The sequence below is a fragment of the Solanum verrucosum genome, unplaced genomic scaffold, assembly GCF_900185275.1.
Source record: "Solanum verrucosum unplaced genomic scaffold, falcon-dt-bn FXZP01000013.1, whole genome shotgun sequence".
In the NCBI taxonomy this organism is placed as follows: domain Eukaryota; kingdom Viridiplantae; phylum Streptophyta; class Magnoliopsida; order Solanales; family Solanaceae; genus Solanum; species Solanum verrucosum.
The window spans coordinates 72,395-144,483 of record NW_026020061.1 but is presented as its reverse complement, the minus strand read 5'-3'; the positions used below and the strand labels follow the sequence as shown (position 1 = coordinate 144,483).

The window sequence follows — 72,089 nt, the reverse complement described above, 5'->3', positions numbered from 1 at the left end:
CGTCCATATCCTTATAGGACTCATGGTAGGGTGATGAATCGAGCACTTCTTGTCGACTTGAGCAAACGTGGGGAGAAGAAAAAAGGGCTTACAATTGTCACAATGTCATTTGATGGTTATTTGTATCTCATAGACGGACCAACATCATGTGCTGATGTTGTAGATATTGGTGAAACTTCGTAAGACAACCATTCATTCTCTCTCTCCATTTTCTTTTTTATTTTGTAGACTTATCTTTGATCAGCTATATATTTTCTGCTTGTCACAGATACAGCATGGTCTTGGCTGATAATGTTGATGGTGGCGATGATCTTGATCTTATTGTAACAACCATGAATGGTAATGTCTTCTGTTTCTCCACGCCTGCCCCACATCATCCCCTCAAGGTAAGTAAAAATTTGGTGTATTTGCTTTTGGTTAATTGTTTGTGTTCTTTGATATTGATACCTGCACTCAGACTTGGAGATCTCCTAATCAAGGGAGAAACAATGCTGCTTACCGTAATGATCGTCAGGGGATCTATGCAACTCCATCTTCAAGAGCTTTCCGTGATGAAGAGGGCAAGAACTTCTGGGTTGAAATAGAGATTGTTGATAAATACAGATACCCATCTGGGTCTCAAGCTCCTTATAATGTCACGGTGAATAGCTTTCACATACTTGGTCCATCCTGCATACTATTAAAAATCTAATCAGTTATTTCTTCTCCATTGTGACACAGGTGAGCTTGTTAGTTCCTGGTAATTACCAAGGGGAACGAACTATTAAGCAAAATAAGATATTTGACCGTCCTGGTAAACATCGGATTATGCTCCCAACTGTTAGTGTAAGGACTGCTGGGACTGTTTTGCTGGAGATGGTTGACAAGAACGGACTATATTTCTCAGATGATTTCTCTCTAACATTCCATATGCATTATTATAAGCTATTGAAATGGATTCTCGTACTCCCTATGCTGGGAATGTTTGGTGTGCTTGTCATCCTTCGTCCACAGGAGGCCATGCCACTACCATCATTTTCACGGAACACTGATTTGTGATGTTGCAGTCACTTATATTACAACAAGTTTCCATCATGCTGAAGAAATGAAGCAAATCACTCCTTCTGGACCTTGAGCACAGAACTAAATTACTGATACTGGGTATGATCAATGGCTCAAACATGACAATTCAGAACATTTTCATCGTTCTGAGTGGATGTTCTTGAACAATAGAGTACTCGAGGAGGAAGTTCCTTGATCAGACCAATCAAGTCTGGTTTGCGGGGTTAATCTTAGCGGTCTTTTGAACGGATCATGTTAAATATTGAGATGTTAAGGGACACTGCATTTTGTGAAGTTGAATATTTCCTTCTCTCTGATAACCACATGTGTTACTAATAGAGTACATTGTGATGAAACGTTCATTGTGTAATAAGAAATTTACAATGTGATGCCGGGAAGTAAACTATTTTACTTGTTATTACTGTGTTTTTAGCTTTGCTCTGATTTATCAAACATCACTGTGTATTTCAGGTACAAAATTCCAGCATTCTGTTACTGGTTTCGAGTGTTGGTTCATGCAAAATGGCCAAAACTCATCTATGCTTCTGCAAGAACCATAGATGTCACTTTCGTCTTGAAAATAATAACCAAGCCAAAATTATTGATGTTCAAATAAAAAGGGGAAAAGCCCAGAAAAGCTATGAGGAAATGAATGGATTTTCTGCAAGAATTGATCAATTTGTCTTTCTACATGTCAGAGACAAGGAAATTTAGGTTTTTGGGTACAACCAAATTACAAAATTACGTGCAAAATCAAGAAATTTTGTTAGGTTGAAATTGAAACTATGCTATAAAATGGCCTCTACCTAAATATTGTAATTTTTGTTTGGGAAGCAAAATAAATTTACCCAGCAACTATAGTAAAATCTTCTAAGATACTAGAATTTATCAAATTTTAGATGGGTAAATGGCAAAAGGGTTGCATATTTAATTTTTCTTTGAAAGAGTTTTCTTTTAGCACCAGCATATGTTGTTTGTCCATATTTAGTGAATTGTCCTTCATTATCTTGTTTGTTCCATATTTGTCAAATTGTACAAATTCTTTTGGGTACCTGCTACATTGACACTTCTCTTTAGGTTAAAATAAAAAATGAAAAGAAAAAACACAAATAATTTGATTTTACTTGTCAAATTAGATCCACTCAAATATTTGGATCACATTTTATTTTCTCCTTTTAGGAGGACAATAGCCACCTTATTTTTGAGTTTTAACAATTAAGGGTGTGTTAAGTAAGAAGTGAATATTTTCACACGGTTACTCCTTTTAGGCTGAATAAAATTATTATTATCTTCCGGGTTAGCCCTGCTATTCTCCACGTCATCACTATGGTTCAGAGCATAAAATTTAATATTTTGCTGACAGCAAATTTCCAATTTTGATTGATTGAAAGAAGAACTCAAAAAAAGGCATTGCAATTAGCAATAAGGCTAGTTTTATAAAGTGGCCCAATTGTGTGATTAAATGGGCTACTGAATGTGTAAGCCCAATGTAGCAATTGCATCCAGTAGCCACTTTACATTACTATTTAATCCATACTGGATTTTCTTCAAATTATTTAATTTGTAGTCACTATTGGCGAAGTACAATAGCAATTGCATGCAGTAGCCACTTTGTAAATGTATTGACCATCTTGTTTATCAATATGATCGATACATTTTGACGATATATCTAGTGTATAGTATATGTATAGAATATATATATGTTTAATATAAAGGGTAGCCCGATATTGGTCATGTTTGAGTTATTTATGTTTTATGGGAGTTAATTGAAATCTTAAAAAATCAACAGATATGTCCTTAAACAATGCGAAATAGAACAAAAATATTCTCCGTCAATAGTTTGATTAAAAAATGTCCTTGACTTCAATACTTTGTTTCAAAAATACCACTGGCGTTAATATTTTGGTAAAAAATAGCCTTATACTCAAATATTGACAATAATGATTTTTAGGTTCAAAGATGAATGCTTTGATTTTGTGTGTATTAGGCTATGATTCAACATATTTGATGTCCTTTTTGGTTGTTAGATTCAATCTCCCTTGATTTGTACATATTTCTGTGCATGTGGGGTGAAAGTACTCTATTATGTTTGTCCTTTTTGTTTCCCCTTTTTTATCTTTTAAATCATGAAATACTGTTCATTCTTCCCTTTTCCTACAACTATTTGTTTTAAACATTAATCTATAAGTAAATGCGACTCAAATTTTGACAAATATGACCAATATTTTTAAAAAAAAAAGTATTTTCTTCTCACAAATTAAACATGCTAGGTGTAATAAGGGGCCTAAAAGAGGATGATAAGATGAGCACGAGAATGAATGTCACACAAAAGAGTCAAGATCAGGCTACCTAATAAAATGCTTAATTGATTCATTCCAGATCAATCGAATTGGTATGAAAAATATATAATGGGAAAACTACAAGAAACACGACATATTTGAATAATTCAATGATCTATCAATTATAGAAGTAGAAATTTTGACAAGTGGTAAATATCTCTTCACACCCGAAGAGGTCTGATAGAAATATATAAAAAGTACATATGATGTTGCGATATAAAAATATTTTTAATATAAAGATGAATATAATAATATAGGAATAGGAATTAATATATAAGTCTAGTATATATATATTTAATAAATAAGCTCAGAAACTATCCTTGTTAATAATTTACACAAAACAACGGAGACATTTTTTTTCTTTTTCTTTTTATATCTCAGTTGCTCTGGAGGGTGGTCATCCATACAGATGGTCTGAGATCGATCCCCCCTCAATGCCTTTTGAGTCGAGCATGTCGCACAATGTATTACATCGCGGATAATAACCCAACTCATCAAACGTTTACTAAGTTTTAATTGTTTTATTTTATTTTTTTGGTACCTATTTATTATGACTATATATAACATATCAAATAAAAACAAGACTTTTTAGAAATATTTTCACAAAATTTTATATAGATCAATTTGGACTACATATTATACTAATTTTTAATGAGCTGAGCTAATAAATAAGAACGTTAATAATCAGTCCTAGCTTTTAAATAAATTTATCAAATTATATTTTTATAAATTAATTTTACGACTACTAATAAAGAAGAATTAGTAATAATTGTGAAACAACATTATTCGACCTAATAATGAGATGGACGAAATTTGTGGAAACTTTGATGCACGCCTGTGCAATTATTCCATGGCCTCTCATTACTATTTTTCTTCATACCCCATCTTAATCAAAACTATAATATTAACAAATTAAAATATATATTTTAAATCTTCCAGAATTAGTGGGAAAAATTGATCAACCTAACAGTCACTAGGTTTTGATTATATTTACCAACTTTGTTATATATTTTGGTATATAATCACGGTTCGATTTTTTTTTGAATGATCTAATTTACAAAATAGTCAATTGTCTGAACTTCAGCTTGAAATGCCTGAATTTAGTCATAAATAACTTTTTTGATATTGCATAAGCCCGACTAATCGACATTTCTAGTTAAAGAAAGAGCAGTCTCATCCACTACATCACATTCTTTGCTGGTATATGGTCAATATATTTGAGCAACTTTCACATATAACAAACATAAAAACCATATTTGTATGTTATAGCTATAGTTTGCATAATAGCGCTCCATAACAAATTTTATGTTTGCTATGGAGTTTTTGATTTGTATATTCGCTACAAACATCCAATTTTTATATAAATTGTTCAGTTTTGTATAAATTCATTTATACATTGTAATTTGTATAATAAGATATGTATTTGTATAATTATAATTGTATAGGACGGAAATATATGTATTTGTATTTGTATATACACTTTTCTCTCGCTTTACAAACACAAACGCATTTTATACATTTTATACCGAAATGTATAAAATGGCTAATTGTATATCGAAAATGACCAATTGTATATCGAATCAAATGACAAAAAAAAGGGATGTTTGCTGCAAATTACAATTAAAATAAACTATGACTATAACATTTAATTTGAATTAATAGTTTGTTATTTTATACAATTTTTCCATATTTTAAAGCTACTTAATTATTTCGCAAAATAAGCTTATTCAAAAAGTTAGAGTTCGTAATTTGACAAATCGAGCAAAACAATGAGATAAAGATTTTAAAATAAATGGTTTTACTTGATAAGACAATTGTAAATGATGAAATCCAGCTATTAAATAGACAAAACATTGTACTATGATGGTTACATATGATGTAAACCTTTTCTTTTTTTAACACATCTATAATGGTACGATTTTGTTTCGATATTCCTTGTACTAAGCAGTTAAAGATTTGTCTAATTATCATTAAGCAGCATAATGTTGTGATTTGACCACACAAAATTGTGGTATATTGAAAGAACATAATGTTGTCTTGATTTCGATCGGAGACTCAATTTAGACAGATCAATAAAGACTAAATTAATAAATGGACAATCCGTCAAAATGTTACTTGAGTTGAGATAAATTGAATCAGAATGAGCTGAAGATTTGATCATCTCCATTCTCCCAAATCGTTCAACACTAACAAAATTTTAAGTTTTTATTTATTTTCGTATAATTTATATGATTACCAAATAAAATTAACTCTTTCTCTTTATTACAACTTCATCTAACATATCAAACAATAAAAAAAATTAAAAATATATTTTAATACATTTTATTATGTGTCAATTCAAACTAAACATTTAAACCAAATCAATTCAATTTTTAGATGGACTGACTTAAATTATGACTAAATTAACTTGCCATGAAAATCAACTCAACTCAGACAGGACGGATGAATCATATTTTCATGACTTAATTTTGTTATTAATAGCGGTGTGTGTATAGCTAGCTAATTTCAAGATTATTTTGGATGTCTCTTTTTTGGCATCTTTTTATTATAATATAATGTAACAGAAAAAAACAAGAAGTAAAGATAAAGAGAGCAGCTAAGCCAGAGACAAATATGAAAGCTTTTTTTTTTGTGTGTGTGTGTGTGTGTTTATACATATTTTTATTTTATTCTTCTTCTATTAGAAAATAATAAAGAGAATAACAATATATAGTTGACGACAGAGATTCACTTTACGTAGCATGCATTCCCTACACCAGTTTAATTATAATTTACAAAAAAAAACAATTACACACACGTATGCTAATGTAAATCATGTCTCTATTATTTAAGTTAATTATACATATTGATAGTATAATATATATATATATATATATATATATATATATATATATATATATATATATTAATTATAAAATTTGTAAATGTCTTAATCTTGAAAAAATTAAAGAAAATTTACAAAAATCATATGGTGAAAATTCCTTAGAAAAATGAGAAAAAAATCATGAAAGGGCAACTTTAACACTAAAAGATCCTAGCATTATTATTAGAGTTGTTAAACCCATGCTCTATAACGAAGACGATCATTTTAACTTTAATATGACATAACAACAAAGGTCGCTTAATAAGATCGATTGCTTAAAATTAACTTTAACAGAAGAACTTATTTTTTCTGTTTGATCAAAGTTTGGGATAAAAAAATATTAGCTTTAATTTAGTGGTTTGACCCTATATGATATGTTAACTACGAGAATATAACGCTTTGGTAGTGTTTTTGATTATTTGAGAAAAATAATGTAATAATTAAATAATTTTAATAGGTAATTGTAAATTTTGAATGAGAGAAATAACTCTACGAAGTAGATTAGATTTGCAAAGTACCAAAGGTTAGTATAGTAATCTACTACATTCCACATTCCACATCACCAACATTTGTGGTTGTTGTTTTTTTAACCAGAAGTCTTGAAGTTCGAATCCTGGATATGAAAAATAACATGGTAGGAAGCGTTTTTCTCTGAATATAATCCTGCGTAATATGAATTTAGAACAATCGAGCTCTAACTTGGATATCAAAGCTAGCGAAAATGAAAGGTGTGCATGTCCCATCATCTTCATGGACTTTATACGAGGACGTTTCCTACCTCCTCTGCTCATGTGTTGTCTTTCTTACTTCAATTTTTCCCTCCTATCAAAATGGTTAACAATAGTCAAAATCTTGTAATTACTAAAAAAATCACTATTTTTCTATTAAAGATTTCACTAGAAAATGTTTAGTGGTCATTTCTATCTATCTATATGTATATTAATAGAATTAGTAAGAAAAAAATTAATAGTATTTTTACATGAAAAAAATTAGGAAGCTTCCTTATGTTTCAGCGAAAATCTATTTTTCGTTTTATGTTTTTTAGGTGAGATGATTTGATGAAAAAATATGTGTATTTTTATAAATTCACTTGACATCCAACAAGTGCTAGCTCACTAGTCAGACACATTGCTTTTCTAGTTAAAAGATTGTTCACACATTTGAATTTTCTTGAAAATATGATATACATTTTTTATTATTTAGAGGCCTCATAATCATTTGTCAATAAAATAGAGGTTTTGTATAAAAGGATGGAACCAATGATATAACACTCCCATAAACGAAATTTAACTAGACCAGTTGGTTAAAATCACATTTATATTATTTTAGGTAGTTATGAACAAAATATTAAAACGTTGTGAAAGAATGTATTAATATTGTGTTTAAATGTTTTATAATATCACTTTATTATAATAATTTGTGGATTTATTTATTTACTCTAAAATATGTACTTGTATAAAAAAAATGTAATGCAACTATTTTTTTGGTTTTCTATCTAGTACCCGGTATCTACATTGAAGTCTGATTTAATTCAGATTCGCTTCAGAAAGTCTCACATGCCAATAAATCGATAAAACGTTTCCTAACAAAGATGACTCTGTATCCAAAAATTCAAATTCAAGACCACTGACTATATAATGCAACTAGATACATTACTTGTCAGTCTTCCACTATACTTTGGCAATGATAAGTACTCCAAATAGTTGAGATAAATGTCACATAGCAACCCACAAATGACATGAGAATATTAATAAAAAAGAAAATGTAGAATTGTAGAACTCAAAATGAGGTGCCAAACAAAAGGGGGTACACTTAAAAAGATAAAAAAAAAACAAAAGGGAACTACAAAACCAAGAAAAGAGCAAAAAAAGAGATGTTTTTATTTTTTTGTTGTTCAGTGTTCGATATTCGTATTAAGGCTCTATTAAATTTAAATTCACACAGAAAAATCTTACAACGCTCCTTAACAAAGATAATTACACATCCAAAAAGACTTGAACTCGAAACCTATAAACAAAAATAAAAGAATATTTACCACTCCAATACAACGACGTAAGAGAGAGGTATTTTATTAGTACTATATAGACAAAAGAAAAAGCAAAGAAAGGGAAAAGAGATGTGTTGGAGAGAAATAGGTGAGACATTTCTGTATTACACATTCAGACTTATGTGTGTTGGCGTGATTTATTACTTTTGCTTTTATCTCTCACTAAAAAGGAATCTTTGAAAATCAAAAGTTCCTTCACAAACACTATTAAAACAATAACTTTTTATTTATTTATTTTTGTAATAAAAGAAATCCATTCTATTCCTTAAAATTAATTAAAATCATCTAGTTGTATGAATATAAAGAACTAATGGGAAAAAAAAGTGAAACTTTTGATTTTAGCACACATGGGGTAGACTTGTTTGACAATACCTAGAGTTGATTAGCTAATTAAAAATAGTTGATAAATTATCTGATATTAAAAAAATACTTTCGAATAATGAAGTTGATTTTTAAAAAAATAAACAGTTACGTATTTGAATAAAATAACGGAACTTGTAATAAATAATTAATGTATTTAATAATTAGATGTTGATAGTATTTTCTTTTCTAATTAGGGGGTAACATGGTGCACAAGTCATTTTAAATCATAATGACTGAAGTATTCTGAATGCCTTTTACATAAATATAAATTTCAACGTATTTTGACATTAGAAAAAAGACAAATGACATGAATAAAATTAAAAATAAAATTTATGAAAAGTATTTTTAAAATTATATAGGTTATTAGAAATTTGATCAAATTAAAAGTACTTATAAGCGGTAAATTTTAAATTGGGGTGACCGAGTTATGATTTTAACTTATAAATATTTTTAATATTTATCAAACGCATGAATAAATAAAAAATTATTTACAAGCTAGTTTTTTTTGGCTTATAAGCCTACCAAACATCATGTTAGTTTCTAGGGAGTAATATTATTTCTAAATATTGAAAAAAGAATCTATTTATTACATTGTTAATTAGGAATAAGGACAAATTTAATGGACAGCATTTTACTGTAACTGAAAATATAATTTATGGGACAACATTAAAAGGGAAAATAAAGAACAAAATTTATTTATTATAATATTAAATAGAGACAGAAAAATATTATTCCTTGGAAAGCGAATAAACGTAGGTGATTAAATTAAAATAAAATAAAATAAAAGAGCATGTGTGAGTATTCGTTCCCTCTTTATGTATTTCAGTTTTTTTTTTCTTCGTTTACGAATTATGTATAATTTTTTAACGTAACCGTCTGAAATTGGGTAATTTTATTTTTTTTACTTTATTAGGCTTTTAATCTAATAAATCTCATTTTTATTCTTGATTTTTACACATTAATTTAAGAGTGAAATTAAATAATGATTAAAAAATAATTATAATATGGAAAATAACGTAGGAAACAAGATCGCCTCTAGTGAAATTTCTTTATTGAAAATTAATCTATGAAGATGGTTGTTCCATATTATTTCATAATATATTATATTAGTAAAATTATTTGTGTTTCGTGTGAGAATTTAATATTACGAAATTTATAAAATAATATTTAAAACCTATCAGACATTAAAACTAAAACATTATATTATCTCACATACAAGATTACGTAGTAACAAACATTAATAATGTAAAGGAAAATAAAAATCATTACATCTTATCATTTAGCCTTAATAACATAAGCATAAATTATAAATTAATGATTGTAAAAATACATATAAGAATTTGTAACATAAGCAATAGTGTCAGTGAACCACTCAACATGAGCAAAGTAGACAAATATTTAATTGTGAGAAGAAGAAGAGGAGGAAGAGGTTCAGAATTTTCGTTGTGCTAAAATGAGAGGAAATCCCTCTATTTATAGACAACAAAAGGTAGTGTGAACAAATGTTTATTGTGCCTTATCAGAAATGTTACAACTATTTGAAAAAGTTGCAACCCTTCGAAAAGATCATCACCTTTCATAAAAGTCATAACTCTTCATAAAAGTCGCAACTCTTCATAAAAGTCACAACTCTTCATTAAAGTCGTAACTTTTCATGAAAGGGAAGACTAGTTTTGTAAATAAATAAATTAAAAGGGAATCCTGGTTTGTGGTGGCGCCACACAGTCGGGTCTAAGGTTCTCTTTTATATATATATGATTGATGATTATTGGTTAGAAAAATATTTTTAAAATAAATACATATAAAGTTTATTTAGATTTTAGGCCTCTAATTAAAATCTAAAAGTTAGAAAAATAATTTTAAAATAAATATATATGAAGTTTATTTAGATTTTAGGCCTCTAATTGAAATTTTGCTTTAGACCTTTAATTACTTTGAGCCTCCCCTGCCCACGTTGGAGACCTAAGATCAAATTCAGCCTACGTTTGTTATTTAGTCATGAACTCGTCGCAAGTTACCACAAAGTACTCACTCATCACAAAGTTCTTATCCAAAGTTCAGAGATCGTGAGTTGCCTAGGGTTTCCAAAATAAAAACAACAAAACAATTTAAATGTTAATGCAATCATACAAAATCGATCGTTATATAAAATAAAATTTTATGTTATCATCTAATGATGCATTAACAAATCATATAGACATGATATTTAACTAACAATACAATACAATGTATAACAACCATCCAAATAAGCTGTAAATGACCCAAATAAAGTGTAAATGATACACAAAAATGACGAAGTTGCTTCCGTCGAAAAAAATACATGATAAAGTATGAAATAATTTAACGACAAGGCTACAATATTTGGTCAAACAAATTAGTTATTTATAATATTTGGGAAAAAAGATGTAAGAGTGTCCGTTGTGAAGGCATTTTTCATTCTTCTTTATTTTTCTCTTCTTCTTCTTTGCTGTCTCTTCACTTTTCCCCATTATTGAGAGAACCCAAAGCTCTTCACAAATTCTCACAGTATTTCACTCTCTTTCTCTGATTTGCAGAACATGAGCAAAGTCCGCAGCATTGCACATTACCACCTGGTATGAATCCCACCACTGCGGACCCAACACAGCCACCGCCACTTCCACCGCCGCAGCCACCTCGTTCTTCTTTCAGTTGTGACAGACACCCAGATGAAGATTTCACCGGATTCTGCCCAGAATGCCTCTGTGAACGCCTCACCACCTTAGATCAGACTGCAGCTAATAATAACAATCCTTCTTCTTCTTCACGTCGACCTTCTACTTCATCTGCTTCTGCTATTAAAGCCCTTTTCTCTAAAACTTCTACTTTTTCTACTTTTAACCAGAAACATCCTCCTCTTCCTCCTAAACCCTCTAAACCCACTTCATTTTTCCCCGAACTTCGCCGGACTAAGTCGTTTTCAGCTTCTAAAAACGAAGCGTTGAGCTATTTGGGTGGTTCTGGTTTTGAACCCCAACGTAAGTCTTGTGACGTTCGAGTTCGTAATACACTTTGGTCCTTATTTTCCCTCGACGGAGAGGCTAAAAACCCTCATTCTGAGGATACTGGTGATGCATCTGTGAATAGGCCTGTTATTGAGTTAAAAGAAGAAGAGGAAGAGGAACCAGAAAACGATCAAATCAGCCATATAGGTAACGGAAATGTGGTAAATGAAATAACTGAAGAGTCCCCTGTGGAGAACAGTTTTTGCAGAGAGGTCGATTCAGAAATTGTGGAAGAAGAGCTGGTGAATGGGGATATATTGAAGCCGATGAAAGATCACATAGATCTCGATTCGCAGGTGAAAAAGCCTTCAGGTGGAAGGGACTTGAAGGAAATTGCAGGAAGCTTCTTGTCTGCTGCATCAGTTTTCAGCAAAAAATGGCACAATTGGAGGCGAAAACAGAAGGTGAAAAAACGAAACAATTGTGAGAACTCATCTACACTGTCATTGGAGAAGCCCATTTCGAGAAAATTCAGGGATACTCAGTCTGAGATTGCTGATTATGGATTTGGGAGGAGGTCCTGTGACACTGAACCTCGATTTTCTCTCGATATTGGGAGGATTAGTATTGATGATCCAAGGTATTCCTTTGATGAGCCTCGAGCTTCTTGTGATGTCCACTTCATGGGAAGGAGCATTCCCAGGGTTCCGCCTATGGTTTCAGTGATAGAAGATGCACCAGTGGTGCATGTTCAAAGGGCTGATGACCAAATTCCAGTTGAAGAGTCGCCTGTTTCAGCGAATTGTATCGGTGAGGAAACTGATTTGCCTGGAGGGTCTGCTCAAACAAGGGACTATTACTTGGATTCGTCTTCGAGGCGAAGGAAGAGTCTTGATAGATCTAACTCAATTAGGAAAACAGCAGCTGCTGTAGTGGCAGAGATTGATGAAATGAAGACAGTGTCCAATGCTAAAGTTCAGCCTGAGAGGGATTTGAATTCGATTTCCAATTCCAATTCTTTAAGGGATGATTTCTCGGAAACTTTTGAATTGACAGGGTTTAAGGATACTGCTTCTGGGATTGGAAATGGGGAACGAAAGGGATCGAAAAAGTCGAAGAAGTGGGCCTGGAATATATGGGGTTTTATACATAGGAAAGGTAATGGAAACAAAGATGAGGAAGATGACAGGTATAGTAGATCAAATGGAGTGGAGAGGTCATTTTCAGGATCTTGGCAAGACATGAGGAGGGAGACAAATGGTGATTTAAAAGGGAGTCTTAATAGGAATATGTTTAGGAGTAATAGCAGTGTTAGTTGGAGAAACTCAACTAATATTGGTGGATCTTTTGGAACTGTGAGGAATCTTGGCATTGATACTAGTGGCAATTCTAAAAAGAAAGATGATTTCGTGTTGGAGAGGAACCGGAGTGCAAGGTATTCGCCTAATCATATCGATAATGGGTTCTTGCGGTTCCATTTTGCTCCCATGAGAGGCAGCCGGAGAAGTTTACCAGCACAAAGTAGGCCAAATGGGAGGAGCGTACTTCGCCTATACTGAAATCCAAGGTCTTTGGTGTTTCTTTTGTTTAATTGTTAATTTTGTCGCATTTGTTATAAAATCACTTGTGTCATTGTATTTTTTGACTATGCATTTGTCATAAGAATGCTTCTTGGACTTGTTCTAATATATTTGACATATGAAGAAGAAGTCTTCTTGATATTAATCTGATTATCTTTCTCATTCAATTCTCAATGAATTAGCTTTATGTCTTAAGTTGAGTAGGATTATTGTATCTGTACATGCTTGTTTTGGAGTTGGTAATCTTACTTCTTGTTGTTTACTTCATTTTCTCCGATTGTTTAGTTTGTTAATCTTACCTCCATAAATCCATATTCAATTGTATATGATATTCCATCTTCCTTTTTAACAATAGTTCCAAAAAAGAAAAATGGTAACATAACTGTCATATTTGGTTAGTATGAACTATGACAGTTAAGGATCTCTAATCTCACTTGATAATAGTTTCATGGTGTGCTTCAATTGTCGTCTTATCTTTGTCTTCTAAACTTTATGTTCGAATCCTTTCTCCACATATTTAACTGCTAGGATTTGGTAGTTCCGCTCATGAAGATATTCCTATACTACTTGTTATTATATCTTGAAACCTATATGTGAAAACCTGAGGATCCACCTCCGTGAGTATATCAACTACAATAAGAAGCAAAATCTGATTTGACTGTCTTAAAAATGACCTGAAATTGCAAAATTTATCAGCTAACTTGTTGAGATTCTGGTTGCACGGAACTCCAATCTATTTTGGAGGTGTCACATTGATCATTGTGATTCTGCCTAAAACAAGTGTCATACTTACTCAGTCTCTAGATTACCTTGATACCAGCCTTCCCTTTACTGTAGTGATTTCATGATTGTTGCATCTTGAGTTCATATTATGTGTTAGTCGTTGTCGATAAAGAGTAGTCCTTTTCAAGGAAACAAAACATAGTGGATCATCCACCCAAAAAAGAAAGAAAAACAATTATGTGGTCGATCGATCAAATGAACTGATAATTCTTTTAACTTTATTAGTTTCTATGTTCTTTTTGAAACAAAGTTTTATAGTTTCCTGTTGCTACCTCATTGGAACTTATCCTTATTTTGTTTCCTCATTTCATTTCCTTTTAATCCAGGAACGCGATTTAAGGCTTTTGACATGCTGCAAGTTGTTCATTTCTTGGTAACAACTGTGAGAATGAAGTCAGTTCCTGTATAGGGTTTTCGCATGGAGTTGTTGGTTAGAGGCTCTAACGTAATTCAGTCAGATAAGGTTGGAAGAAACTCCAGCTTCCCTGGGAGAACTGAACTTACCGGAGGGCATTGGATTGCAAAGATGCCAAATAATCAGACTGTTTACATGCTGAAGAATTGGTTATAGATTGAGTAGAAAAAACTGAATCTTTCTTCCTTCAACTGTAGCACATACATAAACTTTTTTACTGAATCGTTATGTCAATGTCTTCATGGTTCAGAAGTACGCGTTTTGGTCCTGGGGATATATATTATATATAGATTTACACCTTATTATTACTTGCTTGATTGGGGTCTGTAACTCTGTATCTTTCAATGGGTTGTTGGTTGAGTATAAAAGTGATAAATTGATCATCTTGCACTTGAAAAGTCTTGCTAGTAAGTATTATTTTTCATCTTAGATGATCATTTTATCTTCATAGGCTCTATTGAACATATGATTATTTGGAAGCCTTAAAAGGCTTTTCTCTTGTTCTTCATCCCAATAAAAAGATACAATCTTTCTTAATCATTTGGATCAATGGTGAGGCTATGATGCTCAAGTCCCTAACAAATCTCCTATAGACACTCACTAAACCATGAAAACTCCTTATATCACCAATGGACTTGGCGGATAGAGGATAGATTTTCGATCTCTGGGTATGGAAAAATCTTGATAGAGGTCCATCCCTCGAATGTGAATTTGAATTAGTCTGACTCTTTATTCTTACACTTAGCACTCCACAATAGTATAGTGTTGAATCAAGTAAATATGTTGATTACATTAGCTCTATGCTTATTTTTCAGAGAACATAAATGGACAAAGTAATGATTATATGTCACATAGTATGATGTGTTTTCCTCATCTTAATGGGAAATCAAAGAAAAATCAACAAGAAAAAGTGTCAATGATCAACATATGCTTTTACCCTTAAAGTCAAAAAGTAACAAATTTAAAGAACAATATTTTACATGCCTTAATAGTACTTAGTCAATACTAAGAAAAGATGAAAAAAAAAAGTAGTAGTAACAAGGATAGGCTCGAAATCCTATGTAATAATGTTCACTTTTATACCCATTAAAACCTCCTCTTTAGTGGAAATGGTTGGCAAAGATTTTCTTGAAAACATTTGGGATTTGCCTCTCTTTTTCACCAGTCAGCCAATAGGGATGTTGTACAATGTATGTTCGATAATGATTCTAACCCGGGTTATACCTAGCAAGTAAATATTGCGAAAATTATGTATTGTAGTAACGTGTGTAATGATTATTATATTATGAAGAATTGTGACAGTTATAGAAGTGCAAAAAAAAAAGACCTCCAAAAGTTTAGTACAGTCAGATAGTTGTTAGCAATGACTGAGTCAGGATTCTAACACATATTATATACATAAACAATAATTTTAATCATTTATAAATAACGTAATTTTTCGTCGAAGTGTTGAATGAACCCCTGGCCCCAAGCTAGTACCGACCCTGGACTTGTTGGGCTGGATATGGGAGAGTAGAATCCTGTTATATGTAGTTGTATGTGTCCATTTAAATGATGCTCTAAAGATGTTTGATGAAATGTTTGAATGAAGGTTTCTTCCAAATGTTGCCCGTTTCAAGTATTTTAATCCATGGACCATGGTTTAGCAGCGATTAATAAGGGGGTCGCATTTGTTGGTTTGTATAATGAGATATGCAGTGGTTTATGTGGGTATTGCAAGTTTAATGAGGAATTGGAGTTTCGGGATGTGATGGAAAAACATGAGCGGAAAATGGATTTGTTTGCTTGTAGTTTCGTGATTTGCTTGTGGGTGAACAGGCAATGTTAATGGTATTGAAAGGCTATTCAAGGAAATCATTGAGAATGCTATTACTTTGATGTTGTGGTTTATAATGCATACTCAATGGCTGTTGTAATAAGGTTGGAAAGATTGAAGTTTTTCGAGTTTGCAGCAGTTGACAGGCTGTGTGAAAATGGGCATCTGAACAAGTCTTTAACTTTGTTGGGATTTTGAAATGATGGAGGAGAAATGGATTCTTTAGCATATTCGTATAGTTAATGCAGAGATGGAAAAATGAAGGATTTGATGTCAAACAGGGAACTATACGATATTTTCAACTTACAATGCCTTATCAATGGCTTTGTCCAGGCCTTCGAAATTGAGGATGCTAACAGATTTTTTGGTGAAATGAACACTAGTGTTGCTCACCCTCTGTTGTCACCAATAATATGTTGATATAGTTTTTACGCAAATCTGGGAGATTCGGTGATAGATAGATACATACCATTTCGTTCTAGAATGATGCCCGGTTCAGGAAGTCACCACAACTATAGATGCATGGTAAAGGTGAATACACTTATTAAAGCTATCAGGTGATTCTTTTTGCAAGTAAGAAGCTTTCAGGTTCTAAATTCACTCTTTGTTCTCTATTAACCTCAGTTTGCTTTCTCTAGTTGATTTTGAAATTCACAATGTAGTAAGAGCAAGATTGCTTCTTGGTGCAGGATTGCCATTTAATACTTACTATGAAGGCAAATTTGTTCCACAATACCATGTTTCCTGCTTTGAACCGTAAGAGAAATCTCCTTTCACCTCAGGTGATTATATCATATTATTTATCATTAGCATGCCAGGCAATATTGGGTAAAAGTTATACTGTAACTGTCATGCATGGGTTATTCTGTTGTGTGCATCTTGGTTTTCCACGAACATTCCTTGATTCTCTTTTTTTGCTACAAGTTCGCTAGAGTATCCTTGATGTTTCCCTGTGCTTTGAAAGACGGATTTTAAAGATGTTAAATGAACCAAGTCAGTGCACCAGATATTATGATCTCATGTGTACTGAATTTTGACTATAATATGCCTATTGATGCTTTTCGTAGTATTAACAGTATCCAAGTGTGTAGTTAGGAGAGGAACAGTTAAGGGAACACAAAATTCAATTAACAGTATTGGACTTTTTATGTGAATGACATGATAATAATAGTAGTAAATGAACTGATTGTCTTTGAATTTCCTTTAACAACTGCAATAATTTGGAAAACCAGAAAGTGTTTGTGATCTAGACGACCTAATCATCGGTCTGATGGAATAGTATGTTTGACGTGCGGACAATGCTAGGGAGCTAATTGTTTTTGTTTTCTTGAAGACAGATGTATTCTGTTCTGATGATTCTCCAGTGGTTGATACACCCCGAGTGTTTCGAATAAGAATCTTTCCATCAATAGAAACTATTTCCTCTTAGACTTGAGGATTCTTGAGGGATGGTGTGCTTCTCCAGATTACATCAGAAATGTAGAAGATCCATACCTGAGGTCCTACAACTTCTATATTCTCTAGAAATCAGAAGGTATCATTCCTTTGATCGACATAAAGCAACCGATACATATCCAACTTTGGTGGCTACGGTGTTGTCACCAAATATGCATGATGCATGATAAAATTTGGCATGATATATCAGCCTTGAGTAATAAATTTATATTTGAGGTTATAACTCATGCTACAATACTAGTTGTTTCTGTAAAAGAGATAGGATTTCACTTTTTGTCTTCTTTGGATTTCTGTTTTCCCTCCAGTTCTGTTTCTGATAGAACACTCTGCTCATAGATGACTTGAGAAAGCAAACACACCAAAATAATCCCAAGAACTGCACCTTTTCTCCAGTCGGAGGACGAAGAGATGAAAACATCTGCGATTCCAACTACTACAAGGCCTATAAATGCAAGGTAAACAGTCCTTCTAGTCGTCGATCCAGCATTTTCTCTACTAAGTTGCTTAATCTTCTCCATCTCCTCCTTAGCTTTTGCTTTGTCCACGGCCACGGTTCGTCTTTGCCTTAAGTTCTTGAAAAAAAGCCATTCATTTCTTTCCTCCTCCATTTGGCCTTCAAATTCTGTTAACTTCTTTTCATTCTCTTCTATCTCTTGTTTGTTCAACCCCACTGATTCTTCAAAAGCTTGCATTTGGTTCTCTATGTTTCCCATTATCTGTTCCACAAACAAAAATCAAATAAACAACTATGTTATTCAGATAGGAAATCTAAACTCAGTATTAACGGACAAGTTATGGTCACTCAACTAATAGTTATAATCTCAGAAAAGTCACTTTCTTTGTTAAATGTGACTATTAGTTAAGTGACCATACGAGAAATTAACTCATTAACGGACCCTTGCACCAGCTTCATCTAGTTCTTTGAGGGCATTTTCACCAATCTGTTCCATTTCAGTATTGGCTTCTTCAGCAAACTGTGTTAGATATGCAGATCTTTCATCTAAGTATTCGGTTAGACGAACTTTCTGTGTTTGAAGCTGAACAATTGTGGCAAGCAATTCTTGTTTACGCGTATCTCCTTTACCATCTGAATCTGAATTTCGTGAGTACTTGCATAAGGAAATGAAGGTTTTTTTCCTCCTAAAACAACTTGTTCTATCAAAAGAAGCTTGTTGTGTAGGTGTTAAAGAGGAGTGAATAGATTTTACATGGATCATTTTCTTTGAATTTTGCACAAGTTTAGGTTAGGAAGATAAGTGTGGAGAGCTAAAGATTAGTAACTATGAGAGGGATGCAATGGAAGAACTTTTGAACCTCTGATTAAAACCACATTATCCATTTCGTTTTTTTTTTTTTTTTTTTTGAGAAAGAGGTCATTATTTTTGGGTGGTCCTTGTGGGACTCAAAAGAAGTTTGAAGATATGGTTTTCGGGCCATTTTTTTGCAAAATCTTTATGAACCCTCCGTAGGGAGTTGGGGGAGTAGTATGTGAAGCCTAACCATTTTTGCACATATTTTGGACATTTAGGAGTCATTTTACAGGAATTAAGCGATTTTCTCAGTTTTTCATGTGTGTTAACCCATGCATATTTTGATAATATGACTTTCGAATTTTTTCGAATAAAATTTGTTTTATCTAAGCTTCATCGTTGTTAGGCTTTTGTTCCCAAAAAAGTTAGAATATGTGTTAATTTGGTCCCTTTTATGTAGGGTATATTATATTATATATATATATATATATATATATATATATGTTTAGAACTATATTACTCTAATAACACAAACTTAACATAACACGTCGGGAGTGATCAGATGTTGTATTAGTGTATAACTCATAAAATTTCCGAAGGTTTTACCAGTTAAACGTTAAATGCGATTTAGCCAGGTTGATACAAGGATTACAATTAGAATTTATCAATTTTTAAGGGATTTAAAATACAAATTTCCCTTGAAAGAATTAGGTGTTTGATGATTAATTAGAAAATAACCAATTTTATTATTGAAACCTTTTAAATATTAATTTGCACCCGTATATATTTTTGAGAAAATGACATAAATAGTCCCTTAACTATAAGAGTAGATCTAAAATGGTCCCTTAACAATACACTTAACGGATTTAGTCCTTTAACTATTCAAAAACTTATCAGTTTTGGTCTTTTAACTATACACTTGACATAGAGGGTGTGTTTGGTATGAAGGAAAACATTTTCCGGAAAATGTTTTTCAATTTTCTCATGTTTGGTTGGGTTAAATGTTTTGGAAAATGTTTTCCAAATCAACTCATTTTCCTCAAATTTAAGGAAAATGACTTCCCTTCAAAACTTAAGGAAAACATTTTCCAAAACTCTCTTCCAACTTCCAATTAAAAAAATTTGTTGAAAAAATCAATTTATTTTGTCTCTACCCTCAAACCAGCCCCCCAACCAACCCCCCCCAAAAAAAAAATAATAATAATTTAAAGCTTGTTTTTAAATTTCAATTTTTTTACCCACGCTCACGCACCTCCTACCCAGCCCCCCACCCACCCACCCCTACCACCACCACCCCCCCAAAAAAACAAAAAAAATTTTAAGTTATTTTTAAAAAATATTTTCAACTTCAAAATTTCATTTTTTCACGCTACCCTTGACCCCCCACCCACCCACCTCTTACCCAGCCCCCCACCCCAAAAAAAAATTTAAGTTTGTTTTTAAAAATATTTTCAATTTCAAAATTTCATTTTTTCACTCCTACCCTCGACCCCCCACCCACCCACCCCCTATCCACCCCCCCCCCCCCAAAAAAAATAATAATTTAAGTTTGTTTTTAAAAAAATATTTTCAATTTCAAAATTTTATTTTTTCACCTTACCTTGACCCCCCCCCCCTCACGCACCTCCTACCCAGCCCCCCCCCCCCCCCCCCCCCCCAAAAAAAAAAAAAAAAAAAAAAATTTAAGTTTGTTTTTAAAAATATTTTCAATTTCAAAATTTCATTTTTTCACCCCTACCCTCGACCCCCCCCCCCCCCCCCACGCCCTACTAGCCCCCCCCCCCCCCCCCCACCCCAAAAATAACTTTAAGTTTGTTTTTCAAAAATATTTTCAATTTCAAAATTTCATTTTTTTCACCCTCCCCCCACCACCCCCAAAAAAATTTTAAATTTGTTTTTAAAAAATATTTTCAACTTCAAAATTTCATTTTTTCACCCCTACCCTCGACCCCCCACCCACGCCCTACCAGCCCCCCACCCCACCCACCCCCTACCAGCCCCCATCCCCCCAAAAAAATTTAAGTTTGTTTTTAAAAAATATTTTCAACTTCAAAAATTCAATTTTTCACCCCTACCTTCAACCCACGCCCAAAAAAATTTAAGTTTGTTTTTAAAAAATATTTTCAATTTCAAAAATTATTTTCTACCCTAGTAAAAATAAAAGATATTTCTAAAAAAAAAAAAATCATTCATAAATCAAACACTAAAAATCTTTTCCGGAAAATATTTTCTACTCACCAACCAAACATGAGAAAATAAGTCAAAAATCAACTTGTTTTCCAGGAAAACATTTTCTAGGAAAACATTTTCCATGGAAAACATTTTCCTTCGTACCAAACATACCCAGAATCTCATCATTAGTTTCCATTACCAATTAAATCAACTTTTTTATCAGGCAAAATCGTTGATGGTATGTTATATGCTAATTTCCAACATCATTGTTGTATTTATAGTTGCTTTCATTAAGAACTTGGTCTGGATAAATTAAGTATTAGAAGGGCAAAGTGCACTCATACTCAATTTTGACATTGTCATTTAATTTGTATTTGCTTTTAATTTTCTTTTATGTGTCTATCTATTCAACATAATTTCAGGTATGCGGTATCTAAAGTTGATCTTAATAAGCCTAGTTTCATACATTGTGTCTGAAATTTCATATAGTCTATATATGGTTGTAGTTCATTTGTGCCTCAATTTTGTTATTTTTGCTTGAATTTACTAGTCATATATGTGCATGAACTTCAAATAAAAATGACAAATCAAAGAAAAATGATTGAACTTCAGTCATATGTAACTTTAGACTATTTTAAAAAATAGTGAAAATATATTAATCCGCGGTCCGTGAAATTCTTGCATGTTAGAAACGAAGTGCGCTCGATCTGAAATATCAGTTAGTGTAGATATTACGGCAGTCGGCATATATATATATATATATATATATATATATATATATATATATATATATACAAAGATCTTAACTACTTATTATCTCTCTTTTCTTTTTTATTATATTTCTTTTCACATTATTGTACAAGCAATGTTAAAAAATGGAATCGTTTGTTCCCTTTATTATTGTTTTTTAAAATTACTTTGGGATGGGCGGGACATAGATGAGGCTAAGGCTGGGCATCGGACCGGAATGAATCGGTACCGGATCGGAACGGGATGGTTTGACCGGATTGTTGATCGGTATCGGGATGAACCGGACCGGAACTATCGGGATGGAGGCTCAGTTCCGTCCCGTCCCACTGTATACCGGGATAGAACCGGGACGGATCGGAATGGACCGGAACGGAACGGGATGGGATAAACGGGACGGCACATATAGCTATTTCAAAAAAAATAATTATTTTTTTGAGTTATTTTGAATTACGAAAATACGAATGTTTTTTTTTATTTTTCTAAGTTATATTAGTTTATAGTATTTAAGTTTTAAAATTTATAATAATTTTACTTAAGTTTATTTTAAAGATTTTTTTTAAAATTTTTTACGTATATAAGTTTGTAAGTTAGGTTTAATAAAGTTTTTTTGAAAGTTTTTGAGCTTATGTAGTTATGTTATAAGTTTTAAAGATTTGAATCTTTTGAAGTTTATAAGTTATTAAGTTATACTTATTAACTTGTAAGTTAAATAACTTAAGTTTGTAATTTTAAAAAATTAAATAAACAAAAAAGAAAGCTAATAAAAGTAAATAATGACAAAAATATTATTTTTTATTTTAATTAAAAATGATTTACCGAGACCGGACCGGTACCGGAATGAACCAGTACTGGTATACCGGTACTAAATCATGACACCGTTCCGTTCCGTGTACCGGTTCAATGTATCTCATCCCGTCCTGAATACTATCGGACCGGAATGGTACCGGTACAATCCGTTCCAATGCCCAGCCTTAGATGAGGCAGGGGCGGAAATACTTAGTAATGTATGAGTTCAGTTAAACTCAATAACTTTGATCTAAACTGTGTTATTATATCTATCATAGATACAATTAAAATATATCTACCACATATACAATTAAAGTATGTCAATTGTTAACTAATTGACAGGCTATATGGGAATTGTTGAAAGCTAATATGTAATAATATTAAGTTCCGAATGTAGTAACTCAAATAGTCAATGAATTTAATAGTATCTCGAATACATGAATACGCCTTCATAGACGTATACATATCTATATGTGAGTGTGGGTGACAATAGGATCCAACGATCGATTGGTTGAGGTTAAATCTTAACTTTGAAACAATGTATATATACTTAATTAATGTCATACTCACAGTTAGCTAGCTAATAAAGGTAATTATAGTGATCTATCTTTTTATATATATACCATGAAAACAATTTAACAACTAATTTATTAAGTTCTTCGAACGTGTAATTAACTCCCATATCCTCTCACCAAAAATAATGTATATATTATTCTAGTTTCTAATTTAGCTAACGCTTTAATTTTATTCTTTTATTTTCCACCAAATTTGGTGGTAATTATTAAACTATGGTTGGGGTTTTGACACGTTTCTTTTCATTAATAACAACGCAATTTTAATATTTTGGTTTACCATTTATTGAGTTAGATTTTTGGCTATTATATGAAAAAAATTCACTGGTTTTCTACTGGAGCTTAGTATTTGATATTCGTATAATCGTATTTGATTGACTAATTCAAATTCATACAGAAGTCTTATATTAGGATAAAGTGCTCTCTATTAAATGAGGTACAAACATATCTAAAGAGACGAAATTCTTCAATTATTCTCACTTTTTGCCCTCTATATTGTACTATATCATAACCTTGAAAAGAAGCTTTTTATTTTTATTTTAATACTATTATATTAATGTGAAAAAGTTCTCTTTAAAACTGCCTCATGCAATGGACCGATGCCTATAAGCAAAGTTTCCTCGTATTTACCTAGGATATTTTTTAATACTAGTAAAAAACAATTTTCTACTTTCTATGATTTTGTTGTCTTGTTACTTATGTTCTTCATGCATGGGGATTTTCTTATATATAAAACATCCGCTTAATCTTTACTAAATCACTAATATATTTAATTATACATAATACATAAAAATAACTGTTAACTTGATCTCAACTTAGGTGTGCACAAGTAGACATTTAAACTTATATATAATTCAACAAGTAGATACACACATCCTATGTGACGTTCTACATAGCAATTTGCATCCCACATGACGTCCTTCGTGTATTATACCACATAAGAAGTGTATGTCTACTTGTTCAACTTTATACAAGTTTAAAGTGTCTACTTGTGCACATCCAAAATTGGAGAATATAGATGTTAGTTAAGACCAAGTTAAAAAACACGTTTATATATTATGTCAATATATTTATTTGATCATCTAATTATTTAAAAGTTCTTCCTTTCTTTTAAATTTTCTTGCGCCTCATACATCCTCTTTTCTTCTTAAGGTAAGTTAAAAGGCTTGCACAATAGAAATATCTAGGAGTGGCAAAATCAAACCCAATCCATCCAATCCGGTTAAGTTTGGATTGGTTATTGACCCGTCCATTCATTAGCTCTACCCATTAAAATTGGATTGATATGTAACCCGAATAACAAATCTTGTCAAAATATTTTTTAAAAAACTTTTTTTTCAATTTGATATGTTATAATTATATATAGTCATAATAAAGAAAAATAATAATTTTACCATGTACTAAAATAGTTTAGAAGAACAAATAAAATAATTAAGCTTAGTAAAAATTGGATTAAGTCTTGACCCGTTATATAACTTGTTACCTAACCCATTTTGACCCAAGCAAATTTGGGTTGGATTGAGTCTTGACCCGATTATTGTCTTAACCCATTATGACCCATCCAAATTTAACTCAACCCACACAATTGCCACCCCCAAAAATATATAATTGACAATCTTTAAATTGTTAGAAAACATAAATTTTTATTTACTTACCCTTATATTATGTTTCAATAACTTGTCACAATGTTATTTTCTCTTTTTAAGTTTCAAAGAAAAAATTGGCATATAACACAAAAATTAATTGTCGAGTAGTTTCATCAATCTAAGGCTCTTCCCTTTTAGGTGATGTCAAATTAAGTTAGGAATTTCTCTAAAAAAAAGTAATACATTAATTTGACCTACAAATCTAATCATATAATTAATTTTTCAATGACGAATATTCAACTGACTGTAATTATTCAGCCATGATTTTAAAATGTGTTGAGTGCATTATGATTAAAGTAATACTTAACACTGATCTAACTTATCTGTACGTAACAAGCATCATATATTACTTTATAGATATTCATGAATTTGGTTCATTTAAGTTAACTAATTAATGGATTAAGGAATTAATCAGGTAATAATTACTTTTAAAATGGTATATTTTTCTTTTGTCTCTAAATTAAAAGTACTAGTCATATATACACTCTTTTAACAGGTTATTAACATATAGTGGTCCACTAATAAGTAAACTTTATGTAACATGCAAGTAAGAGTGGAAGAGAAATTAGCTAATATACATCATTTACCTAACTAAAAAAAATGACATGCCATCAAATTTCAATTAAATTAAGTAAAAAGTCCTTTCATCTATATATAATTTGCGTTGGGAGGTCACAAAATTAGAATGCAACAATTCTATAACACATTTTTAGAACTTAAATGCAAAAGAGATTTGTAGAAAGTACATACACAAACTCAAAAACACACACACACACACACTAAGGCCAAAAAAAAAATGGAGTCAAATTGGCTTCGCATTTTTGTCCTCTTGGCTTTTTGCTTCTTTCCAGTTTTCGGCATTACTCGTCATTACAAGTTCAATGTAAGTACTACGTTTCAATTTATTTATCTTACTTACTTTTCACACGACATGCATAAGATCACAACATTAAAAGGACGTTTGGTACGTTATTCTACATATTATTAGGTTAAGATTACAATAATCAAAGGTTTATTTCTTTACTTTCTTAAACTATGTGTCAAGTCAAAACCAGACAAACGAATTGAAATGAGTGGAGTATTCATTTTGGTTTTCTCTTAATTGAAAAGATTACAATAAGCCAATTTTCTATTAATAATGAACAAGTAATATATTTGAATTTCTCTTATATGAAGTTACAATGTTTTTGAAATATATTGGTTGTGTATAACTTGTAGATATCTAAGTTATTTTTTAGTTTTTTCATACCTGATACCACTATATAGATGAAGTGTTCAACAGCCTTTTATTAAGACTAAAAAATCTTTAACATGAATAAGTACAAGTAAGGTGGGCTAGATCGATATCAAGTCCTATAGTTTTTTTTTTTTTGCTTTTTTTTTCTTATATTTATTGGTGTTCTAGGTGGTAATGAGGAACATGAGTTGTCTATGTTCAAGCAAGCCTATTGTCACTGTTAATGGAAGGTTTCCAGGACCTACAATTTATGCTAGAGAAGATGATAGAGTACTAATCAAAGTTGTTAACCATGTCAAATATAATGTCTCTATCCATTGGTAAGTTCATTAATTTTATACGTACGATTCTCAGTCATCAAATTTAAATTCTGAATTCGTATCTGATTAACAGGCATGGTATTCGACAACTTAGAACTGGTTGGGCAGATGGACCAGCATATATCACACAATGTCCAATTCAACCAGGGAAAAATTATGTATACAATTTCACAATTACTGCCCAAAGGGGTACATTATTTTGGCATGCACATATTTTTTGGCTAAGAGCTACAGTCCATGGTGCAATTGTCATTTTGCCTAAACGTGGTGTACCGTATCCATTCCCTAAACCTAACCATGAAGCTGTGGTTGTTTTAGGTAAACATATTTAATACTAATCTATATACTTGTTAGAAACTATATTCTTACTCTTCTTTGTATTTCCGAGGGTCTTTCATAAACTAAGGCAAATAAAGAGTCTTATTCGCCCTTTCAGTATATTATTTCACTTGATTGGATATATATCTAGCTAATTAAGACGATGTCTTTCGTTGAAAAATTATATAATGATTTTTTTTAATGATGTAATGTAGGTGAATGGTGGAAATCTGATACTGAAGCTGTGGTTAATGAAGCTCTAAATTCAGGATTAGCCCCTAATGTTTCTGATGCTCACACAATTAATGGTCATCCTGGACCTGTTTCCAATTGTCCGTCTCAAGGTAATACTTCCAGATTACTCCGTTTTAATTTATATGACATTATTTGACCAGACATGAAATTATATAAAGCCAAAAAAAAAAGAGCTTTTATTTCGTCACATATAAAAATTTATGGTCATTTTTATAGATATCAACATATATCAATATTTAAGCAAAATGAGAGGTTTAAAATAAGTCTTCAACTATAAAAATATGTTATTTTTCTCGAACAGGCTATAAAGGAAAGAGTGTCATATGCCTTATACAAATAGCTTGTGTTCAGTTCAAATTTTATGTGAACTTTTCTCTCATGACTCACAATATGTACTTTTCATACCGTTTTAGCTTTGGAAATTAGTCAAATTCATAACTGTCGTCTCAGTAAGCACAAAATATCACATAAATTTGATTGTTGGACCATATTATATGCAGGTGGATACAGATTAAGTGTTGCTCCTGGAAAAACATACATGTTACGAGTGATCAATGCAGCACTCAACGATGAACTTTTTTTCAAAATTGCTGATCACAAAATGACAGTAGTCGAAGTCGATGCTAGTTACGTTAAACCCTTCAAAACAGACACAATTTTAATATCCCCTGGCCAGACAACAAATGTCATACTCACTGCTGATCAAAATTTCGGAAAATACATGGTGGTTACTTCTCCCTTCATGGATTCACCAATCACGGTCGACAACGTGACAGCTACCGCCACGTTGCATTACACCGGGGCACTCTCCAGTGCCCCGATGACCCTCACTAGTGCCCCGCCACAAAACGCGACATCAGTCGCTAACAACTTTATCAACTCTCTTAAAAGCCTTAATTCGAAAAAATACCCGGCTAAAGTACCGAAAAAAGTAGATCATTCGTTACTTTTCACAGTTGGGCTCGGGATTAACCCGTGCCCAACTTGTATACTGGCTAATGGAAGCCGGATTGTTTCTAGTATAAATAATGTTACGTTCGTTATGCCAAAGACCGCGCTTTTACAAGCGCATTTCTTTGGCATAAAAAACGTTTTCACGATGGATTTTCCAGGAAATCCGCCGTTCGTTTTCAACTATACGAGTACATTACCGCCGCCAAGTTTGGCTACGATGAGCGGAACCAAACTCTACCGTCTGCGTTATAACGAGACGGTACAGTTGGTTTTGCAGGATACTGGAATTATAGCTCCTGAGAATCATCCGATTCATTTGCATGGTTTTAATTTTTTTGCAGTGGGTAAAGGTTTAGGGAATTTTAATCCAAAAACGGATACGAAGAATTTTAATCTTATGGATCCTGTTGAAAGGAATACGATTGGAGTTCCCTCTGGAGGATGGGTGGCTATAAGATTCCGCGCTGATAATCCAGGTATGTTCTGCTTACTTTTTGTGTTTCTCGAGTTTAATTTCTATGCACTAATGTTATAGGACGAACTGAAATTAGTTACGAACTTTGTTATTAACCTGAGATTATATTGCTGATAGCTAATAAACTTTTTTGATAATCCATCACCATAATTTGTCTTGTCACTACTTTTTTATTTAAGTAGTACTCCTTTGTCCCAACGTGACAATTTACTTTTTTTTTTTCTTTAGAGTTAAACTATTTGATTTTTGACTAATATTTTTAGATGATATTTTTTTGTCATGGGAAATTTACAACTTATAGTATTTTTTATATAGTTTTTAAATATTTTAATTCAATTTTATAATTTTGAAATAATTTAATCTAATTAATTCTGAAAATTAGTCAAGTTGATGCTTGAAAAGTGAAACGTGACAACTGTATTAAAACAGATCGTAATAATATAAATGCATTTATACATTCAGGCCACTTATAATATAGCGGTATGTTAGTTTTTGACTATGGAATTATTTTTACTTTTTTCCGGAGTTGAACTCCCAAACACATTTGCCCATAAAATTTTAGAATTCAATTCAACTTAAAGTTGAATTTGAGAATTTTCAAAATTTAAAAACAACAAAAATGTGTTCACTTTTTTCACTCCAGATTTTACTCATATAAACTTTAAATTGTAGTCATGGTCAAACACAACTGTCCAATTTTCAAATATCATTTTTTCAGTTTAAAAGCAGTTTTTATCAAATTTTATAATGAAACATGATCAAACACCCATTCAATTTTGATCCGGGTGATAATATTGCAGGAGTTTGGTTTATGCATTGCCATCTAGAGATACACACAACATGGGGATTGAAGATGGCATTCCTTGTAGATAATGGAAAGGGTCCAAATGAGTCACTTTTGCCACCTCCAAAGGATCTTCCAAAATGCTAAAATAACAAAAAAAAACCTCTAAAGGAGTACAGCAAAAGCTGCACCATGCAATGAGGAAAAACAAGAATAGAGAGTCAACAAACAGTATATTCATTTTCTTGAGTGGAAAAAAAAAGGGGAATTTTGCTCAAGAAAACCTCAATAATTATACAGATGTATTTGTGTTGTATACAAATTTTTGTTGTTGTTGTTGTTGTTCAAGGAAGTTTGAGAAATGGATTGTTTCTTTCTGATTTGTTTGTACACACACTAAGGGGTAACTTGTATTCATTTTTAAATTTTTTTTCATATATATATCTGCTTTAAACATGTTGCGTCTGAAGTTAGGCTTGACAAACAGACAAAAAATTGTTGGACTTTAAATCATGTTGTTAGTATGACTGAAGTTCAAGTAAAAATAACTGAACTTCAATATATGTGTTTGAATCTCATATATTGTGTATGAAATTCGACTTTCTTAAAACTAACGTCAATCATACCACACCTCTTGATTGGTTTTTTCTTTTCTTTGTTGTTTCTCGACCTTGAGTTGTAATGGAAGATTGCTAAGGACGTAGGGGAAGAGGAAATTACAAGGTGGATATTCGAACCTTTATCAATAAGGTGAAAATTCAGATAGTTAACTGAGTTAAATCATCTCTTCATTTCTAATGGCTCCATTTATTTTACACGTGATTATAGCAAACAAAACTCCTTGTCAAATTCTGTCTTTTGATCTTTTACCTTTGTCCATTCTACTATCCATGGAAAAAGCTCATCTCTGTACAATGCCATATCCATACTGTGAATAACTTGGATAAAGATTCTTGTCATGCCAAAGATTAACCCTTTGGGGAAACATATTAATTGATCGAACACCGATAATATGTATAAATCACTCACATATTCTTCTGAATTATATGCATCCGCGAGATTAAATTGGAAAACAGTAGATATATGCAAGAACATATGCAAAATTTTACAAAAGATGTCGTCTTGTAGGTGAGTTTTGTATGAAACTGGTGCAATTGATCTTCCATTAGTATATAAATCAACAAATTCCCATACTTGTGGAATTAATTACATGTACATTGATTGAATTGAATACTTAAACAGCACAATAGGCAAGGTATTTTTGGTCAATACTGCAAATCTACTATAACTCCAGCAGCAGACTATATTTGCTGGCTAATATTTTACAATCTTCATCTAGATGTAAGCAATAATTAAGTACCTTCCTAAGCACAAAAACTATGTTTTTACAATAAATCTGAGAAATGTATCACCTAAAGGACTTCGGGTGCCTGGAGCCTACGCTTGAACAGCCATTGAAATGGTCTCGACAACTGTGCTCTCTTCTTCCTCCAGAACCAAATGGCTGCATTGTACTGCTCATTACGAATTTTTCTTGTGGCAGCCCTCCAATCAAACTTCTCCATTTCTGTACGTGCAGCCCGACCAATAGTTTCTCTCAATTCAGCATTGTACAGAAGTGGCTCCAGTTTGCTCAAGCAGTCGTCAATATCCCCAGGATTATACAAATATCCAGTTTTTCCCTGCTGATCATCAGAAATGATATCTGGAATTCCTCCAGCACGGGCAGCCAAAACAGGAAGTCCTGATGACATGGCCTCCAAAACAACGAATCCAAGTGTCTCTGACTCTGAAGGCATAACGAATATATCTCCACTGGCATATGCCTGAGAAAGTTCCTCTCCTAGTAACATACCTGTGAACACTACAGGCATGCCAGAGAACATTTTCTCCAATTCCTCCCTATAACAAGTGATGAAATGAATAATTTGTAGCTCAATCTTTTATAAGAATGAAAAATTACATGTCTCATGTTAAGCATACAAGCTATTAACAACAACATACCCAGTGTAATCCAACAAGTGGGGTCTAGGGAGGGTGGTGTGTATGCAGCCTTATAAGGATGCGTTCTATCAAAACAGGAATTTTTTATATATACCAATGCATTCTGATGTGCACATTCTCAACCGATAGCATTTTAGAGTAGATTCTTCTCACACCCCAATCATGTCCCTTCGATATGAGGGCTAGTCATCTGAAGACAATTTTACTTCCAACCAACATTTTTACTTCTAAGAGTTTCAGATAGTTTTACTTCCAACAAATATTTTTAATTCTATGATTTCTATGTCCAAGTCAGGGAGCACCTTTTTCGTTGAAAATTCCTCGTTCCCTTTTGTGTGAATGGCAGATTTCAATGATGAAGAGAAAACTCTTATACTCTTCATTTGAAAGGGGATGGACATCTTATTGTGAGTGGTTAAGGAGGAACCTTTTCATAGAGGAGAGTGATAGGGCGGTTAAAGCAAGCTTGAAAACAAAAGGAGATGTCATTCATTCATAGAAGAAAAAAATGGTCTCTCTCACTCATATTATACGGTTGTATCACTCGGCCCATTAGCTCCAAATGACCAATGTCCCAATCTTGTGGTTGTGGATCAAATCCAGTAGTTCTTGCCAAAGTAGAAAGTTTAATCTCGAGAAAGGATAGCTAATAAAATTTGACTTTTAAGACACCTCGAATTCCTAGGTTACAGTGTGCATTATGCCATCAGGTATAATAGAATAAACTGAAGAATCAAAAATTCCAAGTTTGTCTACGAAGAGGGAATATATAACACGCTAGTTTATAAGAATATATACACAGAGATATCTTGTCAACATAATAAATAACTCCAAGACTAATGATGGCAATGCATCACATATCTGCTGCAAATGGGAATGAAGTCAATAATTAGGGCACATATTGGCATGCTAACAGATAATTAACTACCGTCCATGTTCAACTAGCTAGCATTAACCAAATGACTGATAATGCAATGCAGTTCACTGTTCACTAAGTAATCTGTACCATCTAACAGGTAACAAATGAAATGGTAATGCTTAGCTAAGCGAAATTCTACCAATAATTCAGCAACTCCTACACAACATATAAATGGCATTATTGTTTTAAGTTCATCTTCTTTAGTAAAAAATTACCTGCTAAAGTAAAGTCGATAAAAGTTCAGTGGGATTATCATGTAGCATAGTGAAATACAACTAGTGTCTAGTCATGACTCCTTCCACACGAGATCCTCACTGATAATTTTTTATCATAGACTTGATTATCAGAAGAGGGAGAGAAAAGGAGACAAGACAGCTTATTGTGCATGATACTATATATCAAATATCTTTTACAGTGAAGTACAGGTAAATGATCCTGGAAAAGTTCTGAAAGTCAAAAGGTAAAATCGCTACTGCAACTCACCTATATGGCCCATCTCCAATAAATGCTATGCGAGCTTCGGGAAGTCTATCCATTAACCTGTTCCAAAGTCATTTTGAAATGCCATGTGCAAGTTACACCTTCATTCACTTCATAGCCAAAAATGCAAGTCTTATCCTTTCTCATTAACAAAGAGAGGCAATACCTTTTGAGAAAATCCAAATTCTTCTCGACTCCAAGTCGTCCAACATGGACTATCAATGGTTTATCAGGTTCCCCGTCACTGATCATGAAAAGTAACAGGAGAAAGGAAAAATAATTATCAGTACACATTAAGGTTGCTTATATAGTGAAAAAAATCTTCAGCAGGAAGCTCCCACCTCAGTCTTAGCCGCATTTCATGAGACCGATACCGGGGGTGGAAGCTCTCAGAATCAACACCCTTATTCCACAGACGTATTTTGTTAGCTGACAAATAGGAAAAGAGAGGAACAGTCAACAGCTCTGAGCAGAGCTTTAGCAGCAAAAAGAAGCCAACAGGAGTTCGCATCTAAGACCAACAAACACTGTTTTGACCGAACAGAGAAGATAATATTGTTTTAAACTTAAATTGCTAATTGGTAAAGTTCATGCCGTAGTGTAAGTAACAAGTACACCTGTCGGTCGTTTACCTGCTGTCACCCTATAAGCTTTCAGATCCTTCGCAATAGCAGCAGATGGCACCAATGTAAGATCAGCAGCTCTATGTAGAAACTCTGGTAAGCAGCAGTTATGTCTTAATTAGTAAACAGAGCTGGAGACCTGAGAGAGAATAGATACTGCAGAAGATAATGCTCTGCTCACATACTTATAATCATCCACATAGGTTGCACCAACCAACTGAAGGTATATCTAGGTATGTATCTGCAAAATAAGGGGCAGGATCAGTGTAGAGCCCTTAATGAATATAGAATGTAAGAAGAAGCTTCAGAAACTCATTCTCTATGTTATTCATCAGGAAGATCAACAGAGAAAATGTTTTGGCTTCTTGAATCATGTAATTTACAGAACCTATCAAATGTTCTGATCTGGAGACAAGATATTCAAAAATGTGACTTACACAGGCACATGCGTGTGATAAGACATCACTATCGGAACACATAACAGTTTTGCAATGATAAGAGCACCAAATACCTAACAATAGGATAAAGATTATCTCTGTCAGCAAGCTGGGGAAAAAATTAGAACAACCTTAAGCTCCTTGAAGCTACAAGACGAACATCACTGCACCACTTAAAGGAGGAACAAAAAGAAACTGAAAACTCACCATTATACCAGGAGATGATGCATGTATGATGTCGGGCTTGAATCGTGCTACTTCTGAAATTATTCTAGGGCTGAGAGCTAGTGACAGGGGAACCTTCTGGTACAAGGGGCAAGGGAAACTGAAAATGAAGAAAGAAAAATGTTTCTTTAACTAACTAGCCAATTACCATACATGGAGAATATTTCATAGTCATGCACCCTCAAACGTCACTGATTTTTTTGCTGATATTGCAACAGATAGAATTGAGTGAATTCATTGAGTAACTTTGAAAAAGAATATACGAAAGGAAGTAGAATCTGCAACCTTCTTGATCCAATCAACTTTGCTCCATAAAACTCTTGAGGTACCCCTTCATGTGTTGTCACAACCATAACCTGTACCCCAAAATTAACAGAGGAGTATAAGTGGCCAACATCAGATGTAAACTTCAATTCTTAGCCACTGTAGGAACTCACTCAACAGTCCAGCTGAACAATGCTAAGAAGTAATACAGTTAGTCCCTATGAACTAAATGACTGTTAGAATAACTGTTTCTAGGTAAGTGCAGACAAAATATATCAAGATTGCTTGAAATTAGTTTAGGGGAACAGAACTAGTAGAGGTCAAGATTATGAACTCCTGATTGGCAAATAGCATCCTGAGAGAATTTGAAATGAATAATCAGCTCAAACATATCAATTTTGTGGGTAGACACATGGTATAGCAGTAAATTCAGAAGGCCAAAAGAACACCAACATGCTATCAGTTATCAACAACACTCTTGTCAGCAACGAGTATACCTCATCCCCCATTTCACGGAGATATCTTATAAAATTCTGGAACCGGTTCTTATAGCCAGATACATACCTGCACATTTCACAAAGGAAAATGGTGGTTATGTCAGAGTGTAAACTCAATTGAGCATGAATTTCGTTCTTCTGGAAATGTCAATCTTTATTCTCTAAAATTACTGATCAGAGCTGATCCATAATTCACCATATAAGGCATCGGAGTCCCCAGCTGAGAACATATCCGACTCCCAAAATTAAAGGGTGAAGGCAATGTCACTTCTAAGTGGCACTGAGTAATAAAGACAGCAAAATGTAATAGAAGTGGGTATTCTGCTGAAGTGTATCTGCAGTTGAAAGGCATCTGATTGGACAGAGCAATATTTATTTTTCCAGATTGATATTCATTGACTTCCAAAATACTATGAGGAGCCATTAAAGAAAGAATGCAGAGATAACATAGATTGAAATGCAGCTCAAGAAAAGAAAAATAAAAAGAAAAATTTAGGTTTCAATGCTGAAGTGGTATCAGTGCAGCAAAACAAGTTTTGAGATGGTGATTGACCATGCACATTGCTATAACTAACAAACATGCGGCTGCCCTTCAATAGCTACATTTGTTAGAAATCATAGTTCCTTCCCTTAGGTCTAGGCTAAGCCTTAACATAAGTCCTTCCTTACAGGCTATTCAAGATCTATTGGCTCCAATACTCATGTCTTACACATGAGAGATTTGTTCCAAAAGCATATGTGGATAGATAGCTGATCAAGTCTACATTTCCATACAATGGAGAAAAAAGAGGTTCATATCAAAATTCTTATGCTAAGAATCATTATCTACTACACAATTCTAGCACATAGCGGAAGATAGAAGACCAAACAAACAACATATTAGGAAAGTCAGCAAAAGTTCCTTAAAAATCTCACCACGAATGATCAAAATCACACAGATGAGAGATTCAATATATGAGACCACTGAAGTAATAAAACTTGACATGAACAAAATTCACATACACTGAAATACTGTTGCAAATTAACAGATTATAAAAGATATGCTGCAAAAATTCTCAATAACACATTGCCATTTTCATTATAGACGAAACAAATGATTAGTTATCATCAGACATCAGTTCTATCTGTCAGTATATGAATAGTGAGAAGTAAGTCACAGAAGCTCAGAAGGGTTGAAGAAGAAATTAAACCTATTGGATCACTCAGAAGTCAACTCAACTAACAGAAAGAGCATAGCAGTAACAGAACCAAAGTTTAGTAATTGACTCCAACAATTTGCAGTTAAGACACAAATTATAAGACTATAAAGGGGAAAAAATTCACAAAAATCACTCACGAAAAAGGAGAAGGCTCAACAAAGATAGCAATACGTCTAGGCTTCGAAGTCATTTCAGATTCAATCGAAGGAGGAGGACCCTCTTCCTCTTCTTCCCTATACTCTTTAACTTTCATGTTGCTAGCTGCAATTAAGGGTCTTTTCTTGAAGGGTCTTTCCCTAAATCTCCTTTCACACTGCAAAAAATTAACTTTTGTGCAAATTAAGCTAATGGGGTTTGTTCTTGAAGTAGAAAAGTGAGAAAAATCATGAAAACTTGAAGGTACTGAAACAAAAGAAGAAGAAGAGGAGATAACAGGATTTATAAACAGAGAAGAGGCAGCCATGGTGAGTTATTTGGATAATGATGTTAAATATATTTGAATTTGATTAGCTCAGAGAGCAGAGAAGTGTGGAATTTGAAAGATAGAGAGAAATTGAGGAGCCGGGACTCCGGCAATGGATATTCTTATTTACAGTATGGAATAATTGGAGAGTATATGCCACAAGTTTCACAAGAGTATATTATGGAGTCATTCTCATATTATTGACACATTTGGATGTTGCTGCGATGTGCAACATTTTTCTTGTATGTTTTTCTTTTCTGAGGGTATTTCGAAAATCGTCTCTTCATCTCATGCCATGAGGTAGTGGTTAGGGTTTACGTATACTTTATTCTTTTCAGACCTCATTTTGTGGGATTTCACTAGTTATATTATTGTTATTTTATTTTTTGAGTTTTAGATGTTTTTAATACAAGAAATAGTTTAGTTAAATGTATCACTACTTGACCTCCACCTACTCGAGTGGATATGTTCGGTTGCTTGTTAGGGAGTGAATTATTCATAATTCAAAGTAGTATGTCATGTTTGATAGTATTTTATTTGTTCGGTATAAATTCAACATAACGAACTATGGTATTTGGCTCTTCGTTCACAATCTCACTTAAAATAAACGTGGTGGAGCCAAATTTTTCAAAGGGTTCAAATTTTGTAAAGTAAACACACTTCAACCCTGCACATGAATAATTATTGTATCATTAATATTAACAAGGGTTCAATGACACTTTCTTGTTGTCTGTCAGCTTAGTTCGACTAGACTCGATCCATTCGTTTCAAAAATTTATATCGCTCAACTCGTTTTCAGTCAAAACTCAACCCAATCCAACTCGATTTCTATCAAAATTCGACCCAATTCATCTCGATTAGATTAAATTTTGATAAAGTTTGACTCAAGTCTATTCAAACTTTATCAAATTTGTACATAACATGTAACTTTGTACATACCCCTTCCTATGCAAAAACACTAGTCGACTGCACCCCAAATTACCTTCTATTGTTCTTTTTCTATTAACAAAAAAATGAAATCTCTCTCAATTAGTCATAACAGGATAAGTTGCGCGAACACTTCACTTTTGATGTCGCACCCATGTCGGATTCTCCAAGAATACACAACTTTTGGCGAATCTGCCACGTACCCCTTGATATTTTTGAAGAATCCGAGCAACATAGATAGCAGGCTAGCAGCATATTTTGAATTCAAAACAGACTCATAATTAGTTAGTAAAAGTAGAAGTTTGACTACATTTTGCAACAAAGGAAACAAACAGTTCTAGTCTATATGTGGTTATCCAACAAAGTTGCATTAAATAGCATTTATACATATTAGTTGGACACCCCATAAGAGTCTTGAAAATCTATTGTATAATCAAAAAAGGCAATTTTCAAGAATAGCAACTAGTCTAACTTGTTTTCTTTTTATTAGACAAATGGAGCTTCTGTTATACTTGCATCTCTCAATTATTGTTATGTCCATTGCAATCTCAGGTTTTGAATCAACTGATCTATTAGCATGACAAGACTTGAAAAACAGAATAACTGATGATCCACTTCTTGTCATGGCTTCTTGGAATGATCATTCTTCACATTTCTGCAACTGGACTGGTGTAACATGTAATCCTTATAATGCAGAGTTATCAATCTTGATTTGAGTTCACGAAAACTCGTTGGCACCATACCGTCTTCCATTGGCAATCTCAGCTTCCTAACAGGTATACATCTTGAAAACAATACCTTCCATGGTGAAATTCCTCAAGCAATAGGTCTCTTGCTGCAGCTTGAACATCTCAATCTCAGTTCAAATTCTTTTAGTGGAAAAATTCCGACAAATTTAACTTACTGTAAGGAGCTTAGAGTACTTGATTTACGAGCTAATGATCTTGTTGGAAAGATTGTGGATCAACTTAGTTCATTGTCAAAGTTGAACTTCTTAAGACTTAAGAGCAACTCTTTCACAGGAGGCATCCCGTATTGGATAGGAAACTTTTCGTTTTTAAAGTACCTTGACATTTCGAGTAATAGTTTACAAGGACCAATACCTCAGGATCTTGGCCGTTTAATGAGTTTGGAAGTATTTAAAGTGTATGAAAATGAATTATCTGGTACAATCCCTTCGTCGATTCTCAATATTTCTTCCATTTACTATTTCTCTGTTACTCAAAATCTGCTGCATGGACAACTTCCAGCAAATATAGGCTTAACTCTTCCAAACCTTGAAGTATTTGCTGGTGCTGTCAACAGATTCACCGGATGTATTCCTGTTTCATTGGCGAATGCTTCTAGGCTTCACGTGATTGATTTTTCCCAAAATGCACTTACCGGGGATGTGCCATATAGTATAGGAAAACTGAAAAGTTTGGTTAGGCTCAACTTTGAGGTGAACAGACTAGGAGGGAGGGGAAGTTCTGAAGGTTTGAAATTTCTTGATTTCCTAACAAATTGTACAAATATGATAGTACTAAGTTTTGCAGCCAATTACTTTAATGGAGAATTGACTTACTCGATCGCTAATCTTTCAACTGTACTTGAGATACTTACTCTAGGTGACAATAGGATACATGGTACTCTTCCTGCTGGAGTAGGTAGTCTTACTAAGTTGACACTACTAGGAATGGAAAATAACTGTCTCAACGGCAGTGTTCCTGAGATGATAGGTAGACTTAACGGTCTGGAAGGTCTTTATTTGAGTGGAAATGCGTTTTCAGGGACGATACCACTCTCTATTGGTAACTTGACAAAGTTAATCAGTGTATACTTGCAAGAGAATAGACTAGAAGGAATCATATCTCCAGAGTTGGGGAATGTAATATCTTGTCTGTGCTGAACCTTACTAAGAATCATCTTGTTGGGTCCATACCTGAAGAGGTTGCAGGACTATCTTCCCTTTCGATCTCTTTATCGTTGGCAAGTAATTCATTCACTGGACCTTTGCCAAAAGAACTTGGTCAGTTGATAAATCTCAAGGAATTGGATGTGTCACAGAACAAATTATCAGGTGAGATCCCAAGTACTCTAAGCAATTGTCTCGGCTTAGAGCGAATAAATATCAGTAGTAATCTCTTTCAAGGAACTATTCCTCAATCTTTAACAGATTTAAGAAGTTTAGGTGAGATGGATTTCTCAAGGAACAACTTGTCAGGGGAAATACCAGAGGTTCTTGGGAAACTTCCATATCTCCGGAAACTTGACCTTTCATTCAATGAACTTGAAGGTAAGGTTCCAAATGAAGGGATCTTTGCAAATACAAGCGCATTTTCAATCAACGGAAACAATAGACTTTGTGGTGGTGTACCCAACTTACATTTGCCTGAATGCTCTAAAGCTACCAAGCATCTTGATTCAAGAGTACTGCTAGCTGTTATAGTTACTCTTGCATTATCAGTTTTGGTGCTATGTTCCTGTGCTGCTTATTACAAACTCAGCAACTCAAGAAAGGCACAACCTTGGAATGCTGAGCAACTGTTTGAGATACCAAGAACTACATATCGAGCAATACATAGAGCGACAAATGGATTCTCTGATGCAAACTTGGTTGGTAGAGGAAGTTTTGGTTCAGTATACAAAGCACATTTCGATGTTGACAATACAATAATGGCAGTGAAAGTGTTGAACCTACAACAAAGAGGTGCCTTGAGGAGCTTCCTGGATGAATGCAGAACGTTGAGTACTATTAGGCATCGTAATCTTCTCAAAATCAAGACTGCTTGTTCGAGCATTGATCACCAAGGTAATGACTTCAAATGCATAGTTTTTGAGTTCATGACTAACGGAAACCTACATGATTGGTTGCATACAGAAAATGATGATCAGCAACACCAAACAAAGAAGCTGAGTTTCATCCAAAGACTAAACATTGCCGTAGATGTTGCTTCTGCACTTGACTATCTCCACAACCATTGCCAAACACCAATAGCTCACTGTGATCTAAAGCCAAGCAACATACTCCTCGACGAAGATATGTCTGCACATGTTGGTGACTTTGGATTAGCAACATTTCTCCTTGACACATCGAGTAGCAATTCTCGAAGTCCTCAGAGTCCTGCAGCATTAAAGGGTTCTATAGGTTACATCCCAACAGGTACGACGATGTCATTAGTTTACATTTCATAAACGATTAATACATATATCATCTTAAACAAATCTATTTGGTACCTCACAGAGTATGGATCAGGCGGTCAAGCATCCACATTCGGAGATGTTTACAGCTTTGGGATAGTATTGCTAGAGTTATTCATCAGTAGAAAACCAACTGACGCGATGTTTAACGAGAGTCTAAACATTCACAAGTATGTTTCAATGGCTTTGCCAGATCATGTCATGGAGATTGTAGATCCCTCATTGCTCTTGGCAGAGGAAGAGCAAAACATCAATCAAGATGAAGCAACAAGAATGGAAGAATGTTTACACTCAGTTTTGAAAATTGGGCTTACATGTTCTGCATCATCACCAAGAGATAGAATGCCAATAGATACTGTTTTGAGCAAACTTCAAGCAATCAACAAGTCCTTCATTTCAAGTAGATTATAATAAAAATCCTCCCTCTCCGGACTCTTGTTTTACTTTCCTTTTTAGTTCATTTTTTTTAAAATGTGTTTTTCTTTTTTCTGCAACTCTTTCCACTTGGTATTATAAGACCACAGGATCAACGGACATTTTGATACCGTCTAGATTTCTTTATTTTAAAACCACAAACCTCCCTCATCCCTAGGTTTCTATGCCTGGAAAAAATTGAATCCTCCTGAATCAGATATACTATACATCGCACCAAATCGATAATCCAAGTCAAAAAAAAAAAAAAAACCCTACTATAGTTCCGTTTTGTTTTTTGTTTGAGAAAAATTCCATCATAATTAATTTGAGTCTTTTAGTAAATTAATCCGATATTACATGTATACAAGTTTTAAAATTATTTTATATTTATGGTAATATAATTCATAAATATTTCTTAATTTTTTATTTTATTTTTTTGTATTTTAACATATTATTTCAAGCTTGGACTTTGATTTTTAGGATGGTCCAATAAGTTTTATAGTTCATAAATATCAGTAACTCAAATAAAGCTCAAAACCAAACCCTAATCAATATTATTTCTAATAAAAAATATTCAAATACCTGGAATGATAGTAGTATTGGATATCTTTTTTTAATTTTGCATTGATTTATTAAATAACTAGAAATAGTGTATAGTCATGAAATTAATAGTGCTTATTAGTTGTACTTTTTAGATTAGGTTCATTTTCGTTATAACTTATTAATTAATAGTAATATTTATCTTATATGATTTTGTTATCTTTATTGCCGAATATATATGTTATTATAATGACATGACTAAGGACCCCATAAGTTTTGAATCAAGAAAATGACCTTTCATTCTTTTTTTTTTCTTTTTATAGTCTTGTCGTTAGTTTGAAATTAAGGAAATGACCTTCATTGAAGAAGATTGATTAGCGAATAATTAAAGATTGATTAATTAAGGCTCCCATTTCCCAAGTTCCTACTCGGATGGAAGTCACGTGTCATAATTAAAAATTAAATAATTTCTTTGTAATATTTCCTAATTAATGTCAATCTCATAATTCTAGCTAAAATGATCTCAATTCATAAATCTATCTAAAATTTATCTCTTTTTTAAAAACGATTTTTTTCTTTTTTTGTTACTACAAAATCTTTTTCTATTTTGTTCTAAATTTTTTTTTGCAGTTTTGAGTTATTGAAAGAAAAAAAGCTAACATCATCCATTCTTTTTTTTTTAAAATAAAAATAAAATTTGTTAATATTCTTTTTAAAATTTAACATTAATGTTGATTAGTTTTCTAAGGGTTTCCCGTAAGGCCTAAGCGTTAGATGACTATTTCTCTACTGTTTGATGGAAATATAAAGAAGAACACGGAAAAAATTAAAGAACTCCTACATGACCAAAAAAGAGGACAAGAAAAATATCTTTTTAAAAAAAAAAAGAAGAAGAAAAGCTCGCATCAAATGGAAAATAGTGATTTTTTGAAATGACTTCTGAGATAGTAATTTTTAGCTAGAAATATGGATTTGATGTTTTTTAAAAGAAAATAAAGAAATTATTTGCTATTTTAATCATGATTAGGACTTTAATTTAGGTAATTAAATCTCAACCTTTAATTTTTTTATTATGACACATGACTTCCATTCGAATAGGAATTTGAGGAAATGGAGAGAATGCAATGGAGAGGAGCTTTGTCCGAAAATAGACAACCACATAATTTATTTGGACTAAAATTCCTTTATATTTCATGTTTCAATTATGACAGACATGGTTTAATGTATTTGTCCCATATCTAATATTACCTCCGTCCATTTTTAATTGTCATAGTTTCCTTTTTTAGAGTTAATTGATAATAATTTTGACTAACATTTTACGATGTATTTTTTAATCATATTGATATGCAAAAAAAATGGAATTTATAGTACTTTTCGTATAGTTTTTTGAATATCTAAATTTTTTGTTTAAAATATCAAATTAATGTAATCTAATTTAACTTTGAAATTTGTCAAATTGACTTTTGAAAAACGCAACATGACAATTAAAAGTGGACAGAGGGAGTACTTCCTCTGTTTCTATTAGTTTGTCTAATTAATTTTAACTTAACACACATTTTTCAGAAGTAAGGAATTTTTTTTGAGTTTTGTGCTCTAAAACTAAAGATAGTGCTCCCTCCATCCAACTATAGTTGTCCACTATATTATTTTAAATGTCCAACAATATTTGCCCCCTTTATAAATCAATGAATAATTTTACATTTAGTTTCTAATTTACCCTTATCAATTATCATAAATTATAGTCATTGACTCATTTTCCTATTACATTTTTCAAGACATTGTATTTATTATAGGAAAAATCCTTTTAGCCAAAAAAATTGGTCAGAATTTGGCCAGAATGGTATTTTACTTATGTTATTTTACCTTTTTGAACATTTTTACCATTTTAACTTTAATACATTTTAATTAAAAATGGAAAAAAGACCACTTTATTTTAAAATAAAAAAGATATCATAGATTTTTTAATTTTCTGGTTAAATTCTGGCCAAATTTTCTGGTCATTTAGCATTACCATTTATTATATTCAAAGGATGACATAGTAAAATTATTTTTCTATTTATATTTCTTAAGAAATGTGCAAATTCAATAGTGGACAAGTATTGTTGAGCACAGAAAGTATCAAACTTTCCTTTAATATTGTGGTTTTAAATATGTTGATATTTCTAAAGTTAAGGGCAGTAGATCGATCAGATGTGGGCCAAGGCCCGGAGCAGCCGTAGGAGAAACAACAAGTCATTCAATCTATTCTTCAAAGATGGAATGGAGGATCACTTTCTTAATAATTTAAATAGATAGTTCGGCTCACATCAAGGGGAAGCTCTTCATTAACTGAAAGCTTATCGCCTTTGACTCCTCTCATTTAATTTGTTACTTTGTCAAATATGGGAAGTTGAAATTAACAAGTTGTCCAAAAAATAATAGACATTCTTTTGACATGAACTAAAATAAAGTAAGACAAACAAATTAAAATAGAGAAAATAATCATTATTTACGCAAAAGAACAAACTCTATTATTGTTTCATTTTTTTTTCATGCTAACATACTTAAATCATACTCATATCTTAAAAATATGTCTCTATATCCTGTTTAGTATTTTATTTTGGGCTAAATATACTGAATATGTTATTGAATATTTTACTTTGTATCATGAGATGTTAAACTTTCAATCAAGATCAAGCAAGAACAATGGAAGAATGTTTACTTTCGGTTTTGGAAATTGGGCTTACATGTTCTGCATCATCACCAAGAGATAGAATGCCAATAATCACAGCTTTGAGCAAACTTCAAGCAATCAAGAAGTCCTTCTTTTCAAGGAGATTATAATATGAATCAAATGATGAGTTAGTGACAGACTAATTATGTTTATCTTTCATATTTCCTATTTAAACCTTGATATATATATCAAAGAATGCTACATAGTCAACTAGTATGCTAGAATTACAATATAATGCTAATTATTGAACAGGTTACCTACAATCTACATAGTTAACTACCTCCTTTTCGTTAAGTTCCTGTCATGTTGTGGTGCTTTATAGAATTTACCCTATTAATCTAAAGTCGGCAAAGCAAAAAAAGCTTGACGGATATAAGGCAAGAACAACACAATCTGATAATCAGATATGTTGAAGGTCTAGTTGGAATAGAAAACCTGCAACTCTATAGGCAAGTAATCTTTGTTAAAACTGTATTTTATTTGTTATGACTTGCTTAGCTCCACCACTACTCTAACCACAGTAAATTCTCTACTTTTCTCAATTATCATAACAAAAACTCAAGTAAAAAGCATAGAGAAGTTGGTAAAACATCAACTTATAACTATTCCCAACCTTTATTTTATATGAGAAGCTCAATAAGATGGACATACTCTTAATAAGCATAAAAAAGGTCAATTTTTGAATCAGCACTATTAAGCAAATCAGAGTGTCAATATAGAGGCTTATGGGTGTGAGTGTGACATTATCATCTTTTAAGTTACATGGTTCTAAATCAATAATTTAGGCATATTCGATGAATTTCTTAAGACAGATACAATGTATGAACCAAAGTTATTGGATTCGGACAAATCCATAACCAACACCCTAGCTCTGCCCCTAAGTTTCTATGCCTGCAAAAATTAGAATCCTCCAGGATCAGATATACCATACAGTCATTGCATAACTCTAATGATTTAATGAATGGCCTATGTGATGGCTGATGTGTACTCAAACATGTTTGAGGATTCAGATTATCGACATGTGCCTGATAGAGGTTGACTTTAGCAAGACTACTAACATTGGATGAAGAATGAAAAATGTCTATAAAGTCCAGATAATATTTGCAAACGTAATCATGAAGATAGAAACATTCATTTATCATAGCAAATAGTAATTAAATATCCGAAATTTGGAAGGACTTATTCAGAACCCAGCTATGCAAAACCTTCATAAATAAAACACCAAAGGATGTGGTAAGTGGATGGAGCTGATCCTCTCTTAATACGGATTAGTCAGGCTCCAATGCGGCCGATGATTGTTCTCTTTAATTCAATTTCGAATCATGGTTTTTCATCAGATAATTATAAGATTTGTCTTCTCAATTCTATTGGTTTGGTCCTCATCATCAGTTAGGGCTACTAATTCAACTCAATGCGATCAGCACTGTGGAGCTGGTTCTATTGGTCCGCATCCGCATGTTCCTTATCCGTTTGGGTTCTCGGAGGGTTGTGGGATCCGCTTGAATTGTACAGAAATTACTGGAGACATCAGAATTGGAGAATATCTAATACAGAATGTGACTTCAGATACTCTGATGGTCAACTTCCCGGTAAATTGTAGCCGTCCGATTGAGGATCTTCAGCAATTAGATGGAAGCAACTATGGTGTGACTTGGAGAAACGGGCTTCTTCTACAGAATTGTAAAGTTCCGAGGAGTGACTGTACTTTACCGTCGGAACTTTTAAGCGCACGATTGAACATACAGTCATGTGATTCAAAGAAAGAGAATATCAGTTGTTATTCAGAGGCGAGTGGTGATTATTTGGATTACCGGAATATAGGGTGTGGAATTGTGACGTCATCCACCTTGATTGATATGAAGAACAGCTCTCCGATGCTCCTGGAGTTTCAGACGATCGAATTGGCGTGGGGATTGGAAGGTGATTGTGCATGTCATGAAGATGCAAATTGTACAAACATTTTTCTTCTGGGGAATCGAAACGGTTTCCGGTGCCGGTGTAAACATGGATTCATCGGTGATGGTTTCCGCGACGGTGATGGGTGCCGGAAAGGTTCGTTCAACTATCTCCTCTGTCTCATATTAAATAGTCATTTTATCCAAGATTTCGAGATGATGTGTGCACTATTATGAAAAAGTGGATCTAATTTGTTTGACATTTAGGTTCTTATTATTAAAACATATATCATTTAACAAAAAATATATGATTTTGAAGGGGATCACGGGTTCACGTGAACCCAGTGACCCCTCCTGCATACGTCTCTGACTAAATCAGGATAGAATTAAATGATTTTTTTTTTATTTTACCCCTACAATTAATATGATGTTTGAAAGTTTAAACAAATTTTGAAGGTTGGAAAAAATAAAAATGAATGTAGCAGAAAGGTGAATGAATTCTTGGTGATTATATGACACAAGAAAAAATGATACTGAGAGAGAAAAAAAGAGTAGGAAATTATAGACTTGTTTGACTCCAATATGGTGAATGTGATTGCTGACGAGGTTTGAATTATTCTACTCTGAAATTATCAATTAGATGATTCCTAGTCAACGGATTATAAAGGACACCACATGATCACTGAGTGTCCACAAGTTTGAACAGTGTATTGTAGCTCATCTCTTCATGGTGAACACCACTGGGAAATCAGATTAATGGGAGTTGAGTGAACCACTAGTGGCCTTACTCCACAAGTATGAAATAGTCTATAATGAACCTAAGGCCTTACCACCAATCAGAGCAATGGATCATTCCATTCCGCTGAAACCAGGAGGTTTGCATGTGAGTCTAAGGCCCTACAGGTATAACCATTACTAGAAGGAAGAGATGGAAAAATAGGTTAAGGAGATACTTGGGACTAGGATTATTCGGCAAAGCCAGTCTCTAGTTTTTTTTCCTGTCCTCTTAGTGAAGAAGGATGAAACATGGAGGTTTTGTGTGGACTATAGAGGCTTGAATGAGATCACTGTGAAAGATAAATATCCAATTCCTATTGTAGACAACCTATTGGATGAGCTTCATGTAGCTGCTCTCTCCTCCAAAATTGACTTGAGTGATGGATACCGGTCATCAGATAGGATGAAGCATGAAGATGTGCATACGACAGCATTTAGAACTCACATGAGACACTATGAGTTCAGAGTCATGCCATTTGAAGTCACCAATGCTCCTGGACCTTCAAGCACTGATGAATCATATCTTCCAACCACTACTTGGGAGGTTTGTCTTGGTATTTTTTAATGATATTCTTTTACATAGCAACACAATTCTTGATCACTTGCAACACTTGGACGCAGGCGTTTGACACACTACAGGAACAAAAGTGGTTGGCCAAGAGATCCAAGTGTTCATTTGGACAAGCACAAGTGGAATACTTGAGCCATGTAATCACTGCACAAGGAGACTCTACAGATCTTACCAAAGTTTTGGCCATGATAGACTGGCCTACACCCAAAACTGTCAGAGCTCTCATGGGATTTTTGGGGCTTACTGGTTAATACAGTAAGTATGTTGAAAATTATGGGAACATATGCAGGCCTTTGACTGACGTGCTCAAGAAGGATGCCTTCCGCTGGAACTCTACAGCTGATGAAGCCTTTGAGCAGTTTAAGCAAGCAATGTCCACCACACCTGTTCTGTCCCTGACTAATTATTCTCAGGAGGTTTATGGTGCACTCACTCCTCAGACTTTACAATTCAAGGGTTCAACCCTAGAATGATGTTCTTCAACATACAAACCAACACCTTTAATTTACTCATATTTATCCACAATTCACCTAATAACCACCATAAGTGATCAAAGATCTTTCCTTTTGAAGTTTCCTCAAAATTCCTGCTCAATTGATCTTAGGTTGATTTTCAAAAATCTAGGGATTTGGATGATAACTTGGTGTTAATCTCTTGTTAGAATGATACAATAATCTTAGGAATGGACTAGGAACTCAACTTAGATGATTGTGGAAGCCCCAGGACATTTTTCTCCTCAAGGGGTAATGTCATGAGCTGAATAAGCAACCGAGTGAAGAAAAAAGAAACAAATTGTAACACACGGAAATGACTCACATTAGCTTTGAATTATTGAGCGTGGACGATTGTGATCAACTGGCGAGACTTATAACAAACTTCCAGAAATGAGCTACAGGAATAACTAATTTTTGGTATCAGTTACCTCTCCTCTCTCTCTCTCTCAATATCTTCTCCCCTTTTCTGTCTTTTTCCTCCTCTCATTACTTCTTCTCTCTCTTGTTCCTGGTATAACATTCATGGAGATTATGCCGTATCTACCTAGATATACTTTTAGTTCTATTTTCAATTACAGTATTTCCTATCTTGTAGTTTACCCTTTTCAGTTGTTAGTCGAAATACAGAAAAATTGCCCAAAATTGTCTTTACTTTTCGAATCTATTACATTGTTCTTCAATTTCTTTCAGAACGTTCTAAAGCTAAGCACCTTCATCCAAGAGTGTGGATAGCTGTTATTGTTCCTGTTGCACTCTCAGTTCTGGTGCTATGTTCCTGTGGTGCTTATTACAGGCTCAGAAACTCAAGAAAGGCACAGCCTTGGATCGATGGGAAGCTAGAACAGATACCAAGAACTACATATCGAGAAATACTTGGAGCAACGGATGGTTTCTCTGAGGATAACTTGGTAGGTACAGGAAGTTTTGGCTCAGTATTTAAAGCGCATTTCCATGGTGAGAATACAATAATGGCAGTGAAAGTGTTGAACCTACAACAAAGAGGTGCCTTGAGGAGCTTCCTGGATGAATGTAGAGCTTTGAGAAATATAAGGCATCGTAATCTTCTCAAAATCAAGACTGCTTGTTCAAGCATTGATCACCAAGGTAATGACTTCAAATGCCTAGTTTTTGAGTTCATGACTAATGGAAACCTACACAATTGGTTGCATCCAGAAAAATATGACCAGCAACACCAAACAAAGAAACTGACCTTTATCCATAGACTAAACATTGCCATAGATGTTGCTTCTGCACTTGACTATCTCCACAACTACTGTCAAACACCAATAGTTCATTGTGATCTAAAACCAAGCAACATACTCCTCGATGAAGATATGTCTGCCCATGTTGGTGACTTTGGATTAGCAACATTTCTCTTTGACACATCAAGCAATTCTTGGAATCATCAGATTTCTGCAGCACTAAAGGGTTCTATAGGTTACATCCCAACAGGTACATTTTCTTATATACATATATCATCCTCCTAAATAAATTTTTTACCTTTTATATGCATAGATCATCCTAAAGAAAATTGATTTGGTACCTCGCTCGCAGAGTATGGATCAGGTGTTCAAGCATCGACACGTGGAGATGTTTACAGCTATGGAATAGTGTTACTAGAGTTATTCATCTGTAGAAGACCAACCGATCCGATGTTTCACGAGAATCTAGATATCCACAAGTATGTTTCAATGGCTTTGCCTGCACATGTCATGGAAATTATAGACCCTATATTGCTTTTGGCAGAGGAAGAAAAAAACATCAAGCAAGATCAAGCAAGAAGAATGGAAGAATTTTTACTCTCAGTTTTGGAAATTGGGCTTACATGTTCTGCATCATCACCAAGAGATAGAATGCCAATGAACACAGTTTTGAGCAAACTTCAAGCTATCAAAAAGTCCTTCCTTTCAAGGAGATTGGAATATGAATTAGATGATAAATAAGTAGGTGAAAGACTAATACAACAAGTTGATATATAAATTTTTCCTAAATAATATATGTTGAAATTGAATTAGTAACCAAACAATGAATAAAACAATGCGAAGTTTTTGTTCCAGGATCATTTCAGCTAATACAGCAAGTGTTTTTATTACTTGTAGCATCATATATATCCAAACATGGATTTTCCTATATTTTCTTAACTCCATCCAAAAAAAAATCTAGCACACCCTTACATTTTGTATGGATAATTGTTACCTATTGTTGCATATTGTATTGTATCTTTTTCTGAATACAATGTTTGGATAAATTGTTTCATTCTCCATTGTTATATATGTCATACATCAACAATTTGAATCATAAATTTACAAGAAAAGTAAGGCATGAGGTAGAGGTACTATGAAAAAGTTGGGTAAAGGATAAAATGTGATTATTAAATAATAAGTAAAGACAAAGTGAGAAGAAATTAAGGTAACGACGTGATCACACCAAATCGATCGTTAGCTAATAAGAATTGAAACAATATGATATAATAAAATTTAAGTAGCAATTAAAACAAATATCGTATTTAAACTAATAATGCAATGCAATACAATACAATACAATACAACGGTTAACAAACCAACCAAACAAAGTGTAAGGTGCCATATCAAGGGGTAAAAATCAACATAATATGTTGTTTTTTTAAATCTTGTGTGATGATGTTTGACTGGGTAAAGAATTAAAGATTAAAGAAGACTCTTTTGAAATTTGTATTTAAAATAAAGGGTAGATATAATTTATTTGGATATAAATCATTTTATGAAGAGTAAAATGAGAAATTTTAAGTTAAATTGTATTACTACTAATATAGAAGTGTCTCATTTTTTTATGGACCGGCTAATAAAGAAAATAGTTTTCTTGTTAGTCTGTTTAAAAAAAATGTCTTTTTCTTTTTTGGCAACTCTTTTGTAATTTCAATTTTTCGTGTTACATGTTTAAGTCCACAAGATTAAAAGACATTTTGGTATATTCTATCTATCATAAATTTAATATCATAATTATCAAATCAAAAACAGACAAACAAATTAAAATGAAGTAGATGATAAGAATGACAGATTATACATGTTTATTTTTATCTGTCATATTTCCTTGATTAACTATTGATGTTAATAAGAGAATGCTACATAGTGAACTTGTTGCCCGGAATGCTACATATTTGTTTCGATTTGGTATTTAAAACAAAAAACCCAATCATAATTGATATCAAAATCAAATCAACTCGACATTATGGATGTGTTTGGTAGGAAGGAAAATGTTTTCCTAGAAAATGTTTTCTTGGAAAACAAGTAGATTTTTGACTTATTTTCTCATGTTTGGTTGTTGAGTAGAAAATATTTTTTAGTGTTTAATTTATGAATGAAAAATATTTTTGAGAAAATCTCTTTTATTTTTAATAGAGAGTAGAAAATGATTATTGAAATTGAAATTGAAAATATTTTTGAAAAACAAACTTAAATTTATTTTTTTTGGAGGGGGGTGGGGGACTGGTAGGGGGTCGTGGGTAGGAGTGGTATGTGTGTGTGTAGGGGGGAATAAAAATTTGAAATTGAAAATATTTTTAAAAGCAAAATTTAATTATTATTTTTTTGGGGGGGGGGGGGTGTCGAGGGTGGGGGGTGTGGTGAAAATTAAAAATTTGAAATTGAAATTATTTTTTAAAAATAAACTTTAAATTATTTTTTTTTGGGAGGGAGGGGGGCTGGTAGGGGGTTGAGGGTAGGGATGGGGTGGGGTGAAAAAAAATAAAAAAATGAAATATTTTTTAAAAATAAATTATAATTTTTTTTTTGGGGGGATGGGGTGGGGGAGGTTAGGGGGCTGGCGGGGTAGGGATGAGGTAAAAAAAATAAATTGAAGTTGAAAATATTTTTTAATAAATAAACTTTAAATTTATTTTTTCAACAAAAAAATTGTAATATGAAGTTGGAGGAAAGTTTTGGAAAATGTTTTCCTTAATTTTTTAAGGGAAGTCATTGTCATTAAATTTGAGGAAAAATAGTTGATTTGGAAAACTTTTCCAAAACATTTTACCCAATCAAACATGAGAAAATTGGAAAATAAGTTTTAAAATTACTTTATATATAAAATATTTATTGGAATATAATTTATAAATATTTTTTTATGTTTTATATAGTTTTTTGAATTTTAACGTATTATTTCAATCTTGGTCTTTAATTTTTAGGATGATCTTATAAGTTTTATAGTTCATAAATATTAGTAACTTAAATTCATAAATATTAGTAACTTAAATAAAAAAAATGGGGTCGAAGTTAAGTTTCTATTGAATTGAGTAAGATTCTTTTGAATAGAAAATGCCCATGAAAAAGAATTAGTTCAAAATCAAACCATAATCAATATTATCAGCAACAAAAAAGATATTCAAACTCTAGGAATAACAGTAGTCTTGGATATCTATATTTTAGTTTTGCATTGATGTAGTAAAGTATAACTAGGACTAGTGTTTAGTCATGAAATTAATAGTACTTATTAAAATGATGACTAATTTAATTAGTACCTTTTGCATTACGTTCATTTTCATTATAATTTATTAGGTAATATTATATTATATTATTTCCACTATCTTTATTGTTGAATATATATATGTTATTATAATGACATGACTAAGGACCCCCTAAGTCTTGAATAAAGAATATGACATTTCATTCATTTATTTTTTCTTTTTATATTCTTGTCGTTAGTTTGAATGACATGATCGATTACCGACTAATTAAAGATTTATTAATTAAGGCACCCACTTATTCAGGGTAGTAATTTGAGGATGAAAATAGATCACAGCTAACCACAAAATTTATTTGGATAAAAATTCCTTTATATTTTATGTTTCAATTATGACTGACATCGTTTAATGTATTTGTCCCATATTTAATACTCTCTCCGTTTTAATTAATTTATCTGATTTTATCTTGACATAAAAAATTTTAAAATAAAGATTTTTTTAAAAATTTTATGATGCTGCCTACTTTGTCAAATGTGAGAAGTTGAAATAAATAAGTTATCAAAAAAGGAAAGAGATATTCTTCTGATAGGGACTAAGAAAAAAAGTAAAACAAACAAAGTATAATAGAGAAAATAGCCATTATCTACGCAAAAGAACAAACTCTATTATTGACTTATTGTTTCCTTTTTTTTCATGCTAACGTCCTTAAATCAAACTCATATCTTAAAAATATGTTTAGTATTTTATTTTGTGCTAAACTCACTTCTATGATTACTGAGTTTGTTATTGTATATTTTACTTTGTATCATGAGATATTAAACTATCAACTATTTTAGTACGAAAAGGAAATTGCCTGGTGCTGCTAGCCGTTGTTAGGGATGGCAATGGAGCGGGGTGGGGCGGTTGCAGGGCAAACCCGTATAAACCCGCGAAGATTCAAACCGCCCACCCCGCCCCTCCCCGCTTAGCAAAATGTTATGTTTTCAGCCCGCCCCGCTCCGCCCTATATAGACCCACCCTGCTCCGCCCCAAAATAACATTTTAAAGAAAAAAACTTAGTGACACAATTAATAAAATTCATCAAATTAAAAATCAACACATAGTATTTATTTTATTGAAATATTTTCAAAGATTATGACACAGTAGCATACGATTGAATAATTTTACTAATATGTAATAAATATGTTATATACAGTACCGCACTATATCACCAACTTATATATAAGAATGGCAAAAGTCCAAAACAGGAACAATTAAATTGGAGACCAAAAAGTGATTCCATTTCAGTGATTATAAAATAGAGTTATGAATATTATTAGAGATTTTTTTTTAAAAGGGTACTGTCGACATGTCTTCTAGCATATTCAAATTGTTCACGTTTAGTACAAGTAGTTCTTCAAATGAAAAGTAGAACTAACCCACACCCGCATGAAATCCCTCAAAAACTAATTCAACCTGCCCCGCCCTACACCCACATAAAGGCAGCTCCGCCCCACCCCCGCATAAGAGAAAACCCGCCCCACCCCGTCCCATTGCCATCCCTAGTCGTTGTTTTGTTCCATAAACAACAGAAATGTTTTTTTCTATCTGGTGGTCAGTATCCGGCTATCCACATTGGAGTCCTACTATTCTGGATATGCACCACATAGAACGCCATTTGAGGGAAGTGCTCCCTATTAAAGAAAAATATACTCAAAACTCGAATCCGAGACCTCTGATTAAGGGAGAAGCATCCGTTCCACCACATCACTAGGTGGGAAGAGAAATGTTGATCATATGAAATTTTTTTCAAAAAACATGACGTTAATTAGTTTAGTGCTAAAATTAGCCCCTTCATAAATTAAACTTGACAGGCACAACTCTATGCAACAAGCCAATTGGTAAAATATTTGGTCACTCTCAAACAAATTTTGCATTTATTAGCATTTATACATATTAGTTGGAACTTGGAAGAGTCTTGAAAATAATTGTATCATGATTCAGATTATTAGAAAATGAAAGCTTATGTTATCTCTTCTTACAAGCAAGAAACAGCAACTAGTAACTTATTCAGGCTAGTATTTTGAGCATGAAACATCAACTTTATCTTTCATGTTTCAATTATGACTGACATGGTTTAATGTATTATTCCCATATTTAATACTTCCACCGTTTTAATTCGTTTGTCTGGTTTTAGAGAAGATAAATGAATCTTGTGATCTTAAACTAAAAATAGGTAGAAAGTACCAAAATTTCTTTTAAACTTGTGGTTTTAAACATATCATGCGGAAAGTTAAAACTTGAAAAGTTGTCATAAAGGAAAAGACATTCGTTTGAAACAGACTAAAAAATAAGTAAGATAAACCGATTAAAACTCACAGAGTAGTCATTATCTACCTAGAAGAACAAACTCTATTATTGTTTCATTATTTTTTTTATGCTAACTTACTTGTGTGATTACACGTGGTATGTTGCTGATCGTGGTGTCTGGGCACGTCTTCGCCCACCTTGACTAATTCCATGGGATATCTGCCACCTTCCACCAGTAACTGGTACCAGGTAATCTATCCACCAAGGCTAGAACAGACGAGAAGAATCACCTAGTGATTTTGTCTCTGCTGGAATATAAACTCGAGAGACCTCATAGTTCTCAACATTTTATTCACCACTAGGTCATACCCTTGAGGTGATGCTAGTCATTATTTTTATTTTTTTCTATGACCGTGGTATTTGGGCCAACTTTCGCACACCTCAACTAATATCACAGGCAGTGACGGAGCCAGAAATTTCACAAAGGGTGTCCATGAATAGCACAACAAAAGCTCTTGAACTAGTGAGATAACACACGAGCACTTCCTCATGCCAAGGAGGTGAAACCACTAGGCTATAACAACTTGTTATGTTAAAGGTGTCCAAAATATGTTATTTAATCATTTCGTGTATCATTTTACTTGTATATACGATATTTTTTTCCGACGAATGGTGTCCAATTGGACACCCTGACCACCATGTGGCTATGCCACTGATCACGGGATACTTGCCACCTATCATCTCCCTTCAACAACAAGTACCAACTAATTCTGTCCACTAAGGCTAGGACAGATTATTACAAGAATCACCTAATATTTTTTTTAATCTATATTGAGTTTTGAACCTGACACCTCAGAGTTCTCACCTAGTCGTTATTTTGTTCAGTAAACAAGGGACATGTTGATCTCATACATGAAAGGGAAGCTGTCATATGAAAAAATTTCAAAAAATATGACGTTAGTTTTGTGCTAAAATTAGATCATTCATGAAAACTTGACTGGCACAACAATATGCAACAAGCCAATTGGTAAAAAGGTTTTGTCACTCTCAGTCTATCCAACAAATTTGCATTTATTAGCATTTATACATGTTAGTTGGAACTTGAAAGAGCCCTGAAAATTATTGCATGATTCAGATTATTATAAGAAAAGGAAAGTTTACATTCTTTCTTCTTACAAGCATAAAACAGCAACTAGCTAGTTTCTAAAAAATCCAGCACAAATGAGGCAGTTGTATCTAAAATCCAATTCCATGTGGCTTTTGTTGTTATATTTCCAGTACTCAATTATTATGATGTCCATTGCAATCTCAGGTCTCAAATCGACTGATCAATTAGCACTACAAGACTTGAAAAGCAGAATAACAGAGGATCCACTTCATGTCATGGCTTCTTGGAATGAGCACTCTTCCCATTTCTGCAACTGGACTGGTGTAACATGTAGTCCTGAAAATGGCAGAGTTACGTTTCTTGATTTGAGTTCGCAACAACTTGCTGGCACCATACCGTCTTCCATTGGTAATCTCAGTTTCCTTACAGGTATTGATCTTGGAAACAATAGTTTCCGCGGTGAAATTCCTCAAGCAATAGGCCGCCTGTTGCAGCTGCAACATTTAAATGCTAGTTACAATTATTTTAGTGGAAAAATTCCTACTAATTTAACTTACTGTAAGGAACTTAGAGTACTTCATCTACAATCTAATGAACTTGTTGGGAAAATTGTGGATCAACTAAGTTCATTGTCAAAGCTGTATTTGTTTAAACTGAAAAGGAACTCACTTGAAGGAGGCATCCCGCGTTGGTTAGGAAACTTTTCGTCTTTAGAGTTCCTTGACATTTCGGGTAATAGTCTACAAGGACCAATACCTGAGGATCTTGGGCGTCTAACGAAGTTGTTAGTGTTTCATGTGAACTCTAACGAATTATCTGGTACAATCCCTTCATCGATTTTCAATCTTTCTTCCATATACTATTTCTCTGTTACACAAAATCTACTGCATGGACAACTTCCAGCAGATGTAGGCCTCACTCTTCCAAACCTTGAAGCATTTTCTGGCGCTGTCAACAGTTTCACCGGACCTATTCCTGTTTCATTGGCGAATGCTTCTAAGCTTCGCGTGATTGATTTTTCCCAAAATAAACTTACTGGGGATGTGCCAACTAGTTTTGGAAAGTTGGAAATGTTGGTTAGGCTTAACTTTGAGGCGAATAGACTAGGCGGGAGGGGAAGTTATGAGGGTTTGAGATTTCTTGATTCCTTAACCAATTGTACACATCTGATGGTAATGAGTTTCGCAACCAATAACTTTAGGGGAGAATTGCCTTACTCAATCACTAATCTTTCAACTGTACTTGAGATTTTCTCTCTAGGTCACAATAGGCTGCATGGTACTCTTCCAGCTGGAATAGACAACCTTATTAGTTTGATGCTACTAGGAATGGACGGAAACTACCTCAATGGGAGTGTGCCTGAATCTATAGGTAAGCTTGAATATCTTGAACGTCTCTATTTGAACGGAAATGCATTTTCTGGGAAGATACCATCCTCTATTGGTAACTTGTCATTGTTAAATACTCTAAATCTGGACGAAAATAGACTAGAAGGAAGCATACCTCCGGAGTTGGGGAAGTGTAAGGTCTTGTCAACATTAAACCTTACTAGGAATAATCTCGTTGGCTCCATACCGAAAGAGGTTGCAGGATTATCTTCCCTTTCAATTTCTTTATCATTGGGAAGTAATTCTTTGACTGGATCCTTGCCAAAAGAACTTGATCAGTTGATAAATCTCGAGGAATTGGATTTATCACAGAACAAGTTATCTGGTGAGATTTCAAGCACCCTCAGCAATTGCCTCCACTTAGAGAGAGTATATATTAGTAATAATCTCTTACAAGGAACCATTCCTCAATCCTTTACAAGTTTAAAAGGATTGGAAGAGGTAAATTTTTCGCGGAACAACTTGTCAGGGGAAATACCGGAGTTTCTTGGGAAACTTTCATATCTCAGAAAACTGGACCTTTCATTCAATGAATTTAAAGGTGAGGTGCCAAATGAAGGGGTTTTTTCCAATACAAGTGCAATTTCAATCAAAGGAAACAGGAAGCTTTGTGGAGGTGTTTCCGACTTGCATTTGCCTGAATGCTCCGAAGCACCTTAATTCAAGAGTGTGGATATATGTTAGTGTTCCTGTTGCACTCTTAGCTTTGGTGCTATGTTGTTGTGGTGCTTATTACAGGCTCAGAAACTCAAGAAAGGCACACCCTTGGATCGAACAGCTAGCCCAGATACCAAGAACTACATATCGAGAAATACTTAGAGCAACGGATGGTTTCTCTGAGGATAACTTGGTAGGTACAGGAAGTTTTGGTTCAGTATATAAAGCGCATTTCCATGGTGAGGAAACAATAATGGCAGTGAAAGTATTGAACTTACTACAAAGAGGGGCCTTGAAGAGCTTCTTGGATGAATGCAGAGCTTTGAGAAATATAAGGCATCGTAATCTTCTCAAAATCAAGACTGCTTGTTCAAGCATTGATCACCAAGGTAATGACTTCAAATGCCTAGTTTTTGAGTTCATGACTAACGGAAACCTACACGATTGGTTGCATCCAGAAAATGATGACCAGCAACACCAAACAAAGAAGCTGACCTTCATCCAAAGGCTAAACATTGCCATAGATGTTGCTTCTGCACTCGACTATCTCCACAACCACTGTCAAACACCGATAGTCCATTGTGATCTAAAACCAAGCAACATACTCCTCGATGAAGATATGTCTGCCCATGTTGGTGACTTTGGATTAGCAACATTTCTCCTTGACACATCAAGCAATTCTTGGAGTCATCAGATTTCTGCAGCACTAAAGGGTTCTATAGGTTACATCCCAACAGGTACAACGATGTCACTAGTTTACATTTTATATTCAGTCATATATCATTCTGCAGAAAATTGATTTAGTACCTTGCAGAGTACGGATCAGGCAGCCAACCATCCACACTTGGAGATGTTTACAGCTTTGGAATAGTGTTGCTAGAGTTGTTCATCTGTAAAAGGCCAACTGATGCAATTTTCAACGAGAGTCTAAACATTCACAAGTATGTTTCAACAGCTTTGCCTGAACATGTCATGGAGATAGTAGATCCCTTATTGCTCTTGGCAGAGGAAGAGCAAAACATCAATCAAGATCAAGCAAGAAGAGTGGAAGAATGTTTACACTCGGTTTTGGAAATCGGGCTTACATGCTCTGCATCATCATCAAGAGATAGAGCACCAATAGACACTATTTTGAGCAAACTTCAAGCAATCCGGGAATCCTTCCTTACAAGTAGATGATAATATGAATTACTGTTTATGTTTCATGTTTCTTATATTAAAGCCTTGTTAGCGTATCGAAGTTTGTAAACAGATCTAAGTTGTTTTGATTCAAACAGGCAAGAACAGTACATAATCTTATAAGCAAATCTGCTGAATAATGACTAAATATCTTACATTTTATTCCCAACTTTAGTTTTACATTAGAAAGCTAATAGTATGCTATGCATTCTTGTTACAAAGATGTTTACTCCTAACAAAATTAAATAAATAGTCATAGCAACATATTAATTAGTCATTCCCTACAGAGAATTGAATGAAGTCTATTTTTGTTTCTTTCTTTTTCAATTCAGTCGACATACTAAATTAAGTACTCCTGATACAATATAGCCTACCAATATTGAACATTTCAAAAAGGACCTACTAAACATATTTTTGGAAGTGTTCTTTCAATACATACCAGTCAAGTTCATATTAAATATGTCTGTCCCATTTGATGAGATATTATCCAAAATAGTATGTCTTGACCACGTTCTTGAACTTAAAAGTAATCTTTTCTATTCGGCAACCACTATCATTAGCTATCACCATCATCCATCACAACTATCAACCAACAACAACTATCACCATCAACCTCGTCAATCACACCATCACCACTAGCTACTAGCCACATCTAACCATTAGCCAACATCATCCCCAATCAGTATTCACAACCTCCATTGCTAGCCATCACAATTCACCACCACCAACCACCACTGCTAGCCATCACCAGTTACCATTGGATGGATTGACTTCTCCTTCATACGTAAAGTATAGCTGCTGCTGTCTTCTTACTCTTGATAGCCTGTCTGAACTATGATTCTTACCTAGTTCAGAGTTAAAGTTGACACCATTGGTCAGACTGCTATCATTCATGGAAATGTTGAAAATACCAAGAGAAGTGTCTTGTGTTGTATCAATTGAACATAAAACTAGATAGCCATGAAACAAACTAGAAAGACGAAAAAGACAAGTATGAAATGCTTCTTTAAGAATGAAAAATATGGTGCAATCAATTACATATCAATACATTTGCTGGTAATGACCCAGAAAACTGTACATATGTGCATGTTCGAAAAAAATCATATACAAACAGAATGCCTGGTATGTACTGCCTACCTAACCTAAGTAATCTTTATCAATAATTACGATGATAAGAGACAAGTGCTGGATCTGGATAGACAACAGGCAATTTATCGATGTACATGAGAAGCCTCTTCATATTTTCCCTCGTTATTGTGGACAAGTCTTTGATGTCACATATGTTGGTGTATATCCAAAGCTCTCCGGAATCCACCCTTTTGAGACTATCTCGACAGAAAGGGCATGACTGAGATCGGGCACGCCTACAGCAACCATGTAACACTGATAAATTATTCAAGTAGAAGATAAGCTAATAAAGAACACAAAAAAATAGGATAACTATTATTTGCATAAGCACGGGTCCTATTATGAGAGCATAACAAGTATTCTCCCGTGTTTTTTCCCTCTGAAACCCCTGATAAAAAGCACTAAGCAGAAGACCTTTCAGAGACCAATCAAGCATAAATTCTCTTCACAGATTAGATTAAGACTTGTCACCGCAAGAAAATCAACCTTACCAGAATCACCCTAGAATCCAAATCAACAGAACACTGGCTCACCGAGAAAGTTTTCAAGAGATGCTTCACCAATTTTATCTACATACTAGCAGAATTTAGGATAAAAGTCGCCCAGAAGGTAACAAGCCATGTGATATTTAACCAAGAGAATATGTAAAATCTTTCATTACTTGTCCAAACTGCTGCTCAAAGCAGTGGCGGAGGCAAGATTCTCACCAAGAGAGTTCATTATCTACTATATGTACAAAAAAAAAAGTTGGCTTTATATATATAGTGTGATTTTCGGGCGAAGGGGTTTAAGATGAAGTCCCTTCAGCTCCGCCCTGGCTTAAAGTAGGACTTCCGTTATTTTAAGCCAAAAGACAATTCCTTCAAATGCATTGCTGGACCACAAAATCTTATGGGTGATAAAATTTGTGAGCATCTGCATACTCTATATGTGTCCATCATTAAAGACAGGTATATCAAAGTAAATTCAATCCACACACTCAATCAAAAAAGAAATTATGCAATGATCTGGCAGTTGTCACCAACTCAGAACCCAAAAGCTTCCTGAACAATTAATTTTTATTTTTAGTTTCTCCCTCAGCGTACATAATATTGTATGCAGGGTGTTAGCTACACGCATAGTCAAAAAGGACCAGAGGAACAAAGATTGTTTAAGTATACCATTTACTAAACTAAATATAGTATGCACGAAGTAACAGAAAGGTGGGAAATCTAACAGATTAGAGAAGTTGGCTCACCAATTTCTATAACACTTCATGCATAAAGAGTGATTGCAGGAGGGTAACACAACCTTTGTATTCATTTCCATGCAGATACCGCATTCCTCCTCTCTCTCTATTTCGATTTCAGACAGCTTACCTTTGCTTGTCTCATCACCTCTTCTGTATTTGGTTGCACATATCTCTCGTTGCTTCCTATCATCAATGTCAGTGATTCCCCTTTGAAGTTGCAACAAAGAGGGAAATATCACCCCTGTTCAATGACAACACAACTCAATGAACACCATACTTATAAGAAACAAAAGAAATTGAAATGCCGTACAACGTAATTTGAGGAGACTAAATAAGAACATCCAAGTTGACGCACCATAGAACTGTTTTATACTAGCTTTTCTCTCATGAATATACATGCTTGTCTTACCATCCTCATAAGCCTGCAATAGACATCATATGGAAACTTTCATACCAAGAAAGCTGAAAGACAGACGCAACAAGAAAAATGGGAAAAATTACCTTATAAATATGGATCCTAAGCAATCCTAGAGCACCAGCAAAGTGACAGTCAGTCCACTGAACAAGAAACAGAAATATATGAGCACAGGGACTGTACGATAGTCTCATCTGAAGGCTAGCACCATCATATTCTCTTGGATAATCCGAAGCCCTGTATATCTCAAAAAAATCAGTCATGTCCAAACATACCACACAAAATGCTTCAAACATTCACACAAAAAGGGTACAAATTTCTTATTTTCAGGGGAGGGGGAAACCAGTAGTGGAGGCAGAATTTCCAAGTAACGGATTTTCATCATCTACTTTATAGACATTAAAAAAAAATGTCTTGTATTACAGTGCGATTTTCCGGTGCCCCCACCCCAGCTCCATACACAAGGTACTTGTGAGGTATCCACTCATTCACACAGTATAGCTCAATACAGAGGACAAGGATTCTCAAAATACAAAATGTTTTTGCCTGGAATTCTAGTTTGCAGAACATATCAGCTAATAGGTTAAATACCACTATTACAAAGGATAAATGAATCATAAGAATCAAATATATCAACAGAACATTCAAGCAGCAGGAACGTCTTCTCCATACTCCAGCTTACAGTCAATCCTGATTTTCCAAAACTAGGAAAAATAAGCACCAAAGGTATGGTCTAGTCAATGAAGTGAATCGAGAACCACGAGGTCTCAAATACAAATAACAACACAGACAGCAAAAAAAAAAAAAAAGCACTAGGAAATTTCTTGGCACATAATCCCGTAACAGAGGAGCGCGAAAACGCAAACTTAGCCCACCAACACCACGGTTATAATTTTTTTTTTTAAGAAAAAACAAAAGAACGAGCTTAATTATCACAAAGAAGAAAGTACAGAGAATCACTCAATAATTAGGCAAATTAACACTAAATTTCCAAATTAAGGGTTTTAACTTCACAGAAATTCTATTAGCTTGAAACAATAAATTCAAAGAAATAAAAATCCCAAATTTACCAGATAACTCCGTCGTCCATCGAAGCTAAAACAGATAGAAAAAAAATAACGTCTTTGATGTAAAATCACCGATTAATGATCAAATTAACACATATCTGTACCGATAGTTTGATTATACGAAAAAAAATAAAAAATTGTGGTACTAGGCAAATACAAAAAGGGGAAGAATATAGAAAACATACAGAGTATTAGCATGCTGAATATCAGTTTCAAGTGCTTTGAGTGAATCTTTAAAAGACTTCCTCATCACTCCTATAATATTCCCATTCAACAACAAAAAAGCCTCTTCCACTCTGACCTCTGTTATATACTGATTTGATCAGAAGAATTCTGCAGATTATTCGATTGAACCGATGAGGAAGGAGGTGGAAGAGGGCCCCCGGGTGGTTGTAGAGAAGCTGCTCACTCAAAAACACTTTGCCTTGCACAGCACGCTTCTTCCTGCTTATACTGAAGGAAAAAAAATCTCAACTATTGAGTACAAATTATCAACTCTCATGGCTTTTGTAGAACACCATTGATGCTATGCTAGGGCTGATTTTGAACTTCAATTTTAACTAATTGCCCTATTTTGACGGATATTTAATTCTTCTTCTTAAAATACATTGATATTTATTCTTCAACATAATAAATAAATATGTTTTTAATTTCATCTTATCTGCTATTTATGTCTTTTACTTTTGAAAGTACAATAAAACCTTATTTAATTAATCAATAGATTAATAATTAATTTAAAGTATTTTTGAGAAATAAATTATGTGTCATAGTTATTGAATTCATATAGAAATAAATTGTCTAATAGTACACTGTATATGTATGATTCATTGTAATATACTCCCTCCGTCCCATTTTATGTGGCAACATTTGACCGGGCACGGAGTTTAAGAAATAAATAAAGACTTTGAAATGTTTACCAAATTGCCCTTTTAAAAAGTAGACTCAATTTCTCTCTCCTCATAAATGTATTGGAGTATTATTTTAAGATTAAGTGGGACCAACAAGGATAAAAAAGGAATTGTACCTTTAAATACTTTCCATATAAGGAAATGTGACATTCTTTTTGGGACTGACCAAAAAGGAAATGTTGCCACATAAAATGGGACAGAGGGAGTATATATTTTTTTGTTAATGGATTCATTGTAAAATAAATTCAATAATTCATTGTAAAAATAAACTCATTATACATGATGTTCATTGTTTCTTAGTAATCAAATATTATTCATTGAATCTTCATCAGAAACCATATTCAAAAATGGCTTTTCATTTTATAGGTGTCACAAAATCTACAATTATGGATCAAACAAGTAAGAATTATGTGAGTACAAAAGAGATCATTCCATACGCTCAAAAAGTAGGTCACTTGTTCAGTTTCAAAATGAACAGAGTTTTTTGTGTTTTTCATTTTTATTTAAAAAATAAATACAGTAGTATTTTGATTAATAAAATATCAATTATATTTTTTAATTTTTTTATCTTTATATAAATAATTATATAACCAAGAAATCATTAAAAATCTAATTTTTTTAACATATTTACTAAAGATAAATAAGTAATTAAACTTTTAAAAGGTACTTATATTTTTAAACTAAAAACACCACTTATTTCGTAACGGGGGAGTATGTGAAGTTTGTAGAGTTATGGGGATTTGTAGTGTACTTGCCAACAACATTTGTAATTATAAAGATATCATCATGTTAAAGAAACTATACGTGGACGTATGGAGTTTGTGTTCAAAAAAGACAAATGTTGGAAGAATCATGAACATCAACCAACCCACCAACATCAAAATGATGAAGAGGTTATCACTAATAAAGATGTGGAGCAACGGATAAGATTATCTCTTTAATTAAAGTCTTGATTTTATATTTTGAATATAAAAAATTCTTCAGTGAAAAAACTTTTGTAATAAATTCTATATTAAAAAAAATATTTAAAATTAATCGAGCTTCGAATATGAAACGCATGAAATAAAATTGATGATAAAGAGGTTTTAACGTGTTCTTCAATACGACAAGTATCACCCTCTTCTCCCGCTATGCCAACATCTGTTTCTTCTCTTACATTCAAATATTTTTAATTTTTTTTTTTTTTTTGTATTTTTTCACTAAATAGTCAATATTTGTATTAAAATTTAATTATTTTGAATTAGTACTGTGTATAGAAGTGCGTTCTCAAACAAAAAAAATTCATACTCATGACTTAAACCCGAGACCTCTAATTAACAGAGGAGCAATCATATTCACTGCATGTCTACACCACTTTTTTTTTTTAATGTCTGCACCACATTCTTTGGTGGTTAATAAGTTTTTATTTAACTATGCTTTTTTAAATCTTTGTTAGTTGTAGTTTATAACTTGCACTAAATTTTACATAGATTTCAAATATGAAAAGTTTTATTTTATTTTATTTTTAAATTTTATATTCAAATTCACAATCAAAATTATATATAGCGTTTAAAAATGAAGAGAGTTTGGAACATATAAAACAAAAAAAAGTGAGTTCTATTTTCTTGCTTTTCTTAAGTGTAACTCACTCCAAATGTTAGGCAAATTCACAATCAAAATGTTCACTTGTTGGGTGAAATAACGTTTCGTCCAGTATAAGATTATAACATACGTTCATAAATGTTGAATTCTCACGTACTATATTATTCACACTTTAAATATTTAACTTTATAAAAATTCATAAAGGCCATGAACAAATTTCATTTAATTTTAATTTTTTTTACAGTTTATTTAGAAAAACAATATTTTACGAAGAAAATTTCAGATTTAACTTGAAATTGGATTTTAAATTGAAATTTGAAAACACTCAAAACTTATTTTTCACTTTCACTATATTTTCTTTTTACAAATTTACCCATGATTTTATTTTATTTTTAAAAAAAATAACCTCATGTAAATAATATTTTTGTGTTTACATTCAAACAATTAAATAAAGTAAAAAATATTTATAAAGTATTTATTACTCGTACATGGAATCTAATCTAATATCTTTGATTGTATGTTTAAGATAAATTAGTTAAGTCGGGTGATTTTGCTAGTTATTAAGAACATAAAATTACAAATCATATATTTTTTTAAAAGCACATTAAAACTCTAAATATATTTTTTCTAAAAAATATGTTCAAACATAATTTTAACTAAAATGATTATTCTTTTTTTCGTGGTCAAATAACCCCTAACTATAAAATTAAATTCCAACATCCATTTACTCCGCAATTTAGACCAAAAAAAATAAAATAGAATTGTGATATTGACATATTGGGGCCGGAAATGTTATGTTGGCCAACGAGGTCCCCATTTTTTTTGTCAATTTTCTGTTTGGTTCATTCTAGATTTAACTCTCCTTTTCTTTTCTTTTTTTCAAATTAAATTCTTATAATTGATTTTTCATTCGATGTCTAAAGTCAATATTGTAGTTCTGATTAAATTCAGATCGCTCATTACATGGCTCATTCGAGAGTGACCCACCCAACAAGATCTTATTCATATTCAAAACTCAAATCTGAGATCTCTAATTTAGGATGAAACAGTCTCATCAGTTCCTCATAAAAACTGGTTGTATCTACTTTAGTTCCTCTTTATTAGATTCTTAACGAAGATGACTACAGACACGTTCATGAAAAAGACTAAAATGGATTGATCATTTTTATAGATATATATTACTATTATCTATTGAAGTTTATCTACTTTTATTGATCTACTTTTACGGTATTACTTAACGATAATATAATATTGTGCGATGAAAATAATTCTTCCATTTTTAATGAGATCTTTTAGGCTTTTAGAAAAAATGAGAATAAATACGCACTTGGTGTACGTACGTACACCAAGTTTTTGTATTATGACACAATTACTCAGCCAAAAGTTTTTGATGCATAAATTAACAACATTATTTTCTTAATCAATAATAAATGAGAAGTGATAGAGTTTCACATATATTTTCGTCATGTTCTTTTGACAAATCAAAAGTGATTTTTTTATATCAAATGTGTTCAAACAAATCAAATTCTAAGAATAATACACCTAGTATTTTTCAAATTAAATGCGAGAAAATGAATTTGTTGATATTTACTATCTTCATGTTGAAAATCGTTTTCATGCTTTATCTAAATAAAAAGCTTCTATCCTTGTATATAATAAGTGTATTTATACGTATACAATATCTCTATAGCAGAATACAACGCATTTGGTGGTCCATGTTAGAAATTGTCAACTTGATTACGTTGCATATTATAATTTTTGTTCGTCTCATATCCAGAAGTAACATATATATCATTGAGATAAGATAAGAGTCTTCCTCTTAAAGAGGAAAAAATAAATTAAAGCAATATAACCAATGATGTATAGCATTATTTTTTAATTAATAATTACTTTTATAATTATAATGGATTAGACTATCATTTAATTAGTAGTAGGACCAAATATGATTAGTTGTGTATGACAATGACATAACAACTTTTTAATTTTTATGATTTAAGTGAAACATTCAACATAATTCAGCATACGTGGAGTAATGAACAACCCATTTCTTGCACAAATAACCTATTTAATTAAATTAACTTGGTGTTTTTTTTTCTCAAGGAAATAATAAAATAAATTAGCATTTTTCTTTCCTCTTGTTGATATTATTTGATAAAATGAGCCTTTGATTCTTGCTTAAGGTACATAAATCATCTTGTGGGACTCGTAATAGTAGTTTATTTGAACAAAAGATTGAAAAAAAATATATTCTTACCACTTAAATTAATGATATTTTAATACATTTTTATAATTGAGAAATTCTCGAAGAACCACATCACACGATATTTGATGGATAATGGATTTGTTCATGTACTATTTCAGTATTTAAATAGGGAAAAGGCATAAATTGCCCACTAAACTTGTTCCAAAAAATCAGTTACATGCTTAAACTATTGTGACGATCTATTACACACCTTTATTATTTAAAAATGAATTTAATAATATGAAAGGGTCATATATATTCAAAGGATCAACAACCAAAAGCATCTCAATTCTGGCTCATATATAAGCTGCCAAAGTTTTTCTTTCAACATTTCCTAGCTCATAATTAAGTTATATTACCATAATTTATGCACATTATAACCACTTTAAATATAGGAAAAAATTGTAATATGAGAGAAACATCTTACAATATTTCCCAAAATTGCAAAACCTATTAAATAAAATTAATTTCAAAAAGAGAAAGAGGTAGTCAATATGTCCCAGTGGTGAAGGAGACAGATTCGAATTATGTTGTGCGTTGCCTGCGCAGGTTCGAATCCTGCTATCCAACGGTGAGCATTCAACTCTTCATCAAATCTAACGGTCATTCTGCCCCCTTACTCTAATCTCTAATCTGTTAAGACTAATCGATTAAAAATAATCTGTTTTCCTAACTGATTTGGACGGGAGAAAAGTCCTTTTTCCCAAATTTTTGAACTCTCTTCTTCCTGTTAAAATCACAAAACTTATCTTCTTTCCATTGTTTTTTATTCAAATTCTCAGAGAAAATGATCAAAATGGTCCTTCATGTATAGGGGTTGAATTATTTTAGTCCTTTATATATGTCACCTTATCCAAATAGTCCTTAATGTATATAAAAAGACTATCATTTTGGTCCTTAAACTTAAAAACTAACTGAAAAATAAGTTAAACTTAATGATGAGTCCCACACTTGTTGGATCCTTTCTTCCTCCCTCTTTCTTTTGCCATTTCTTTTTCTCCATCTTTTTTCTCCCACCATTTTTTCTCCAATTTCCAATTGATTTATTCTTCTATTCATAGCCAAAATCTTCTCTTAAATACAAAAAATTCTTCAAATTTAAGAAAAAAAAACATTCGTAAATTCAAAACCCATTTCAACAAATCCAATTCAGCAGAACCCCCATATCAAGTGTTTTAAGTAACAATGTTACTTTCGCCTCTCTAAGTAATTTAAACACTTTTTCCAGTTTCCCCACTTTGCAAATCGAATGCATGATTATATTTTTTAAAATTACAAAAAATAAGAATTGAACTAACAGATATAGAAAATAAAAATTTACGAAATTTTTTAGAAATTTGAAGAAAATTTTGTGTGTAAGAGAGGATTTTGATTGTGAATAGAAGAATAAATCAATTGAAAATTAGAGAAAAAATGGTGGAAGAAAGAAGATGGAGAAGAAGAAATGGCAGAAGAAAGATGGAGGAAGAAAAGGTCCAACAAGTGTGGATTCACAATTAAGTTTAACAGTTTTTTTTTATATTTTAGTTAGTTTTTAGTGCTATTGATCAAAATGATACTTTTTTATGTACATTAAGGACTAGGGGTGTTCATGGTTTGGATAAAAACCGATCCAAACCGAAAAATCAAACCAAACCAATTAAATGAATCGATTTAATTTGGGTTTTGGTTTGGTTATGATTTTATTTGAAAAAAAATCGAAGAAATAACCGAATCGAACCGAACCAACAAGTTATATACATAAATTTTATTATTATACATACATAATATATTATATTCATAAACAATTTTAAAGATTTTATATATGTTTCATCAAAATTTATTTATAATTTACTTATGAAAGAAAAAATGTCCAAGGTGAGAACATTTTTCTTATTGGTTTCATGTATATGAGTGTCTATGGAAATTCTTTGTGGGATTGAAAATGTCATTGTTTCTTCCTTCTATGCCAAAATAGTGAATTTTGAAGTTTTATCCAGTAAATTCAATGATCGAAAGTTCTGTAATGCCAGTCATTCCAACTATCTTTTGTTTGAATGGATTGTTGTCACTTTTTTTACGTTTTGAATGAATTGTTCCTTTTATTTTTATGTATGGTTAATAACCGAACCAAACCAAACCAAAATCGAAAACAACCAAACCGATAAATGTATATTATATTTGGTTTGGTTTGATTTTGATAATTTTAAAACCAATTAAGTTGGTTTGGTTTTGATTTTGACCAATAACCGACCCAAACCAAACCGTGAACACCCCTATAATAAGGACTATTTGAATAAGGTGATATATATAAATGACCAAAATAATTCAACTCATATACATGAATGACCATTTTAATCATTTTTCATCTATGGACCTTCTTCTCTCAAAACTTCTCTTCTTCCCATTGTTTTTGTTTCAAATTCTCACCTCTATTCAAACCTCATCTAAGGAAATTCCTCTACTCCAAATTCCTCTACTCCTTTTAGTAATTTTCACTGTGTTGATTGGATTTGTACTACTAATCGTAGTACAAATACATGTCGTATTATTGCTGGTATTCAATGTATCGATGCTACTGCTCTTTTCCGCTTTATTTTTCATGAAATTGTCTAACAATTTGATTGTTCTCATCCATTGCCTGTTTGATATCCTGGTGAATGAAGTTCGCCGGCTATTCAGCTCGGATAAAAATGGTTCAGATGATGATGATAATCCTGAGGATCATCCTGATGATGATGATGCTAGGCCGGAAGGAAAAGACGACGATGAATTTGATGTTGTTTCCTAGTGACGGCTCAAGTTAATTAGTGGCCTAAAGTCAAAAATAAGTTGGAGGCCTAAATTTTAATTCTTTTTTTTATATAAGATTTAAGTTATTTCTTTCTTTTTAATAAAAAAAAGTTTTATATTTTTTATGATCTTAAACTAAAGATATATATATTAAAATATTTTTTAATCTTGTGGTCTTAAACATATCATGTGGAAGTTAAATTTAAAAATTGATCCATAAAAAAGAAACATTCTTTAATGTTTCGAAACAAATTAAAATATTATTTATTTTTTTTTATTACAAAAAGCTTAAGATAATTTTATTATTACTTAAAAATTAGGCCCTTCGATTTTGGAGGTCTCATCTTTAAAGGCACTGAGCCACCCCTGCTGTTTCGAGCGATGAAGATAATGCATCACCGGATGCCGACAAATCACCCTACGTCTCAGTTAATGTCTGCCATGGCGAGAATTCCATCGAGGAGGCGAGAATTCCATCGAGGAAATACTTCGTATACCTGATAAATCAGCGGATGAGGTAAGCTTTAAAATGTTTAGTAAAATGATGATAGGCAGATTTTGTAAACTGATCGTATGCGTTATAATCTGTTATGTGAAAGTATCGATTGGAAGTTTTGCATTGTTTGTCTGTTTATTTTTTTAACAGCGGTTTTCACCTTATGTTCTATTAGAATTCCTTTCTATTTTAATATTTGTTGTGTTAAGACTTATGCTTTGTTTGGCATGGTGGATATATTGCTAGCAGGTTGAGAATCACTAGTTGATGTCATCATTTTAGAAGTGCATTTATAAAGGAACTATACGACAGAAAAACCAAAAAAAAATGTGTTGTCCAAGACTCTAGCAGGATGCAACTTATTTTTGACAGAAAATTATTGCTTAACAGAATTTAATTCTAGTATCTGTGATGTGCATTTTGTCTGCTAGTAGGTGAAGTGTTTGTTGTGAATATGAGTATGACTTTCATGAGATTCTATGTTAACGGATACAGCTGTGTTCGGTAAATCATAATTGAGGTTTTTAGTTGAAAGCTAAAACTGTGTGCTATCTGAATGGAAAAGTTGTTGTGCTCTCATCCAAGCAATGCTTATCATAACGTGTGTTGTTACTGCTACGTAATGCATTATAATCCATAACTTCATTGCTGGTGTATAACATCTGTTAATTGTCATATTTAACGAAGTGGAATGTAAAACTCCTCCGACACTTTAAGGGCCCGTTTGGCCATGCGATATGGTATCATGATATAAAATCATGATATGGAATCATGAGATGAAATTGAAGGTTTGTTTGGATATGCGATATGAAATTTTTGTATTGTATATTTTCTCATAAACATAAAAATCTCATAAGTTGTAAAACTATTAAAATAGCCCCAATTGTTTATTCAATTTTATCAAATAAACAAAAAATTATAAAATCGCATAATAAATTATTACAAAGTTATTTGTTCTCCACTTAAGTAATTGTTTCATCTAACTTTAATTTAATAAAAAAAATTGAACATAAATTGTAGTGTACTAGTCTTTAATATAATCCTCTCACATAGTATGGACAATTTCCTCACGTTGAACTTGCATTTCTCGATCATGTGACCGAGAAGACGAACCAACATTGTTACTTTGAGCCATTTGTTGGTCAATATCCTCCGCAACTATATCTTCATGTTCATAGACCATAAATATTTCATAACTACTTTGGTATTCTCGCAAATAATTATGTAACACTGCACAAGCTATGACAATTTTCACTTATGTATCAATATCATAATGGTTCATGCCTTGTTTCAGTATTCTAAATCTATTTTTCCAAGCTTCAAAAGTCCGTTCAATCACATTGCGCAGAGATGAATGCCTATAATTAAATAGTTCTTTGGCATT

At 32.8% G+C, this 72,089-nt stretch overlaps 7 protein-coding genes across 7 annotated transcripts in view; 4 read left to right on the top strand and 3 right to left on the bottom strand.

Annotated features, from left to right (window-relative positions):
- LOC125823383 (protein DEFECTIVE IN EXINE FORMATION 1-like) overlaps positions 1–1,459 on the top strand; it is a 9,523-nt gene extending 8,064 nt beyond the window's left edge. Inside the window, exons 9-12 of the mRNA XM_049502766.1 lie at positions 1–179; positions 269–386; positions 458–640; positions 721–1,459. The exon at positions 1–179 is cut by the window's left edge and continues 287 nt beyond it. Of these exons, the coding sequence (XP_049358723.1) occupies positions 1–179; positions 269–386; positions 458–640; positions 721–1,038 (798 nt within the window). The 3' untranslated portion in view covers positions 1,039–1,459. The remainder of the gene's footprint in view (positions 180–268; positions 387–457; positions 641–720) is intronic.
- A 9,611-nt stretch (positions 1,460–11,070) lies between these two features.
- On the top strand, positions 11,071–14,823 carry LOC125823384 (protein OCTOPUS-like). Its single transcript, XM_049502767.1, has 2 exons — positions 11,071–13,183; positions 14,306–14,823. The coding sequence occupies exon 1, from the start codon at positions 11,250–11,252 to the stop codon at positions 13,173–13,175; it is 1,926 nt and encodes a 641-aa protein (XP_049358724.1). The 5' UTR covers positions 11,071–11,249; the 3' UTR covers positions 13,176–13,183; positions 14,306–14,823.
- Positions 14,824–17,726: 2,903 nt separating this feature from the next.
- Positions 17,727–19,013, bottom strand: LOC125823392 (uncharacterized). The gene is made up of 2 exons (XM_049502774.1): positions 18,562–19,013; positions 17,727–18,381 (listed from the first exon to the last, which is right to left on the bottom strand). Exons 1-2 carry the CDS (start codon positions 18,880–18,882, stop codon positions 17,932–17,934), a joined length of 771 nt encoding a protein of 256 aa, XP_049358731.1. The 5' UTR covers positions 18,883–19,013; the 3' UTR covers positions 17,727–17,931.
- Positions 19,014–25,523: 6,510 nt separating this feature from the next.
- LOC125823387 (laccase-4-like) lies at positions 25,524–29,442 on the top strand. Its single transcript, XM_049502769.1, has 6 exons — positions 25,524–25,724; positions 26,247–26,398; positions 26,472–26,716; positions 26,932–27,060; positions 27,472–28,401; positions 29,201–29,442. Exons 1-6 carry the CDS (start codon positions 25,638–25,640, stop codon positions 29,329–29,331), a joined length of 1,674 nt encoding a protein of 557 aa, XP_049358726.1. The 5' UTR covers positions 25,524–25,637; the 3' UTR covers positions 29,332–29,442.
- Positions 29,443–30,447: 1,005 nt separating this feature from the next.
- LOC125823388 (sulfoquinovosyl transferase SQD2-like) lies at positions 30,448–36,448 on the bottom strand. Its single transcript, XM_049502770.1, has 11 exons — positions 35,970–36,448; positions 34,634–34,700; positions 34,158–34,228; positions 33,855–33,972; positions 33,648–33,721; positions 33,396–33,451; positions 33,220–33,303; positions 32,929–33,016; positions 32,754–32,831; positions 32,591–32,647; positions 30,448–31,086 (listed from the first exon to the last, which is right to left on the bottom strand). The coding sequence occupies exons 1-11, from the start codon at positions 36,293–36,295 to the stop codon at positions 30,597–30,599; spliced, it is 1,509 nt and encodes a 502-aa protein (XP_049358727.1). The 5' UTR covers positions 36,296–36,448; the 3' UTR covers positions 30,448–30,596.
- A 1,268-nt stretch (positions 36,449–37,716) lies between these two features.
- LOC125823397 (putative receptor-like protein kinase At3g47110) lies at positions 37,717–58,865 on the top strand. Its single transcript, XM_049502778.1, has 5 exons — positions 37,717–37,727; positions 37,919–39,035; positions 39,122–39,911; positions 57,974–58,423; positions 58,501–58,865. Exons 1-5 carry the CDS (start codon positions 37,717–37,719, stop codon positions 58,863–58,865), a joined length of 2,733 nt encoding a protein of 910 aa, XP_049358735.1.
- Positions 58,866–59,870: 1,005 nt separating this feature from the next.
- Positions 59,871–63,270, bottom strand: LOC125823394 (E3 ubiquitin-protein ligase AIRP2). The gene is made up of 5 exons (XM_049502776.1): positions 62,892–63,270; positions 61,726–61,876; positions 61,580–61,646; positions 61,231–61,465; positions 59,871–60,229 (listed from the first exon to the last, which is right to left on the bottom strand). The coding sequence occupies exons 1-5, from the start codon at positions 62,954–62,956 to the stop codon at positions 60,022–60,024; spliced, it is 726 nt and encodes a 241-aa protein (XP_049358733.1). The 5' UTR covers positions 62,957–63,270; the 3' UTR covers positions 59,871–60,021.
- Between the last annotated feature and the right edge of the window lie 8,819 nt (positions 63,271–72,089).

Coding starts and splice junctions, on each gene's coding strand:
- LOC125823384 (XM_049502767.1), top strand. CDS start 11,250: ATGAATCCCACCACTGCGGACCCAACACAGCCACCGCCACTTCCACCG.
- LOC125823392 (XM_049502774.1), bottom strand. CDS start 18,882: ATGATCCATGTAAAATCTATTCACTCCTCTTTAACACCTACACAACAA. Junction 18,382..18,561: donor TAGATGAAGCTGGTGCAAGG/GTCCGTTAATGA, acceptor TTTGTGGAACAG/ATAATGGGAAACATAGAGAA.
- LOC125823387 (XM_049502769.1), top strand. CDS start 25,638: ATGGAGTCAAATTGGCTTCGCATTTTTGTCCTCTTGGCTTTTTGCTTC. Junction 25,725..26,246: donor CTCGTCATTACAAGTTCAAT/GTAAGTACTACG, acceptor TTGGTGTTCTAG/GTGGTAATGAGGAACATGAG. Junction 26,717..26,931: donor TGAAGCTGTGGTTGTTTTAG/GTAAACATATTT, acceptor GATGTAATGTAG/GTGAATGGTGGAAATCTGAT.
- LOC125823388 (XM_049502770.1), bottom strand. CDS start 36,295: ATGGCTGCCTCTTCTCTGTTTATAAATCCTGTTATCTCCTCTTCTTCT. Junction 34,701..35,969: donor GTTGAGCCTTCTCCTTTTTC/GTGAGTGATTTT, acceptor TGAAATGTGCAG/GTATGTATCTGGCTATAAGA. Junction 33,722..33,854: donor CATCATCTCCTGGTATAATG/GTGAGTTTTCAG, acceptor TCCTATTGTTAG/GTATTTGGTGCTCTTATCAT.
- LOC125823397 (XM_049502778.1), top strand. Junction 39,036..39,121: donor ACTTGACAAAGTTAATCAGT/GTATACTTGCAA, acceptor AACCTTACTAAG/AATCATCTTGTTGGGTCCAT. Junction 58,424..58,500: donor TATAGGTTACATCCCAACAG/GTACAACGATGT, acceptor AGTACCTTGCAG/AGTACGGATCAGGCAGCCAA.
- LOC125823394 (XM_049502776.1), bottom strand. CDS start 62,956: ATGAGGAAGTCTTTTAAAGATTCACTCAAAGCACTTGAAACTGATATT. Junction 61,647..61,725: donor TTAGGATCCATATTTATAAG/GTAATTTTTCCC, acceptor TGTCTATTGCAG/GCTTATGAGGATGGTAAGAC. Junction 61,466..61,579: donor TAGTATAAAACAGTTCTATG/GTGCGTCAACTT, acceptor GTCATTGAACAG/GGGTGATATTTCCCTCTTTG.